This window comes from Littorina saxatilis, linkage group LG9 (assembly GCF_037325665.1).
Source record: "Littorina saxatilis isolate snail1 linkage group LG9, US_GU_Lsax_2.0, whole genome shotgun sequence".
Taxonomy (NCBI): Eukaryota; Metazoa; Mollusca; class Gastropoda; order Littorinimorpha; family Littorinidae; genus Littorina; species Littorina saxatilis.
The window spans coordinates 63111371-63174107 of NC_090253.1; the positions used below are offsets into that span (position 1 = coordinate 63111371).

Consider the following 62737-nt stretch of genomic DNA (forward strand, 5'->3'; position numbering starts at 1 on the left):
CTTTGGGGGATTTCCGTTCTGCGAAGGAAGAGAAGCAGCAGTTCCGTTTTCGGGAATCCCCGTTGGTAGCGTTTGAGCTTTCTAAGCTACTAGCTACTGTTCAGCATGGCGGTGCGTTTCACGCTGTACTGCTGTTAACAGCTCTTGGTCTGGCTCCTGTTTCAGCGCAGCCTTACCTCGCTTCTTCGTGTTTAGCCTCAGCTTTGCCTGCTGGTTCGGCTAAGAAGTTTACACTGCCGCATAACTCAGGTTGATTGACTCGTTTGCCTTGCCTCGTTCCACTCTTCCGGTCACTCCGGAGCTTGCAGTCGGCAAGATGGATACAGCAGAGACAGAGTAGTCCCGTTTACGGAGAATTCTCTTTTGTCTTTGGAGGAGACTGGCTTGCGCTTGCTTGAGTTATTGTCTCTCTCTGAGACGTTGCAGAGATCTCTGTCGAGATCTATCGCGTTGTCATTAGACTCATTCAAGTTTGGTGGCGATGCGGTAGAGAAAGATGTCACTTTTCTGTTAGGGAAGACGCCTACAGTAGAACAGTACGTTATACTGAGTCCTCTCTCTTGCTCTGAGGGAATAAGCACATGATCTTTTCGAGTTCGAAAACTTTGCAAAGATTTTGCTCGCGTTTTATCTTCTCTGCGCTTGTCAACTTCGAGTTTTGTCGCGACGCATGGGAGATGGAGGTTATGACGCTTTTAGCCGCTTTGGCTGAGCAGCGGAGCCTCCCAGCGCTTTTATTTGCACATTCCGTGCACGCGTGCAGGTTCTCCTTTCCCTCTAGGATCTAAGATGTAAAGTCACTTTTGAGTCACTTTAATCTTTTCCTGTCACAGAGGTTTGCTTGTCTGGTCAGCCATCGCTTGGCTCAGGTTACAAGTAAGAGGCGGATCTACTCCGCTCTTTGCTTTTTGTGGCTCATCAGGGGAGTGTTCGCACGTTTATGCTACGGTGCATTCCTCCCCATCTTCTGGGAGGAGCCGTGAACTGCTTCAGCTTGCCACTTTTGCCTCAAATTAGGCAAGATAACGAAGCTAAGCAAACACACTTAGGGTTAGACCCTCTGCCTTAGGCAGCTTTGTGGTAGGTACGCCCATCTATGGTGTGGCATATCTCTTATTTTTCACCTTCTCGGGTGAAGCTGCTAAGGCCGCTAATTTTTCGCCTCAGTGAGGAAAAACGAGGCAAGCTGTTAAAACAATCTCAGCTTTTACGGTTTACGGAATCGCGCTTTCTCATTTGAGTCATAAGCTTTGGGTTCCGACAAATCGCCAGAACATGTCCAAATTTCTGGCTCACATTCTGACTCAAAATCTCTATTAGGCTCGCTGAGCTACTGTTCGTAGCCTCTCAGTCGGAACTTTTCCGGCTAAGCCTACCTCTTGAGGCAGTGGCTGCTGTCAGCGACTTCCGCTGCGCAGCACAAAGGACTCGCAGAAATTCCTTAGTTTCAGCTTTTCTTTCTGAGAGGTTACGGAAAGAACTAATCATCATCATGTGGCTAAACTTAGGTTTGGCACAGAAGTCTTTAGCATTGGGGTTGTTTTTCTCCCACACGCAAAAGACAGTGAGTTGTTTATGTTTTGCCAGCAATGAATAGAATCACATTCCTTGAGGTCAGTGTTTCTACTTTGGCATTACGCCTTGCAGGGCTTTCTCCCGCGAGTTAACAGGCTACACTCTCGTTGTAGCCTTCACTGCGACGGCCCCTGGATTTTTCTTAAATTTGCAATGTGCTAGGAGTTTTCTCCTACATCGCGGAATGGTACGCATTTGTTCGCCCTGTTAGATTCTCTAGCCTTCTCGGCTAGGCCATCGAAGTGACGTCACACGTGTCACAGTATGGTATACAGGCGTCCGGTTTACCGCGCCTTCCCCTCTGTTTATCCGAAGGTTGAATCTTGGTTTTCCATTTCAGGGATTCAGCTTTGGGTACTTTCTCAGGTCTTTCTGCACGCTTTCTAAGTGTCAATTTAGGCTGAGCCAATTTCGCTTAAAGGGCAGAGGGAGGGTACAACTTACCTTCCCCTCAGCGATTTTTCCCAACTTTTGCCTACTTTAGGAAACCTTGGTTTTATACGGAAGCCGTATTCTATCCCCAGGCCAGTTCTCTTACTTTGAGATTATTTTCTCAAGGTTTTTTGAACTAACTTCATGTAATGCCTCTAATGTTACGGTCATCGGGAAACTGAAAATTTCAAGACGCTCACGCACCCCTCTCTCGGGATGGCCCTTAGTCTGAGAGCGGATCGGGTTACTGATACCCTAGCGTGTCTTTCCCAATTGCGGGCTGGGCTAACTTAGTACTAGCATGCAATCAGGTTTTCAATACTCCCTACGTTTCACTCCTGATTTTGCAATAGGGAAAGTTTACCCTCATCTTTGCAGCCTCGGCTTATTCTTTTTCGTTTTTCAGCAAAGGCCGCAACTCGGTCTCGTTCTGACCACCGAGGTTTAAGCTTCATCGGTCTCGGTTGCTACCGGGACGGGTGACCGTTTTGAATATGGACCTTTCAGGCATTCTTTCTAACCTTCAAGCTGTGGCCTTATGGCTTCAGCTATTGTACTGCTGTTTACTCACACTCAAACCCAGCGGCACTTTGCTCCCGCGAGGCTTTCATTTCCGGTTAACAGAAGTTCGCCCTCTTTATTTCAAGCCACGGACGGGCGCTGTGGCGGGGTGGTAAGACGTCGGCCTCTTAATCGGAAGGTCGAGGGTTCGAATCCCGGCCGCGGCCGCCTGGTGGGTTAAGTGTGGAGATTTTTCCGATCTCCCAGGTCAACTTATGTGCAGACCTGCTAGTGGTTTATCCCCCTTCGTGTGTACACGCAAGCACAAGACCAAGTGCGCACGGAAAAGATCCTGTAATCCATGTCAGAGTTCGGTGGGTTATAGAAACACGAAAATACCCAGCATGCTTCCTCCGAAAGCGGCGTATGGCTGCCTAAATGGCGGGGTAAAAACGGTCATACACGTAAATTTCCACTCGTGCAAAAAACACGAGTGTACGTGGGAGTTTCAGCCCACGAACGAAGAAGAAGAAGAAGAAGATTTCAAGCCACGGTGTAGGGAGATGGGTACTTTGCTCTCACTGACACCACTCCCTTAGCCATTGAGGACAATGGTTGTCTTCTCTGGTGCTTGATTTCCTATCAGAGCTTCATCCTTTTATTTGAAAGGATCAGTAGCATTCTGTCACACTCCCGCAAACGGGTCCTTCCTCCTCACTCATTAGCCTTTTGAGATAAGGCAGTAAGGTGAAGAAAAAGGGGGGGGGGGTGTATTTTGTATCTTGGACTATTCTCTTTTGAGCTCTGTCCAGACGGTTCGTTAGAACATGGGCCTATTTCTGTGCCTTACGTGAATTAGGCTATGTTTCTCCCTAATCTTGTCAGTGTGACTTGTTTAGCTCGCATTATAAGATGACAGGTCTCTTTTCTCAGAGAGACCATATACTGGATAGGGATCAATACAAAAGACCACATCAAGACAAGTCTGGGTCTTTTGGTTTCGGAGTTTTTGATGCTCCACATGTTTTGAACCGCTGCATTCTGCTAGCCTTCATAAACATTTCGTGAAACGTTCTTCCTTTTCTCCTAGCTGCAGCGCGCAGAGGTAGCGAGATTCACACACTCTTTGGCTTACAGTGTTATGTAGGTTTCAATAGAGGCTCTCTACCTCACTCTGTTTCCGTCCAGACTTTTTGTCAGGCATCAACAACTAAGACAACCATCTCTGATGGTTTTTATAGTTTTCCTCTTTCTAAGATTCTTGCCATAGGCGATCCATTGTTATGAATCTGACCAGTTATCTCACTATGCTCCTTCCTGTCCTTTACAAGAGGTTTAAAGGTTCATAAGCAATACTACTCTTATCGTTTTTGATCACAAGGGTAGACAGGGTCTTATCTACGTTGGTGTTCAAATCAGTAGGATATCCCGAGGTCCTTGACTTCGTCCACTGGATATCGTAGGAGCTCTCTATCAACCTTTACCTGCGTGGCTTTTCCAGCGCGCGGCGTTACGGTTCTAACGCGCTTCCAGCAATGGTTGCAGCAGGGCATATTTTTTTTGCCCAGCTCATAGATTGAGCATCCCACCGCCTTTATTAGCAATCTGTTTTTATGTGAGTTGGGATAAGAATGTAAATAATAAATTTTAATTTGATTATATACTTACCCAACTCACATAGTGGATACCCTCCCACCTGCCCCGCTTTTGAGGGTTTTATGGGTTCCTAAAAAAAGGAGGGGTTTTTCTGTTCGCTTTCGATCGTATGATTCAAAGATGGCGGCAAGGTCAGGAAGTCACGCGAGACTTCGTACTATTATAGGGTCAAGGTCGCTCTTTTTTTAGGGTTACCTCCCCTTGTTACCAAGGTGACGATTTCAGCGTCCTAGCACTAAACTGAAGTAAATTGCTTTTATGTGAGTTGGGTAAATATATAATCAAATTAAAATTTATTATTAAAATTTTCAAGTTACGTCATCGTTAAGTTAGTTATGGTGTTTTAGGATTACATAAAGTCTCAATCAAAAAATAGTATTGTTTTAAAGATACAGAGACTTTTGACAGCCTATGTGACGGGCGCAGTGGCGTGGTGGTAAAACATTGGCCTCCTAATCTGGAGGTCGTGAGTTCGAATCCCGGTCGCTACCGCCTGATTGGTTAAGAGTGGAGATTTTTTCCGATCTCTCAGGTGAACTTATGTGCAGACCGGCTAGTGACTTAACTCCTTTTGTGTGTACACGCAAGCACAAGACCAAGTGCACACGGAAAAGATCCTGTAATCCATGTCAGAGTTCGGTGGGTTATAAAAACACGAAAATACCCAGCATACCTCCCCGAAATTGGCATATACATGTACTGCCCGAATGGGGGGGTCAAAACGGTCATACACGTAAAAGTCCATTTTTGCTAAAACATGAGTCCAAGCCCATGAACAAACAAGAAGAAGAAGAAGAAGAAGACAGAATTTGTGTCGTCCATCACCCAGTAAGCACAGTGAATGTTAAACACAAATAAGTGGAATGCGCTTTTTCTGAGCTGTTCTGAAATAATTGTGTTCACTTGTTAGAAATTTACATACATACACACACACACACACACACACAAACACACACACACACACACACAGACAAGCACACACACACACATTCACACACTCACACATACACACACACATACATACACACATACATACACACACACACACACACACAAAACACACACAGTCACACACACACACACACACACACACACACACACACACACACACACACACACTTCTACCTGCAGATAAGTAATGTCAAACGCATTGCAAAGTTTATATCAAATGATCATGGATTATGTTCAGCACCTTGATGTAAGAGTCTTGCTTTTTTTCCAGTGCCTTTCATGGAGGTTGTGGTCACAGACAACACAGCTACCATGCCTACAGTGCAGACATTGGAAGGACAAGCTGCAGTCAACACTCACAGTGCAGATACCTGGCTGAAACAAGAGATACAGACACCAGTAACACAGACTGCAGTCAGCACTCGCATTGATACCTGGCTGAAACAAGAGATACAGACACCAGAAACACAGACTGCAGTCAGCACTCGCATTGATACCTGGCTGAAACAAGAGATACAGACACCAGCAACACAGACTGCAGTCAACTCTGGCAGTGATACCTGGCTGAAACAAGAGATACAGACACCAGCAACACAGACTGCAGTCAACTCTGGCAGTGATACCTGGCTGAAACAAGAGATACAGACACCAGGAACACAGACTGCAGTCAACTCTGGCAGTGATACCTGGCTGAAACAAGAGATACAGACACCAGCAACACAGACTGCAGTCAACTCTGGCAGTGATACCTGGCTGAAACAAGAGATACAGACACCAGTAACACAGACTGCAGTCAACTCTGGCAGTGATACCTGGCTGAAACAAGAGAAACAGACACCAAAAACACAGACTGCAGTCAACACTTACAGTGATACCTGGCTGAAACAAGAGATACAGACACCAGTAACACAGACTGCAGTCAGCACTTACAGTGATACCTGGCTGAAACAAGAGATACAGACACCAGAAACACAGACTGCAGTCAGCACTTACAGTGATACCTGGCTGAAACAAGAGATACAGACACCAGCAACACAGACTGCAGTCAGCACTCGCATTGATACCTGGCTGAAACAAGAAATACAGACACCAGCAACACAGACTGCAGTCAGCACTCACAGTGATACCTGGCTGAAACAAGAGATACAGACACCAGCAACACAGACTGCAGTCCACACTCCCAGTGATATCTGGCTGAAACAAGAGATACAGACACCAGCAACACAGACTGCAGTCAACACTCGCAGCGATACCTGGCTGAAAAAAGAGATACAGACACCAGCAACACAGACTGCAGTCAGCACTCACAGCGATACCTGGCTGAAACAAGAAATACAGACACCAGAAACACAGACTGCAGTCAGCACTCACAGCGATACCTGGCTGAAACAAGAAATACAGACACCAGAAACACAGACACCAGAAACACAGACTGCAGTCAGCATGTTAACCCATACAGGAGAGAGAAAACACGTATGTACAGAGTGTGATGATAAGTTCACACGGTTTAGTAATTTGAAGCAACACATGTTGAGACATACAGGAGAGAAAAAACATGCCTGTACAGAGTGTGATGCTAGGTTCACAGAGTCTGGTTCTTTGAAGCGACACATGTTAACCCATACAGGAGAGAAAAAACATGCTTGTACAGTGTGTGATGCTAAGTTTACAGTGTCTTGTTATTTGAAGCGACACATGTTAACCCATACAGGAGAGAAAAAACATGCTTGTACAGAGTGTGATGCTAGGTTTACAGAGTCTGGTAATTTGAAGCGACACATGGTGAGACATACAGGGGAGAAAAAACATGCATGTACAGTGTGTGATGCTAAGTTCACACAGTCTGGTAATTTGAAGCAACACATGGTGAGACATACAGGGGGAAAAAACCATGCATGTACAGAGTGTGATGCAAAGTTCACACAGTCTGGTCATTTGAAGCGACACATGTTAACCCATACAGGAGAGAAAAAACATGCATGTACAGAGTGTGATGCTAAGTTTGCACTGTCTTGTTCTTTGAAGCAACACATGTTGATCCATACAGGAGAGAAAAAACATGCCTGTACAGAGTGTGATGCTAGGTTTACAGAGTCTGGTAATTTGAAGCGACACATGGTGAGACATACAGGGGAGAAAAAACATGTTTGTGCAGAGTGTGATGCTAAGTTCATACAGTTTAGTGATTTGAAGCAACACATGGTGAGACATACAGGTGAGAAAAAACATGCATGTACAGAGTGTGATGCTAAGTTTACAGTGTCTGGTTCTTTGAAGCGACACATGCTGAGACATACAGGGGAGAAAAGACATGTTTGTGCAGAGTGTGATGCTAAGTTCATACAGTTTAGTGATTTGAAGCAACACATGGTGAGACATACAGGTGAGAAAAAACATGCATGTACAGAGTGTGATGCTAAGTTTACAGTGTCTGGTTCTTTGAAGCGACACATGTTGAGACATACAGGAGAGAAAAAACATGCATGTACAGTGTGTGATGCTAAGTTCACACAGTCTGGTAATTTGAAGCAACACATGGTGAGACATACAGGGGGAAAAAACCATGCATGTACAGAGTGTGATGCAAAGTTCACACAGTCTGGTCATTTGAAGCGACACATGTTAACCCATACAGGAGAGAAAAAACATGCATGTACAGAGTGTGATGCTAAGTTTGCAGTGTCTTGTTCTTTGAAGCAACACATGTTAACCCATACAGGAGAGAAAAAACATGCTTGTACAGTACAGAGTGTGATGCTAGGTTCACAGAGTCTGGTCATTTGAAGCAACACATGTTAACCCATACTGGAGAGAAAAAACATGCATGTACAGAGTGTGATGCTAAGTTTACAGTGTCTTGTTCTTTGAAGCAACACATGTTAACCCATACAGGAGAGAAAAAACATGCTTGTACAGAGTGTGATGCTAGTTTCACACTGTCAGGTCATTTGAAGCGACACATGTTAACACATACAGGAGAGAAAAAACATGCATGTACAGTGTGTGATGCTAAGTTTACAGTGTCTTGTAATTTGAAGCGACACATGTTAACCCATACAGGAGAGAAAAGACATGCTTGTACAGTGTGTGATGCTAAGTATACACGATGCTGGTGTTTGAAGCAACATATGCTGAGACACAGGAGACAAAAACAAGAAGTGCATGTACAGAGTGTGAGTGTTGCTTCACACAGACTGATACATCAAAAAAGCACATGTTGAAAAATACAGCAGAAGATACAAAGTGCATGTACAGAGTGTGAACTGTGATGATAGGATTTCAACGTACGGTGATATGAGGAGACACATGTTGGCACAAACACACAGGAGAAAAAAACAAGCCGTGTAAGCACCCCCCGCGGGTTAGGGGGAGTCCCATATTGGTTGGGATGAGAAAGAACTTGACTAAATGTAAAAACGTATGCACGGGGTGTGGTGTGCGGTTTACCCAGTCTGACCCTTTGAAGTGACACATATTAACACATACATCTCAGCAAAATAGATGCATTGACAGGTTATGATGCTCGATTTAAAGCAACACATGTTCACCATACAAAGCTCATGCGAGCCTGTTTGCTAAAATGGCTGGTGGATATCGATTTGAATGTTACGGAATTGAAATGTGATTGACTGAGTCAGATAGCATTTAGTAATAGCAATGAAAAAGTGAGTACCATATATAGGGAATTGTCCTCCCTGGCGCCTGTCAAATGGTTGTGTGATGTGTCTAGTGTGTTGGCGAAGTGTTTTGTGCTTGTCACCTCTCGCTTTCAGCCCTCACCGCTGGCTAGCACCGTCCTTTTCAGGACAACGCGAAAAGAGAGCAGCTTGCGTCAGTCTCTCCTGCCAGTACATAACCTCTCCACAGCAAGCCCTTTGTAGTGCCTCCATCGTGGCGACAGGCGTGAACTGGGTACTGAAAGGCCCCAGGCTGAACTACAAGGACTCGGAGGAGGTTGGCCCCTAGACGTGTGGCATGCAGGCCCACCGGCGTGTGGATACGCCCTGGTGCCCACGAACCAACCCCCAACTATGGGTTAAATAGCCGGGCAGGACAGGCTCGTCAACCCTGGAAGGCAGCTGTCCTAGGAGAAGATCACTCCAAAATTAAAACGAGGGCAGAGGAGGCTCACTATCCTTGCAAGGAAACTCCTCTAGGAGAAGGACCACTCCAAATTTAAACCCACGTAGTCCCCCGAAGACGGAAGACATCGGCCATTAGGCGGGGAGCAGACCGGATGTCTACGCTTACTACGACAAATGATTGTGTCTAGGTCGAATGTTCGTCCTCCCTGGCTGGTCAAATGTCTTTAGATAATTGCTCTGGCAGACTTCCCTGAAGATGTATTATCTTCCTGTTTGAGTGACCACAAAACATGTCATAGTTTGGCCATTTGTATTTTTTGCATAGTTGTATATATATTTGTAATATTGTGTGTGTGTGTGTGTGCGCGTATGTGTGAGTGTGTTTGTGTGTGTGCGTGTGTGTTTGTGTGTGTGTGTGTGTTTGTGTATGTCTACGTGTGTGTGTATGTGTGTGTGTGTTAGTGAATTCAACTTACACTCACGATTGCCACTCACCAAGCATTGAAAGCCAACGTACCCTCTGCCACCAGGTCACATCAAGCATAAAAACATACAGCCAATACTGTGGTCTCAACACTGTTTTATTCTTTAACGTTATAACTCACTAGAACACTCGCTGGTATGTTATAAAGACGCTAAGTCTAGCTATAGTTTAATGTGGCGTCTTTAGTGAATTTATTGTCTCAACGTTTGATGGTATTTCGGGAACATTCAATTACGGCTTTGTATTTATGTAACTAAATAAAAAACTGTTTAAAAAAAACATTTAAAGAAAACCTTAATTATTCTTATAGCGGGTTTTTTTAAACCCACAATGGGGAGAGAAAAACACGGGGATACTTCTGACATCATGAACTGAACTAAAGCAGGGGCTTATTGTCCGTCAGGTCTAATTACCTGTGTTGGACATGAATTTTGAATATGATTGAGCTGACATCATGAACTGAACTAAGGTAGGGGCTAATTGTCCGGCAGGTCTAATTACCTGTGTTGGACATTAATTTTGAATATGATTGAGCTGACATCATGAACTGAACTAAGGTAGGGGCTAATTGTCCGGCAGGTCTAATTACCTGTGTTGGACATTAATTTTGAATATGATTGAGCTGACATCATCATACGTATTAAAACCTATGTTGCCCTATAAGGTCTGCATCAGGTGGCTGACCTCTGACCCGGACATCACATGACTGACCGAGCCAGGTACCTCCCGCATTGTTCTGCAAAGGTATGGTTTATGTTCTGGTTTGTGATGAGGTACTTGTACAAGAAGGATGATGTCACACCGCCTCAGTTCAGGTCTGACGGGTCAACATGGGTCACCCTGTATAGTGGCAGTCAGTACCCTAGACACAACCGTCGAACGCAGAAGAAGTGACAGTCAGCATGGGTCACCCTGTATAGTGGCTGTCAACATGGGTCACCCTGTATAGTGGCTGTCAACATGGGTCACCCTGTATAGTGGCAGTCAACATGGGTCAACTTGTATAGTGGCAGTCAACATGGGTCAACTTGTATAGTGGCAGTCAACATGGGTCACCCTGTATAGTGGCAGTCAATATGGGTCAACTTGTATAGTGGCAGTCAACATGGGTCACCCTGTATAGTGGCAGTCAACATGAGTCACCCTGTATAGTGGCTGTCAACATGAGTCACCCTGTATAGTGGCTGTCAACATGGGTCAACTTGTATAGTGGCTGTAAACATGGGTCACCCTGTATAGTGGCAGTCAACATGGGTCACCCTGTATAGTGGCTGTCAACATGGGTCACCTGTATAGTGGCAGTCAACATGAGTCACCCTGTATAGTGGCTGTCAACATGGTTCACCCTGTATAGTGGCTGTCAACATGGGTCACCCTGTATAGTGGCAGTCAACATGAGTCACCCTGTATAGTGGCTGTCAACATGGGTCACCCTGTGTAGTGGCTGTTAACATGGGTCAACTTGTAAAGTTGCAGTCAACATGGGTCACCCTGTATAGTGGCAGTCAACATGAGTCACCCTGTATAGTGGCAGTCAACCAGAGTCACCCTGTATAGTGGCAGTCAACCAGAGTCACCCTGTATAGTGGCAGTCAACCAGAGTCACCATGTATAGTGGCAGTCAACCAGAGTCACCCTGTATAGTGGCAGTCAACATGGGTCACGCTGTATAGTGGCAGTCAACATGAGTCACCCTGTATAGTGGCAGTCAACCAGAGTCACCCTGTATAGTGGCAGTCAACATGTGTCACCCTGTATAGTGGCAGTCAACATGAGTCACCCTGTATGGTGGCTGTCAACATGAGTCTCCCTGTATAGTGGCTGTCAACATGCATGAGTCACCCTGTATAAAGGAAGTCAGCGTAGGTCACCCTTTGTGTGCACCTTGTGTCACATAGTCACATAGTTATGTGGTGCTTACTTGGCTATGGCCACTTCTCAATTGCAATGCAATGCACATTAGATGTAAAAATGTTTATGCAACATCTGCGTCTTTGTATCTTTTTTGTGTGCAAGGTTTTTTTGGTCTTATTGCTATTTAACTGTAATATGTTATATGAATGTTGTACATCTGATTACTATAGCCAAATAACTATTGGTGGAGAATGTTTAGGATTGCCTTGTTATGTATCAAATATTCTCAAGATATTTTGCATCTTATTAAAATATACACTGACAATAATATGTTATTCGTTGTAGCCGCGTATGTGTAATCAGAGAGTGTGTGTGTATGTGTTTTTGTCTGTATGTCTGTTTCTGTGTTTGTGGCAACAGTGACAAATCTTTCCAGAAATGATTTGCACCAAACCGGAAAAGAAACACTTCACTATTTACTTCACACAGACTGAAAGTAACAACATGCACTTGAAGTAGACACCCTTCAACCTACCATTTGGGTGAAGTACGCAGTCAAATCAGTATACGGGAAGTAACCCAGTGTACATTCTGGGTCGAGCGATTTAGGTAGTTACTTCCCTTGGATATTTCGCTGCTGTCACCCCCAAGTGTTCTCAAACACTGGCCTTAGTTAACTAGTAATTTGACCTGCTACTACGTGCAATATCTTTATAGATCCGCCAATCATCCATGTTGAACAAAAAATAAAATAAACAAGACAGGTAAGTTTTTGAAACGTTTGTTATTTGACAAAACAATACGTTTCGTTCACAGATATTTCGACCCAGCGGTCTTTTAAGTGCAGACAAACAAAATTAATATTAATCAAACAGAAAAAATACTTAGCTAGCAAAAAGTGCAGCCGCTTGGGGAGAAGACACAAGCTGGGTCGAAATATCTGTGAACGTAACTTATTGTTTTGTCAAATAACAACCGTTCGAACAACTTAGTTTTCTTGTTTTTTAATTCTGAATTTTGGAACGTTGGCAGTCTCTTTGTTTTTAGATGTTTTGCATGTTGAATAAGTTATCAGACATGCTTTTGGTGAGGTGATTAACCAAAGAAGTGATTGATTACGTAAGTAATCCGAAACACCCCCTTGTTCGTTTGTTGGGCTAGTGTCTAAGCTAGGTGGTAGTTTTACCTGAAGGCCGAACTAAATGGTGTTACACGAGTCCTGATGTGTTATTGTCAGTGAAGGCCGAACTAAATGGTGTTACACGAGTCCTGATGTGTTATTGTCAGTGAAGGCCGAACTAAATGGTGTTACACGAGTCATGATGTGTTATTGTCAGTGAAGGCCGAACTAAATGGTGTTACACGAGTCCTGATGTGTTATTGTCAGTGAAGGCCGAACTAAATGGTGTTACACGAGTCCTGATGTGTTATTGTCAGTGAAGGCCGAACTAAATGATGTTACACGAGTCCTGATGTGTTATTGTCAGTGAAGGCCGAACTAAATGATGTTACACGAGTCCTGATGTGTTATTGTCAGTGAAGACAGATGGCACTGTACTTGATTCTTATTAAAAAAAATCTGTGTTGTGTGGGATATGGACTTTTACGTGTGTTCAAAATGTGTAGATCCACCTGTGACAGAATAATACATGTTGCAAAATCTGTGTTGTGCGGGATATGAACTTTTACGTGTGTTCAAAATGTGTACCTGTGACAGAATGATACATGTTGTTGCGGTGTCTGACAGGGGCATGGTGACTACCATGTTGACGGTGAGAGTTAATTTGGCAATCTCAATATCCATGCATACAGATATATGCATCATTGCAAGAACGAATGTGAACTTAATATTAGCATTGCTTACAAAGGTAGAAATTGTTGGTTCCCGGATCAGGGTGAGATTAAAGCCATGTTATACCTTAATAAAAAGTTGGGCTTTGGGACTTCGGGTCAATTATCAATATCATAACTATCAAATTATATGGAGTGCCTGTAGGCCAGATGAGCCTTTTGCCTTCTATGCGATGTTATTTGTACTTTTTTTTTATTACTTTATTTTTGTGTAATAATTTCCAAGCTTTGTCAATTTCATAATTTTACCTTTTGGTTATAATTTTATTTCTGTCACGTCCCTGAACCTTACTATGAGAGACACAATGTTTCTTTGGTTTAGGAGACACCACAACATTTCCTGAGACCAGCTACCTGTCCTTGTTCACAGACGCTGACCGGTATTGTTTACAGTCACTGACGCAGCTGACATACTCCAGGCGCCTGTGCACAGCGAAAGGTACTGAACTCTTGGCCACACTGATTAAAAGTTGACGGAGAATACAGTCCCCTATTTCTCAGCTCCATTGGCGATCGAACTACCATCAAATGTAAGTTTTGAAAACATGCGGCTTTTAGTAGGACGTCAGCCTGGTTTCTGTCAAAATGAACTCAAGGCTGAATGCTTCCCCGGCAAATTCAACAAATAAGGGTAATGTTGAACTTGAGCGTAGTCAATTCAAAGATCATAATCCATTGCAATTTAAGTCTCCCCCCGTGGGTTAGGGGGAAGAATTTATCCGATGGCGATGCTCCCCAGCATGTCGTAATTAAGACTAAGAGGCGACTAACGGATTCTGTTTCTCCTTTTACCCTTGTTAAGTGTTTCTTGTTTAGAATAATTTACAGTCAATTTTTGTAAAGATTTTAGTCAAGCAGTATGTAAGAAATGTTAAGTCCTTTGTACTGGAAACTTACATTCTCCCAGTGAGTAAGGTAATTTGTCATCATTTTCACGAGTTTTCATTCACAAGCACCTGGGAAATAAATCTCATGTTCCCCGGGGAATAAATCCCCGGTTACCATAGTTGCAGGAAGCCCTATTACATGGATAATCAAAAGCAAACCCAATAGAAACGCTCGAGGATTCTTCGGCTCTTTTCATTGGCGTTTCCCCAGACCTAAACAGACGACACTGCTTCGCCAAGTTCCAAATACGAACTGGCAAACTGGCAAATGTAAACAAAAAACAAAACTACCTCATCAAAGGTCATACATTTATGCTTTATCGCAAACAAATGAAACCTATCGATATGTTTTATCTTCTCACAATGTCATGGAGTGCGTGTATCTCTGTTTGGAGAAACACGAACGTAAGTTTAAGTCAAACCTCACACACACATTTTGACCCGTGCACAAGACGTTGTATCGATAAACTAAGCGCAAATAAAAAAATAATAATAAAAAAGCAAAGAACATAGCAACAAGAAATGAAGACATCTGACAAAGCCGAGCAAGCAGAATGACAAGTCTAATGAAAAACAGAGAGGCAATGAGAAACAAGATCGCGATTATCTTTCCTTCGCGGCACGACGCAAATCGTTTGTGTCCTTTGACCCAATTCGTGCAGTGCTGCACGATGCAAATCTTCTGTGACCTTTGACTCAACGTAGCTTCAATATTCGATTACTAATATTTACCACTGAAAACCGAGGGGTGGAATACCGAGAGGGGCAGGGTGGTAGGGCGATGGTGAAATGTAATGAAGAGACACGTGTAGCAATAAGAGAAAACCGATTCTGCAATAACACAAACAAGAACAAAAAACCCAACACTGACCTATATGAATATTTAATCAATAATATGATTGTCTGCGTTGCAGGTGTGCAAGTGAAGGGTTGGGGGGGGGGGGGGGGTAACTTGATCATTAATTTGTGTGTGTCAGTGTTTGTGTTCATGGACTGATTGTGAGGGAGGGGGAGGGTGGGGTGGGGTGTGTTTCAGGTTTTGGTGTGGGTATAAAACGAGCAAAACAATACCCACACCACAAAATCTTGGAGGCAAAAAACACTCGCCGTCGCATCATTTTGTCCGCACAATATTATATGCACCAACAACCGGAAAGAAAGGTGACAATGGAAAAAGACTCATCTTTGCTTCCTGCGATTCCTTGCCCCCGACTCGAACGTCGCACGATAATCCACATAACAGATCTGTTGTGAGATGGTCAACGCTGACTGTGCAAGCAAATCACCTCGTTTGAAATACGACAATCCCATCGCTCGAATGCAACATGTGGGCACTATCGTCTCAAAGGTGCTTGCTGTTGGTTTCACACACCACTCTGTAGTCGGAACCTACAGAACTTCGCATCCTCAAACCTGACATACTTGTCTCAACATTATAAACTCAAATCACACACAGTAAGTTGCTTTCGCACGCCAGCTTTGAACAACGTGCTGGGGCCCCGAACATGCATTATAATAACAGAACTCGCGTTTCAAACCATGGCTCCCTGTGTTGATTTTTCACTTAATGTTGAACCACCAAAATGATGACAAAAACGATGTTTGATGGTTTGTTGCCAGACCTGCAGCTTTTTTGTCGGTCCTCGGGGGGCATATCGACTTTTGTTTCATATTTATTGACCGCGGCCTTCGGCCTTGGTCAATAAATATGAAACAAAAGACGATATGCTCCCCCTCGGACAGACAAAAAAACTGCAGGTCTGGCAACAAACCATCAAACATCTTATAATATTGTACTACGTTGCAAGCCCCTGGAGCAAATTTTTGATTAGTGCTTTTGTGAACAAGAAACAATTGACAAGTGGCTCTATCCCATCTCCCCCCTTTCCCGGCGTCGCGATATAACCTTGAATGGTTGAAAACGACGTTAAACACCAAATAAAGAAAGAATATAAAGTTTTAATGAAATGACACAGGAATGAACTTTTTAGTTGGGGTACAAAAATGGGTGCAATAATGTTTTTGCTCAGTTTATATATCCTGGAATACCTTTACCTGCTTTGCTGTAAATGTTGAATCTGACAGTTTTGTTTTTGTTTTGTCACAGCAGTGCCTTGAACAGTGAACAGTCAGGGATTGTCAGGGGTCGTGAACAGTCAGGGATCATCAACACCCTAAAAAGTGAACAGTCAGGGGTCGGGGCTTCTCGTAACAGCATGGAGGAAGGAGACGCAGGCGTTGTGTCAGACGTCAAGATAGAGATTGATGTGGCTGAAGACATGCCGCAGTGTTGTTACAGGACTGAACAACTTCAATACGGTAAGCTTGCTTCTATTGACTTACGTGAGTAATCAGTCAGTCTTTGTAATGAGCAGTATCAGTTTGTCCATCCGTCCGTCTGTCAGCAAAGATCTAAACGTTGAGGTTACATATTTCAAATGTTTTTGCAGCTAGAGCTTTGAAATGTTTTGGGTTTGAAGGTTTCTAAACTGCAAGTCTGGCATCAGATTTCAAGGTCACAGTGTGTCACGTTCATGTCATTAAAATTTACTTTTAGGTTTTCTCAGATGTTTAAACTAAGAGCTTTGTAACTTTACTGGCTTCTAGGGTTGGATGACCACCTCCCATCGTGATACAGGTCTGGTTAAAATCAAATGCTGAGGTCATAGTGAGGTCGTGCTTGCCCCATAAAATGAAAAATTATCAATTTCTTGGATAAGATAACAAGGAAAAAAATGTTCACCAGAATAAACAGCAACACGAACAACTTCACAGTGGGCCGGTTTTGACATGTTCTCTTCTTCAGCACATAAAATACATAAAACTGAAGGGATGACATAGGTAGACATGTACTCTTCTTCAGCACATAAAATTAAATACATAAAACTGAAGGGATGACATAGGTAGACATGTTCTCTTCCTCAGCACATAAAATACATAAAACAGAAGGGATGACAGAGAGAGACATGTACTCTTCTTCAGCACATAAAACACATAAAACAGAAGGGATGACAGAGATAGACATGATGTACTCTTCCTCAGCACATAAAATACATAAAACAGAAGGGATGACAGAGATAGACATGATGTTCTCTTCTTCAGCACATAAAATACATAAAACAGAAGGGATGACAGAGATCGATAGACATGTACTCCTTCTTCGGCACATAAAATACATAAAACAGAAGGGATGACAGAGATCGAGAGACATGTACTCCTTCTTCAGCACATAAAACACATAAAACAGAAGGGATGACAGAGAGAGACATGTACTCTTCTTCAGCAAATAAAATACATAAAACAGAAGGGATGACAGAGAGAGACATGTACTCTTCTTCAGCAAATAAAATACATAAAACAGAAGGGATGACAGAGAGAGACATGTACTCTTCTTCAGCACATAAAATACATAAAACAGAAGGGATGACAGAGATAGACATGATGTTCTCTTCTTCAGCACATAAAACACATAAAACAGAAGGGATGACAGAGATAGACATGATGTTCTCTTCTTCAGCACATAAAATACATAAAACAGAAGGGATGACAGAGAGAGACATGTACTTTTCTTCAGCACATAAAATACATAAAACAGAAGGGATGACAGAGAGAGACATGTACTCTTCTTCAGCACATAAAACACATAAAACAGAAGGGATGACAAAGAGAGACATGTACTCCTTCTTCGGCACATAAAATACATAAAACAGAAGGGATGACAGAGATCGAGAGACATGTACTCCTTCTTCAGCACATAAAACACATTAAAACAGAAGGGATGACAGAGAGAGACATGTACTCTTCTTCAGCAAATAAAATACATAAAACAGAAGGGATGACAGAGAGAGACATGTACTCTTCTTCAGCACATAAAACACAAAAAACAGAAGGGATGACAGAGAGAGACATGTACTCTTCTTCAGCACATAAAACACATAAAACAGAAGGGATGACAGAGAGAGACATGTACTCTTCTTCAGCACATAAAATACATAAAACAGAAGGGATGACAGAGAAAGAAAGAGATTGAAGAAAAGAAGAGGACGGACAGTGTTTGATGTTCAACTTGAACATTTATTGGTACTGATTGTCATAAAGTGGTTTGCATGTGAAATAAATGTACGTGTTCTGCCCTATTGCACTGTCTCTACCCTTTTCACACCAAACACTTCAAAAACAGAATTTGGGAGGATGCAGGCTTATTATTTCCTCAACCAAAAAAATAACATACATGTACTTCTTCACTTCAAACACATCAATACAAATCAACTTTTCGACACACAGTTCACACAACCTCTCAATGCATGTAAATACACAACAGTTCACTCAATGCATGTAAATACATATTATAAAATTACTTTCTCAAATATAGATTAACGCACAAAAGAAGGCACCGACAGACACTCACGAGTTCGAATCACGGCTCACTGCATGTCGCCAGTTCACTTCCTTGTATCGCTGAATCCTCGTAGAATAATGAATTCCCAAAACTCTCATTGTAGGTGCCAACACACACCTTCCACCGTAGGTGCCAACACACACCTTTCACCGTAGGTGCCAACACACACCTTTCACCGTAGGTGCCAACACACCCCTTTCACGTTTCTCCCCGAGAAACCCTTCCGCCATTAGCGTAAGCAACCGTCGTCAGCCACGACCGGTAACGATGAAGACTCCCCTCGTCTAGTCATCTGCGCCGATGTAGTCTAGTCCTTTGCTCGCCACCATCGTCTCGCGCTTCTCCCGTGTAAGGATCCTCCCTAGTACACGCCATGGAAATCCCTCATGGAAACTCCTTGAGAGACCCATCTCTTGAAAGAGTACTTGTTCCCAGAACAAGTCTGACACGCGCCGACAACCTTCCCGGTTGAAAATCTCAAACGCTGTGACGTTATTTACCCCAGACCAGCTACATGTCTCAAACACAGCTCATCTCAAGCTAAAGCCAGTTTTGCGTGGAATACACAAAACACGAGAATAACGCTCTCCAGTCTCTACGCCTCGCCTGTACAACATTTAGGGAGGTTAAAAACACGACGTGGTTTCACCTCACAAATATGCTACTCACATCTTTGTGACACTGATTGCCATCCTCTGTTCTGATTTTCTTCATTTGAATTTTAACCTGATAACCCAACAGACTGGATTTGCCTTATGCATTGATAACTCAACAGACTGATGACCTAACAGGCTGAATTAACTTCATAACGCAACAGACTACTCAGAATTTACCCTTATAACCCAACTGAAAGGATTTTCCTGACAACCTACCAGACCTAATCCAACAGACTGAATTAAATTGATGATCCACCAGACTGAATTAAATTGATGATCCACCAGACTGAATTAAATTGATGACACAACAGACTGTACATACTTGATATCCTAACAGATGTTAACCAGGGAGTGTGAATAATAGTGTGGCGGGAGAGCCATGTTTGAAAAAGTTAGCATTAGATGAAATAAATATTGAAGGTTCGGGACAGTCATGGCATACAGAGTTCCCTCTGTCATGCTATCGCTGGCCCCAGATTTTAAAAGAAGTGTAATTAGTATCGAAACCAAAGCTAGACGATGCAAGAGAGGTAATCAAACTTTCGGTTTTTGTTTTGGTCGGCCATTTTGGACGGTATCGATGCGGTCTAGCAGTAAAGATTCATAAACATTGGGAAAATGTGTTTGTTAACATGATAAATGGTAGAAATGTGGATGAAAGTGTTTAAAATATGTTTTCAAGCCATTGAAAGGTAGTTGTCAGGCAACGCGAAAGTCATAGTGACTCGTCGTTGTGGCAATAACGTTAACCGCTAGTCGTTCAGTGATCTTACTTGGGGAGACAGCATCCGTAAAAGGGATGAGAGACAAGGTTTCTTTGATGAAGATAGTGTTGTAGGTTGCTTCAATATGGCGAACAGCTATTAAAAGAGCTAGCGCTTGTTGTGATCAGCAAGTGTAAAGATAAAGGAAAAAGGACGGACTATATTGTCCGCGTTATGTTTTGAAACTGAGTAGTGCGGTTAATGTTCTTTTTCGGTCAGCCAATATGCCTTTGGTTCGGTGTGTTTGTTTACGTTGCCATGCAGATTGGACAGTGTAAAATGAAGTTCCTACACGCATTAGGACAGGCTCTAGGTCAGAATAGAACAAGTCGCATAAGGCGAAAATACAACATTTAGTCAAGTAGCTGTCGAACTCACAGAATGAAACTGAACGCTCCCGCAGTGGGGCACTGCGGTTATGAAATTAAAGGCCCCTCCTGTTTTTGGAACCGCAGGAGCTTTCTAGTTTGCTGTTAGGTAGATTTTTGGTTCCTCTTTCCTGTCATGCTCTTTTTCTTCATGAATTCTTTTCTTTTTTCTGCCTTCTTGCTCATTCACCTGTATTTTTTCCAAAAAATCTCTTCTCTTGCCGCTTGTTTCGCGATTCATGTATAGTTTAATTTGTTAGTGTTCTGATGTAAGCCCAGCAGTAGATAGGTTAAGCCTATTTTAACATACTGGAAACTGGTAATCTTCCAGTAGGTATTAATTTAGTTTTACTAAAGCCTGCTGGGACACAAGTAATGGGTTAGTGCATTTGTAAACAGGAATCGCTTGACAAGTGGCCCCCTTCATCCCCCCCTTCCTCGTCCTGATATGGCTCTACGTAGTCGGCTGGACGTTAAGCAACAAATAAACAAACAAACAAACAAACAAACTGAACGCAATGCCATTTTTCAGCAAGACCGTATACTCGTAGCATCGTCAGTCCACCGCTCATGGCAAAGGCAGTGAAATTGACAAGAAGAGCGGGGTAGTAGTTGCGCTAAGAAGGATAGCACGCTTTTCTGTACCTCTCTTTGTTTTAACTTTCTGAGCGTGTTTTTAATCCAAACATATCATATCTATATGTTTTTGGAATCAGGAACCGACAAGGAATAAGATGAAAAGTGTTTTTAAATTGATTTCGACAATTTAATTTTGATAATAATTTTTATATATTTAATTTTCAGAGCTTGTTTTTAATCCAAATATAACATATTTATATGTTTTTGGAATCAGAAAATGATAGAGAATAAGATGAACGTAAATTTGGATCGTTTTATAAAAAAATTTTTTTTTTTTACAATTTTCAGATTTTTAATGACCAAAGTCATTAATTAATTTTTAAGCCACCAAGCTGAAATGCAATACCGAAGTCCGGGCTTCGTCGAAGATTACTTGACCAAAATTTCAACCAATTTGGTTGAAAAATGAGGGCGTGACAGTGCCGCCTCAACTTTCACGAAAAGCCGGATATGACGTCATCAAAGACATTTATCAAAAAAATGAAAAAAACGTTCGGGGATTTCATACCCAGGAACTCTCATGTCAAATTTCATAAAGATCGGTCCAGTAGTTTAGTCTGAATCGCTCTACACACACACACACACACACACACACACACACACACGCACATACACCACGACCCTCGTCTCGATTCCCCCCTCTACGTTAAAACATTTAATCAAAACTTGACTAAATGTAATAAGGACATAGACTGAGGGCGCTAGGTTAGGGATTAGAATAGGGAGAGAGAAGAGGAAAGGTAGACTAGATCAAGATTTAGATTAGGGACAAGAAGAGGAGACTTCTTTCAACAGGATAGCACAGGGAAAAACGTAGAGTAAATGAACTTGGAGAATCGTACCACTTTGTCAAAAAGTCAGGACAGCGTAGGAGTAATTCAGTTTTAAAGGATAACCACGCATGCTACTGGCCTGTTTACCTCAAATACCAGTAAAGGTTCAAAAGATACATAGGCGAGAATTCGTAGATAGTCAGAAATAAACAACCAGACTGTTAGAACGTCAGCCTCAGGTGACGTTTGATTGAACGGTCCTAAAATAGCTAGCTAGGTGGGGAAATTAAACCTGGTGACCTGCGCACACTCAGATAAGCTCCTTTTGGTGTCCCGTCTGTTTTGCGTATGGTACTTCTAAAAGGGGGAAACTTGATTTTGGCATTAGGGACAAAACACTTTGGCGAAGAATAGGAGGATTCGTCCGTCCGGTTCTTATCGAAGTTAAAATAGCAAATTCTGATGTCTTAGACCATCCTTAAATTTATCCCAATCGGGAAGAACCGTTTTTCCATCTAGAGATCCAATAAAGTAAATAGGTTGAGGGAATTTCATAGTTAGTCAGTCAGGTGACAAAAGATCCTGTAGTGGGTAAAAATGTATCTAGCTCGATATGCAGAGTCTCACTTTAGAATAGGATTTATTCGAGGGATGAGAGATGAGGTGGCTTCATTGTTTTTTGTAACACTCTCGCTCTTTGATGTTAGCCTTATAAAGGCGACCCGGGATTTTTAACTGACTTTGTATGTGTATTAATTTATAATATTGCGTAAATTATGCTTGTTGTGTTATTCTATTAACATCGAACGCAGAAGAAGAAGAAGAAGTGTTATTCTATTTGTATACTTTCAAGAAGAATAAGTCTAATAAACTATTTTATAGAAAAGTAATCCCATGAAATTGGCTCCATTATTCGTCTGAATGGTTTTCATCATCACGTAGGTCGTCATTTCTTCTCGCAATCTTGGCCTTTTTAGGAAGATAAACTAACCCGGTAATTTTAGGTGAGAGAGGATAAATTAGGCGACAGACAGATTAGAGGTGCATGCACTAGGAGACAGAACACAACGCGAGGCAAAACTAGACATGGAAACGAGTAAATTGTAAGTGCACGCATGAGACAATAGATCTGTAGAGCTAAACAAAAGACGTTGTTTGTATCTACAACTCTCATGGTTTTCCGCCGGGTCAACAGATTTACAATCTTCATAATAGGAAAACTCCTACAATAGTTAAACCTTCAGCGGATCACACTTTGGACTACACAGTCTGGATGATGTGGGTCGAGTTTGACCCATATGTTCTAAGGAAGAATTCAACGTAAAAAGTATATTGATTGTACACGGCCACCACGATCCAAAAAGGGAAAACCTTTAACCACCCCTTTGGAGAGTATAGGTTCACGACCCACAACATCCGGACTGAGTAATTCAAGTCCTGTGTACACTACATTGGGGTGTGCACGTTAAAGATCCCACGATTGACAAATGGTGTTTGAGGATTACATAAAGTCTCAATCAAAAAATAATATTGTTTTAAAGATACAAGACAGGCTATGTGACGGGCGCAGTGGCGTGGTGGTAAGACATTGGCCTCCTAATCGGGAGGTCGTGAGTTCGAATCCCGGTCGCTACCGCCTGATTGTTTAAGAGTGGAGATTTTTCCGATCTCCCAGGTGAACTAATGTGCAGACCAGCTAGTGACTTAACTCCTATTGTGTGTACACGCAAGCACAAGACCAAGTGCACATGGAAAAGATCCTGTAATCCATGCCAGAGTTCGGTGGGTTATAAAAACATGAAAATACCCAGCATACCTCCCCCGAAATTGGCAAATACTGCCCGAATGGGGGGTCAAAACAGTCATACACGTAAAAATCCATTCGTGCTAAAACATGAGTCCAAGCCCATGAACAAACAAGAAGAAGAAGAAGAAGACAGACTTTGTGTCGTCCATCACCCAGTAAGCACAGTGAATGTTAAACACAAATAAGTGGAATGCGCTTTTTCTGAGCTTTTCTGAAGTAATTGTGTTCACTTGTTAAAAATTTACACACACACACACACACACACACGCACGCACGCACGCATGCATGCACGCACGCACGCTTGCATGCACACACATGCACACACACACACACGCATGACACACACACACACACACACACACACACACACACACACACACACACACACACAATATGACACACACACACACACACAAGTTCTCAAACACACACACACACACAAACATTCACACACACACACACACTTCTACCTGCAGATAAGTAATGTCAAACTGTTACACGACACTGGAGATTGCCACAAGTTCTCAAACGCCGTATAGTTGTGTTCTTTTATTCTACGTCGCCCGTTTGACAGGACTAGAAAGTTCACCTGCATTCTCGCCCAAGCATAAATATTGTATTTACAAAATATAATATCGGTACTTTCCCACAAAGTACAAATAAGTCAACTACATGCAACACACAAAACTGAACCAAAGCTCTGCAACGGTAGCGTTCCTAACACAAACGCATTGCAAAGTTTATATCAAATGATCATGGATTATGTTCAGCACCTTGATGTAAGAGTTTTGCTTTTTTTCCAGTGCCTTTCATGGAGGTTGTGGTCACAGACAACACAGCTACCATGCCTACAGTGCAGACATTGGAAGGACAAGCTGCAGTCAACACTCACAGGGATATCTGGCTGAAACAAGAGATACTGACACCAGTAACACAGACTGCAGTCAACTCTGGCAGTGATACCTGGCTGAAACAAGAGATACAGACACTAGAAACACTGACTGCAGTCAACTCTGGCAGTGATACCTGGGTGAAACAAGAGATACAGACACTAGAAACACAGACTGCAATCAGCACTCACAGTGATACCTGGCTGAAACAAGAGACACAGACACCAGAAACACAGACTGCAGTCAGCCCTCACAGTGATACCTGGCTGAAACAAGAGACACAGACACCAGAAACACAGACTGCAATCAGCACTCACAGTGATACCTGGCTGAAACAAGAGACACAGACACCAAACACACAGACTGCAGTCAGCACTCACATTGATACCTGGCTGAAACAAGAGACACAGACACCAGAAACACAGACTGCAATCAGCACTCACAGTGATACCTGGCTGAAACAAGAGATACAGACACTAGAAACACAGACTGCAGTCAGCACTCGCATTGATACCTGGCTGAAACAAGAGATACAGACACCAGCAACACAGACTGCAGTCAGCACTCACAGTGATACCTGGCTGAAACAAGAGATACAGACACCAGAAACACAGACTGCAGTCAGCATGTTAACCCATACAGGAGAGAGAAAACATGTGTGTACAGAGTGTGATGCAAAGTTCACAGTGTCTTGTAATTTGAAGCGACACATGTTAACCCATACAGGAGAGAAAAAACATGCATGTACAGAGTGTGATGCTAGGTTCACACAGTCTGGTCATTTGAAGCGACACATGTTAACCCATACAGGAGAGAAAAACCATGCATGTACAGAGTGTGATGCTAAGTTCACACGGTTTAGTAAATTGAAGCATCACATGGTGAGACATACAGGGGAGAAAAAACATGCATGTACAGAGTGTGATGCTAAGTTTACAGTGTCTTGTAATTTGAAGCGACACATGTTAACCCATACAGGAGAGAAAAAACATGCTTGTACAGAGTGTGATGCTAGGTTCACACAGTCTGGTACTTTGAAGCGACACATGTTAACACATACAGGAGAGAAAAAACATGCATGTACAGAGTGTGATGCTAAGTTTTCACAGTCTAATCAATTGAAGCGACACATGTTAACCCATACAGGAGAGAAAAAACATTCTTGTACCGAGTGTGATGCTAGGTTCACACAGTCTGGTACTTTGAAGGGACACATGTTGAAACATACAGGGGAGAGAAAACATGCTTGTACAGAGTGTGATGCTAAGTTTTCAGTGTCTGGTTCTTTGAAGCGACACATGTTGAGACATACAGGAGAGAAAAGACATGCATGTACAGTGTGTGATGCTAAGTTCTTTCAGTTTAGTGAATTGAAGCAACACATGGTGAGACATACAGGGAAGAAAAAATATGCATGTACAGAGTGTGATGCTAAGTTTACAGTGTCTTGTTCTTTGAAGCGACACATGTTGAGACATACAGGAGAAAAAAGACATGCTTGTACAGTGTGTGATGCTAAGTTCACACAGTCTGGTAATTTGAAGCAACACATGGTGAGACATATAGGGGAGAAAAAACATGCTTGTACAGAGTGTGATGCTAAGTTCATACAGTTTGGTGATTTGAAGCAATCAATCAATCAATATCAATCAATATGAAGCTTATATAGCGCGTATTCCGTGGAGTTGTCAAAACAGGACTAACAAAGAAACTAACATCTAGAGACGGACACGAACCCTATCACACACTAGCAAACTCTGATAAACATACAACAAACAACTGTAACAACAATGTACACATCAATAGCTAGGTCCAAACAAAATAATATTAAGCACAAAGAAAACACCTCTCACAGAGCACAGCACAAGAATGTCTTTTGGGGCACAACACATCACGTCGAACATGAACGTCGCAGCCAGCTACTGAGTCTTCAACCTACTTTTGAACGCGTCAAGAGAGGGGCTCTGGCGAAGCTCAAGCAGCAGGGAGTTCCAGACGGAGGGGCCCGCGGAGGGAAATGCACGCTGACCAGCAGATGCGAGTTTCGAGCGAGGGATGTGAAGGCGGAGTGGGTCAGCAGCAGAACGAAGGGGACGGTCGGAGGGCTGGGTGTACAGGTCCAGGGAGGATTGAAGGTACTCGGGAGCAGAGTCGTTGAGACACTTGTAGACCAGAGTGGACAGTTTGTAGGAGATTCGGGTGTTGACAGGGAGCCAATGCAAGGAGCGAAGTAGGGGGGTGATGTGGTCTCGTTTCGTCTTCCTCAACGTCAGCCTGGCAGCAGCGTTCTGGACTCGTAAGCCATGAATGGATGAGGCGGGGAGGCCAGCCAGAACCCGGGAGTTGCAGTAGTCCAGACGACTGAAGATGAGGGAGACAACCAGCTTGACACAGGCATCGTGGGTGAGGTAGCGACGGATGGAGGCGATGCGTCGTATGTGGAAAAAGCAGGTCTTGATGATGAAGGAGATGTGTTTCTGCATGGAGAGAGTGGAGTCGAGAAAGACGCCAAGGCTCTCGACAGCAGGGGAGAATGGAACAGTCGCGTCATCCAGCTGGAGGTTGGTCACAGTGAGGGAAACAATCTTTTGTCGTGTTCCAACGAGAAGGGCCTCCGTCTTCTCACTGTTCAGCTTCAACTTGTTCTCAGTCATCCAGTTCTTGATGTCAGTGAAACAACTGGAGATGGATCCCAGGAGATGGTCAACGTCCTCCGGCTTGGCGCTGTTCTGGAGCTGCGTGTCATCGGCAAAGGAGTTGTAGTTCAAGCCGTGGCGTTCGATGACCAGGGAGAGGGGTTGGGTGTACAGGGTGAAAAGGACAGGGCCGAGGACAGACCCTTGTGGGACCCCGAAGCAACACATGGTGAGACATACAGGGGAGAAAAAACATGCTGGTGCAGAGTGTGATGCAAAGTTCACAGTGTCTTGTAATTTGAAGCGACACATGTTAACCCATACAGAAGCGAAAAAATATGCATGTACAGAGTGTGATGCTAAGTTTACAGTGTCTTGTTCTTTGAAGCGACACATGTTGAGACATACAGGAGAGACAAGAAGTGCATGTACAGAGTGTGAGTGTTGCTTCACACAGACTGATACATCAAAAAAGCACATGTTGAAAAATACAGCAGAAGATACAAAGTGCATGTACAGAGTGTGAACTGTGATGATAGGATTTCAAGGTACGGTGATATGAGGAGACACATGTTGGCACATACATACAGGAGAAGAAAACAAGTCGCGTAAGCACCCCCCACGGGTTAGGGGGAGTCACATATTGGTTGGGACGAGAAAGAATTTACCTGATGCTCCCCAGCATGTCGTAAGAGGCGACTAACGGATTCTGTTTCTCCTTTTACCCTTGTTAAGTGTTTCTTGTATAGAATTTATAGTCAATTTTTGTAAAGATTTTAGTCAAGCAGTATGTAAGAAATGATAAGTCCTTTGTACTGGAAACTTGCATTCTCCCAGTAAGGTAATATATTGTACAGTGAAACCCGGCTATATTGAAGTGGCACGGGACCCGGGAAGACCTTCAATATAGCCGGAACTTTAATATAGGCAATTCTCGGTTATACTGAATTTCCCTCCTTGTTCCTTCAAAAATTCAATATAACCGAACTTTTTTCACTATACCATCTTATTTCCGTGTCCACACATTGCGTTTGATGTGAGATATATTCCCATTAATCTTTCACCTGTTGACTGTTGTTGTTCGAGCCTCCTTGCTTTTTTCTGCACACACACACACAGACACACACTCACACACACGCACGCCCCCCCCCCCCCCCCCCCGGTCCCTTACACACACAAACACACAGAGCCATTCACAGTATCAGACCGACGCCAAATGAAGCATTTGTCACACAAAAATAAACAGACAAACAAACAAACGAACAAGCAAAGTCCCTAAGATGTGTAGGTCCGATACGCAGTGCTAAAAAAGGAGGGGGAGGGAGGGAGGAGGATGTACACAAGTTACCAGCGCTGTTTACATCAATCATACGACTCAGTGATGAACAGCGGGGGTAACTTGTGTAACCTGCTCTTCTTCCAACCCCCCCCCCCCCCCACTTTGCACACATCACAATACACAACAGATCAATCATACGACACAGCGATGAGCAGCAGGGGTAGCTTGTTTAACCTCCTCATCTTACTCCCTCCCACAAACTCTGCACACATCACACAACACAACACATCGATCCTACAACACAGTAAAGAGCAGTGGGGGTAACTTAAGAAACCTCCTCCCCCCCCCCCCCCCCCCCCCACTCACACAGTCTGCACACATCAGACAGCACAACACACTAATCATACGACACAGTATTGAACAGCGGGGGTAACTTGTGTAACCTGCTTTTCTTCCACCACCCCCCCCCCCCCCCCTCACTCTGCACACATCACAATACACAACAGATTAATCATACGACACAGTGATGAGCAGCTGGGGTAGCTTGTTTAACCTCCTCTTCATCCACACCCCCCCCCCCCTCCCACCCTGCTCAAATCAAACATACGACACATCAATCATACGAGTCATACGACACAGTAATGAGCAGCAGGGATAGGGTCTCTTCTTACTCCCTCCCCCTCCCCCAAACTCGCAGTGCTGTAAAAGAAAGGGGGGGTTTCCTGCGCTGTTCACATCAATCATACGATTTATTTATAAACAGCGGGAGTAACTTGTGTACCTCCTATTCCCCCCTAACCCCCCCCCCCCCCCCCCCCATTCCATCCGCACTCTGCACACATCACACAACACAACACAACCATCACACGACACAGTGATGAACAGTGCGGGTAACTTGTGAACCTCCTTTCCTCCTACCCCCCCCCCCCCCTCCCTTCACTCTGCACACAACACAACATAACACATCACATCAATCATATGACACAGTGTTCAACTGTGGGGGTAACTTCAATCAATCAATCAATCAATGAGTCTTATATCGCGCATATTCCGTGGGTACAGTTCTAGGCGCTCTGCAGTGATGCCGTGTGAGATGAAATTTTATACGGCCAGTAGATTGCAGCCATTTCGGCGCATATTTACCTTTCACGGCCTATTATTCCAAGTCACACGGGTATAGGTAGACAATTATTAACTGTGCCTAAGCAATTTTGCCAGGAAAGACCCTTTTGTCAATCGTGGGATCTTTAACGTGCACACCCAATGTAGTGTACACGGGGGGAGGTTCGGACACCGAATAGAGTCTGCACACAAAGTTGACTCTGTGAAATAAATTTCCGCCGAACCTGGGATCGAACTCACGCTGACAGCGGCCAACTGAATACAAATCCAGCGCGCTACCAACTGAGCTATATCCCCGCCCCGAGCCTTGTGTGCCTTCTCTTCTCCCCCCCCCCCCCCCCCCACAACTCTGCACACATCACACAACACAACACACATCAATCATACGACACAGTCCGTCGCGATATAACCTTCATGGTTGAAAACGACGTTAAACACCAAATAAAGAAATACGACACAGTGATCAGCTGTGAGGATACATTAAGTACCTCCTTTTTTTCCCCTCCCATTCTGCACACATCACAACAAACAAATCATACGACACAGTAAGGAACAGTTGGGGTATCTTAAGTACCTCCTCTTCTCCCCCCCCCCCCTCCCCACTCTGCACACATCACAATACACAACAGATCAATCATAGTTTACGACACAGTGATGAGCATCAGGGGTAGCTTGTTTAACCTCCTCTTCTTCCCCCCCGCCCCTCCCCCAACTTTGCACACATCACACAACAACACATCGATCATACAACACAGTAAAGAGAAGCGGGAGTAACTTTTGAACCTTCTCTCCCCCCCCCCCCCCTCCTCACTACTCTGCACACATCACACAACACGACACATTAATCATACGACACAGTGATGACTCTCTTCGGTGTCCGAACACCCCCGTGTGCACACATGCGCACGAAAAAGATCCCAAGTTCACAGCAAAAGTCTCAGGGCTTGGAAAACACAAAGACACGCATGCATCATCTCTCGTCTCTGATTATCATGATAGTATTTCGATACTTTGACGAGACAAACCCAATCTTCAGCATATTACCAATACCTGTCCCAATATCGACCAGTTGGCCTAAGAGGACGTTAAAACCTAACAGTCAGTCTGTCAGTGATGAACAGTGGGGGTAACTTGTTCAGCCTCCCCTTCCTCTAACTGATTGCGCTGACAGAGGCGTGTCATATCATTCGGCGCCCGCGCAATCATTGTTCTTAAAAATAAAAAATTCAACAAATCTTCGGAGAAAATATTTAATATAGCCAGGTAAAAACGTCCCGTGGGCTGAATTTTTGTTTCAATATAGCCGGGATTTCAATATAGCCGACTTCAATGTAGCCAACATTTTTTAACAAAGAAAAAGAAGAGCTTCAGCCGGGACCTGAAAAATTCTTCAATATAGCCGGGATTTCAATATAGCCCACTTCAATATAGCCGGGTTTCACTGTACTACGTTGCAAGCCCCTGGAGCAAATTTTTGATTAGTGCTTTTGTGAACAAGAAACAATTGACAAGTGGCTCTATCCCCTCTCCCCCCTTTCCCCGTCGCGATATAACCTTCGTGGTTGAATACGACGTTAAACACCAAATAAAGAAAGAAAGTAGTATCGGCTAGCCACCTAAATATGAATTTTTGTCGTCACATAGTTCAAAGAAGAGAAATCCAATGTTCAATCGATCCATTTTCATTTGGTTGCGTATGGCTTGTTTTTTGCTTGTGTGTGTGTGTGTGTGTGTGTGTGTGTGTGTGTGGTGTGTGTGTGTGTGTGTGTGTGTGTGTGTGTGTGTGTGTGTGTGTGTGTGTGTGTGTGTGTGTGTGTGACTGTGTTTTTTTTCTTGTTGCTTTGTTGTTGATTAGTGTTGTCACTGTTCAGTGTCAAACCACCTACATGTGAGGCAATCTGTGGATTTAAAAATGATTTGTGTAAAAGCGTAAAAATCAAACCACTTTACCAACACACAATGACATTTGTATTTTTTGCATAGTTGTATATATATATATATATTTGTAATATTGTGTGTGTGTGTGTGTGTGTGTGTGTGCGTATGTGTGTTTGTGTGTGTGTGTGTGTGTGTGTGTGTGTGTGCGTGTTTGTGTGTGTGTGTGTATGTGTGCGTATGTGTGTTTGTGTGTGTGGGTGTTTGTGTGTGTGTTTGTGTGTGTGTATGTTTGTGTGTGTGTGTGTGTTAGTGAATTCAACTTACACTCACGATTGCCACTCACCAAGCACTCAGTCCATATGTACCCTCTGTCACCAGGTCACATCAAGCATAAAAACATACAGCCAATGCTGTGGTCTCAACACTCTTTTATTCTTTAACGTTATAACTCACTAGAACACTCGCCGGTATGTTATAAAGACGCTAAGTCTAGCTATAGTTTAATGTGGCGTCTTTAGTGAATTTCTTGTCTCAACGTTTGATGGTATTTTGGGAACATGAGTCACCCTGTATAGTGGCAGTCAACATGAGTCACCCTGTATAGTGGCTGTCAACATGAGTCACCCTGTATAGTGGCAGTCAACATGGGTCACCCTGTATAGTGGCTGTCAACATGGGTCACCCTGTATAGTGGCTGTCAACATGAGTCACCCTGTATAGTGGCAGTCAACATGGGTCACCCTGTATATAGTGGCTGTCAACATGGGTCACCCTGTATAGTGGCAGTCAACATGGGTCCCCCTGTATAGTGGCAGTCAACATGGGTCCCCCTGTATAGTGGCAGTCAACATGGGTCACCCTGTGGTGGCAGTCAACATGGGTCACCCTGTATAGTGGCTATCAACATGGGTCACCCTGTATAGTGGCTGTCAACATGAGTCACCCTGTATAGTGGCTGTCAACATGGGTCACCCTGTATAGTGGCAGTCAACATGGGTCACCGTGTATAGTGGCAGTCAACATGAGTCACCCTGTATAGTGGCTGTCAACATGAGTCACCCTGTATAGTGGCTGTCAACATGAGTCACCCTGTATAGTGGCTGTCAACATGAGTCACCCTGTATAGTGGCTGTCAACATGAGTCACCATGTATAGTGGCTGTCAACATGCATGAGTCACCCTGTATATTGGCTGTCAACATGGGTCACCCTGTATAGTGGCAGTCAACATGAGTCGCCCTGTATAGTGGCTGTCAACAGTGGCTGTCAACATGGGTCACCCTGTATAGTGGCAGTCAACATGGGTCACCCTGTATATAGTGGCTGTCAACATGGGTCACCCAGTATAGTGGCTGTCAACATGAGTCACGTACCCAGTATAGTGGCTGTCAACATGAGTCACCTTGTATAGTGGCTGTTAACATGGGTCACCCTGTATAGTGGCTGTCAACATGAGTCACCCTGTATAGTGGCTGTCAACATGGGTCACCCTGTATAGTGGCTGTCAACATGAGTCACGTACCCAGTATAGTGGCTGTCAACATGAGTCACCCTGTATAGTGGCTGTCAGCATGAATCACCCTGTATAGTGGCTGTCAACATGCATGAGTCACCCTGTATAGTGGCTGTCAGCATGAATCACCCTGTATAGTGGCTGTCAACATGGTGAGTCACCCTGTATAGTGGCTGTCAACATGCATGAGTCACCCTGTATAGTGGCTGTCAACATGAGTCACCCTGTATAGTGGCTGTCAACATGAGTCACCCTGTATAGTGGCAGTCAACATGAATCACCCTATAGTGGCTGTCAACAGTGGCTGTCAACATGGGTCACCCTGTATAGTGGCTGTCAACATGAGTCATCCTGTATAGTGGCTGTCAACATGGGTCACCCTGTATAGTGGCTGTCAACATGAGTCACCCTGTATAGTGGCTGTCAACATGAGTCACCCTGTATAGTGGCTGTCAACATGAGTCACCCTGTATAGTGGCTGTCAACATGTATGAGTCACCCTGTATAAAGGAAGTCAGCGTAGGTCACCCTTTGTGTGCACCTTGTGTCACATAGTCACATAGTTATGTGGTGCTTACTTGGCTATGGCCACTTCTCAATTGCAATGCGATGCATATTAGATGGAAAAATGTTTATGCAACATCTGCGTCTTTGTATCTATTTTGTGTGCAAGGTTTTTTTTGGTCTTATTGCTGTTTAACTGTAATATGTTATATGAATTGTTGCACATGTGATTACTATAGCCAGATAACTATTGGTGGAGAATGTTTAGGATTGCCTTGTTATGTATCAAATATTCTCAAGATGTTTTGCATCTTATAAAAATATACACTGACAATAATATGTTATTCGTTGTAGCGTATGTGTAATCAGAGAGTGTGTGTGTATGTGTTTTTGTCTGTCTGTCTGTTTCTGTGTTTGTGGCAACAGTGAAAACTCTGTCCAGAAATGATTTGCACCAAACCGGAAAAGAAACACTTCACTATTTACTTCACACAGACTGAAAGTAACAACATGCACTTGAAGTAGACACCCTTCAACCTACCATTTGGGTGAAGTACGCAGTCAAATCAGTATACGGGAAGTAACCCAGTGTACATTCTGGGTCGAGCTATTTAGGTAGTTACTTCCCTTGGATATTTCGCTGCTGTCACCCCCAAGTGTTCTCAAACACTGGCCTTAGTTAACTAGTAACTTGACCTGCTACTACCGTACGTGCAATATCTTTATAGATCCGCCAATCATCCATGTTGAACAAAAATTAAAATAAACAAGACAGGTAAGTTTTTGAAACGTTTGTTATTTGACAAAACAATACGTTACGTTCACAGATATTTCGACCCAGCGGTCTTTTAAGTGCACAGACAAACACAATTAATATTAATCAAACAGAAAAAATACTTAGCTCGCAAAAAGTGCAGCTGCTTGGGGAGAAGACACAAGCTGGGTCGAAATATCTGTGAACGTAACTTATTGTTTTGTCAAATAACAACCGTTTGACTGAACAACTTAGTTTTCTTGTTTTTTAATTCTGAATTTTGGAACGTTGGCAGTCTCTTTGTTTTTAGATGTTTTGCATGTTGAATAAGTTATCAGACATGCTTTTGGTGAGGTGATTAACCAAAGAAGTGATTGATTACGAAAGTAATCCAAAACACCCCCTTGTTCGTTTGTTGGGCTAGTGTCTCACGTGGTAGTTTTGTCTGAAGGCCGAACTAAATGATGTTACACGAGTCCTGATGTGTTATTGTCAGTGAAGACAGATGGCACAGTACTTGATTCTAATTAAAAAAAATCTGTGTTGTGCGGGATATGGACTTTTACGTGTGTTCAAAATGTGTACCTGTGACAGAAGGATACATGTTGTTGCGGTGTCAGACAGGGGCATGGTGACTACATTGTTGACGGTGAGAGTTAATTTGGCAATCTCAATATCCATGCATACAGATATATGCATCATTGCAAGAACGAGTGTGAACTTAATATTAGCATTGCTTACAAAGGTAGAAATTGTTGGTTCCCGGATCAGGGTGAGATTAAAGCCATGTTATACCTTAATAAAAAGTTGGCCTTTGGGACTTCGGGTCAATTATCATATCATAACTATCAAATTATATATAGTGCCTGTAGGCCAGATGAGCCTTGTGCCTTCTATGCGATGTTATTTGTACTTTTTTTTGTTAGTTTATTTTTGTGTAATAATTTCCAAGCTTTGTCAATTTCATAATTTTACCTTTTGGTTATAATTTTATTTCTGTCACGTCCCTGAACCTTACAACGTTTCTTTGGTTTAGGAGACACCACAACATTTCCTGAGACCAGCTACCTGTCCTTGTTCACAGACGCTGACCGGTATTGTTTACAGCCACTGACGCAGCTGACATACTCCAGGCGCCTGTGCACAGCGAAAGGTACTGAACTCTTGGCCACACTGAGTAAAAGTTGACGGAGAATACAGTCCCCTATTTCTCAGCTCCAATGGCGATCGAACTACCATTAAATGTAAGTTTTGAAAACATGCGGCTTTTCGTAGGACGTCAGCCTGGCTTCTACCAAAATGAACTCAAGGCTGAATGCTTCCCCGGCAAATTCAACAAATAAGGGTAATGTTGAACTTGAGCGTAGTCAGTTCAAAGATCATAATCCATGTGGGTTTGGGGGAAGAATTTAGGTAGGGGCTACTGTTACGCCTTTTTCAAGTAGTAATTCGACTCAGAAATTCTATAGTTACGGCATGACGTCATTTTACTGTCGTAACCCGCTCACTGCAGGCTTCGGTTACACCTTTTCCACGAGTCGTAGAGTCACTCGGCCAGACTTTGATTACGGCGCGGCGTGATCCTACCCGGACATTCTCTAGTTACGACATGACGCCATTTTACTGTCGTAACACGCTCACTATTATTCACTAGGAATCATGTGTGAATGATTTGTGGTGGAATTTCCTCCATGGTGTGTACTAGGATGTACTGTACTGAATGTACTATGGGTTATATTTTTCCCGTATGACTCATTGACTGTGTACTATGCGTACCCGGTTTCGTCCTCCATTGATGCAGGCATAGTCCAACTCGACAAACTGCAATGCTTCGTTGAAAGTCTTTCTGGGGGCTCGTTAGCGCTGCACCTGCAGGGTTCGCGACGACCGAAGGTAGAGCTGGACGAACGCGTTCGTTTCAAAGTCCGAGATAACTTTTTGCAACCTGTCGAAGGACTCAAACGTACTTCCTACTGTCAAAACTGCTTCGCTGTGAAGTCCGCTATCCATGACTAAAGTAAACCGGCCTGCATACGGGTAGAAATTAACGCACAACCACTACTAAGGCCAACAAAAAAAAATTGTCTGTTTCTGGTCACCCGACCGACCCTAAATTTCGGCGCCGACCCTAAACTTTTTTTTTCCAAACTCATTTTTTTTTTTTTTTTTTTTCTGGTGGTAAAGGACAGGGTGAGAAAATGAACAACAAAAACATGTGAAAACGTACGTCCGCTGACGATTTGTAAATTATGTGTTCACAGTGTTGAGTGTCTTGTCTCTATGTATAGTGAATCCAGTCTCTTTGCGCGATTTTTAAAGTTAGTTTTATTGGTCTACATTTGGGGTAAAAAAAAAAATAAAAAAATAAAAAAAAAAATCCCGACCTACCGACCCTATTTTTTTTAGCCATGTTACCAGAAACAGACAATTTTTTTGTGGCCTAATGAACTGTTGAACACGTCTGTCCTCACACGACCCACGCTTTAAAATGGCCGCCCAAACCGAATCAAACCGGAAGTAGAGCGCGGCCCTGGCGGAGAAATGCTTTGTGGCGTAATCAAAGCAAAGAAAGGAAAAGTTACGGGCGGCATAAGTGTAGCCACTGCGAAGAATTTACCCGATGCTCCCCAGCATGTCGTAAGAGGCGACTAACGGATTCTGTTTCTCCTTTTACCCTTGTTAAGTGTTTCTTGTATAGAATAGTTTATAGTCAATTTTTGTAAAGATTTTAGTCAAGCATGTAAGAAATGTTAAGTCCTTTGTACTGGAAACTTACATTCTCACAGTAAGGTAATACATTGTACTACGTTGCAAGCCCCTGGAGCAAATTTTTGATCAGTGCTTTTGTGAACAAGAAACAATTGACAAGTGGCTCTATCCCATCTCCCCCCTTTCCCCGTCGCGATATATAACCTTGAATGGTTGAAAACAACATTAAACACCAAATAAAGAAAGAATATAAAGTTTCAATGAAATGACACAGGAATGAACGTTTTAGTTGGGGTACAAAAATGGGTGCAATAATGTTTTTGCTCAGTTTATATATCCTGGAATAACTTTACCTGCTTTGCTGTAAATGTTGAATCTGACAGTTTTGTTTTTGTTTTGTCACAGCAGTGCCTTGAACAGTGAACAGCCAGGGATTGTCAGGGGTCGTGAACAGCCAGGGATTGTCAGGGGTCGTGAACAGTCAGGGATCATCAACACCCTAAAAAGTGAACAGTCAGGGGTCGGGGCTTCTCGTAACAGCATGGAGGAAGGAGACACAGGCGTTGTGTCAGACGTCAAGATAGAGATTGATGTGGCTGAAGACATGCCGCAGTGTTGTTACAGGGCTGAACACCTTCAATACGGTAAGCTTGCTTCTATTGACTCACCTGAGTAATAAGTCAGTCGTTGTAATGAGCAGTGTCAGTTTGTCCATCCGTCCGTCTGTCAGCAAAGATCTAAACGTTGAGGTTACATATCTCAAATGTTTTTGCAGCTAGAGCTAGAACTCTTCTTCAGCACATAAAATACATAAAACAGAAGGGATGACAGAGATAGACATGTTCTCTTCTTCAGCACATAAAATACATAAAACAGAAGGGATGACATAGGTAGACATGTACTCTTCTTCAGCACATAAAATACATAAAACAGAAGTGATGACAGAGAGAGACATGTATTCTTCTTCAGCACATAAAATACATAAAACAGAAGGGATGACAGAGAGAGACATGTACTCTTCTTCAGCACATAAAATACATAAAACAGAAGGGATGACAGAGAGAGAAAGAGATTGAAGAAAAGAAGAGGACGGACAGTGTTTGATGTTTAACTTGAACATAAGGTACTCACTACTGATTGCCATCCTCTGTTCTGATTTTCTTCATTTGAATTTTAACCTGATAACCCACCAGACTGGATTTGCCTTATGCATTGATAACTCAACAGACTGATGACCTAACAGGCTGAATTAACTTCATAACGCAACAGATTTTACAACTCTACAACCCAACAGACTACTCAGAATTGACCCTTATAACCCAACAGACTACTCAGAATTGACCCTTATAACCCAACAGACTACTCAGAATTGACCCTTATAACCCAACTGACTACTCAGAATTGACCCTTACAACCCAACTGACTACTCAGAATTGACCCTTACAACCCAACAGACTACTCAGAATTGACCCTTACAACCCAACAGACTACTCAGAATTGACCCTTATAACCCAACAGACTACTCAGAATTGACCCTTACAACCCAACTGAAAGGATTTTCCTGACAACCTACCAGACCTAATCCAACAGACTGAATTAAATTGATGATCCAACAGACTGAACTAAAGGGCAGCTGTCGGGTTGTGGCTCTCAAAATCTGTTCCTTAGAATGAGTTATCATGTAACTGAAACTATACTTAAAAGTTACTTGGTGATTTTGACAGCTTGATAACACAAGTTCGAAGACTTTAGACATGCTACAATGTCTTTAATCGAAGAAAGTTTGCATTCTTGGCCGAGTCAATGCAGCCCGCTAGAAAATTACTTCCCTTGGACGCGTGACGTCAGCCGCGGAATCGGCCGGGTTGAACGGTGCTCTCTTTATGCCGTGTAATGGGCGCAATCGGGTTGTCTAGTCACGCCCTCAAGCATACTTCACGGGTAGGTGAAGAGAAACTTAGGATGGGGTGACTTCTCCCAGGCCAAAATTTCGCAGTAAAAAACGGAGTTCATAACATGTCTTCCGTCCCCCTCCTGCTTTTGTTCCACTTGAACCCTGTTTTTGTTCAACTTATTGGCAGATATTGTCACGCGTCGAGGAACACAAACACACACACACAAACACACAGACACACAGACACACACAGACACACACACACACACACACACACACGTGTTATCACACATATACACACACACACACACACATGTATACGTATTATCACACACACACACACACACACACACACACACACACACACACACACACACACACACACACACACACACACACACACACACACACACACACACACACACACGATAACCATCACAAACACAGTTTGACAAATTCATCTTTGATTTTTTGCGGCCGAACCCCCCTCCCCCATTTTCCACACTAGATCCACTGTTTCATCTTTGTCTCCGTCTCTCTTCCCTTTATCTTATCTCGTCTATCTACTTGAGTGAGTAACTGAAGATGTATTATCATCATCTCTTTCCTAGATTTTCCCACCGACAGAGTTGGCTTTTGTCTTGAATTCAGTACCTCACACGTACACGGTAATAGGTGTGACACCTCAAGCGGACCTTCTTCATAAGTGTACAGTGTCTGCTGACAAGGGACACGAGGGTCTGTGGTTGAGCAACTTTATGGTTTAACCGGGTGGACTGGAGGAGTAGCAACAGCATGTGAACCACTTTAGAAATGACTTGTAAAGGTTGCAGTCGGTCAGATCAAAGAAGAGAAAATGGGAACGTGGGTCTTGAGAAGATACCACCATCCTAATACTTTACTTTGTGCAAGAATCAATCACGCGTACAGCATTACAGATGTCCAGCTGTAGTCTACATTGTACTGTAAACTTCACAGCTGCCTTATCGGCTTCCTCGAGTGACGTCACAGCAAGGCTAACGCTGCGGCGTCTTTCTTGTGCTGACAGAGTTGTCGGTCGCGGATTTTGAGTCGTTTCGGCATGCCAACTGCTTCATTTTTTGCGGATTGTGAGAACTAAGCGGAAAGTTTCAGGCATTTTAATGGTTTCAAACTATTGATGAAAGTGTCTTCTTCTGGACCAAATCAACAGTTTTGAGTTGAATCAACTCGGAAAACTCTTAAACGCGTTTTTGCACGCGACTCCGCGCATTTTTGAGACCAGGCAACCCGACAGCTGCCCTTTAAATTGATGACCCAACAGACTGTACATACTTGATATCCTAACAGATGTTAACCAGGGAGTGTGAATAATAGTGTGGCGGGAGAGCCATGTTTGAAAAAGTTAGCATTAGATAAAATAAATATTGAAGGTTCGGGACAGTCATGGCATACAGAGTTCCTCTGTCATGCTATCGCTGGCCCCAGATATTAAAAGAAGCGTAATTAGTATCGAAACCAAAGCTAGACGACGCAAGGGAGTTAATCGAACTTTCGGTTTCTGTTTTGGTCGGCCATTTTGGACGGTACCGATGCGGTCTAGCAGTAAAGATTCATAAACATTGGGAAAATGTGTTTGTTAATATGATAAATGGTAGAAATGTGGATGAAAGTGTTTAAAATATGTTTTCAAGCCATTGAAATGTAGTTGTCAATTTAGTCAGGCAACGCGAAAGTCATAGCGACTCGTCGTTGTGGCAATAACGTTAACCGCTAGTCGTTCAGTGATCTTACTTGGAGAGACAGCATCCGTAAAAGGGAGGAGAGACAAGGTTTCTTTGATGAAGATAGTGTTGTAGGTTGCTCAAATATGGCGAACAGTTATTAAAAGAGCGCTTGTTGTGATCAGCAAGTGTAAAGATAAAGGAAAAAGGACGGACTATATTGTCCGCGTTATGTTTTGAAAGTAGTGCGGTTAATGTTCTTTTTTGGTCAGCCAATCTGCCTTTGGTTTAACTCAACTCAACTCAACTCAAATTTATTAATCCATATGGAAATTATGTTGTAACAATACTCATTTCCAATCAAAAGAATAAGAATGCATAATAAAAAAAAATAAAAATATTAAAAAAATGATCACAGTCTCACTAACGCAAACAGTCATCCGTCAAGTCAAGTCTGCCAACACACAACTCACCCACACAACAACAACAGCAACAGCAATACAATTTAACAAAAACCATAATTCCAATAACAAAAAGACGTCCAAGAGTCCACCTCCACATCCACGCACACACAAGGTATACAAAGCACCACAGTGTTTATTCAACAATTCATATGTATTTGAACATGATACATGTTACGGATCATCAACAAGCTCAAGCTTATGGTGGTGACCCTAACGGGAGAATTTAACATATGGATTACGATAACTTGCGACGAGACTTCGACAAGTACTTTTTAAACCAAAACAAACGAGAAACAAACAAAATGTGCAAACATATTTGACAAAAAGCAAAGGCATAATGGAGACCGGACACGACAAATGGACAAAGAATATAAAAGAGAAAAAGAGATTCAGATTCAGATTCAGATTCAAAACTTTAATACAAAGGGATAAAGGTTTTAGGCAATGCCTAATCTTCCAACCTGTCCCTTTTAGACATACATGACATTAAACATTACAATTATATATATTAATATAACATGTATTGAACAGCCAAACGAATAACTAATTAACTAAGAATTTGTAATCAGGTTAAAACTAACAAAAACACTAGTTATAATAACGTGGTTCATGGATTAATAAAAGGATGATTAAGATGTTATGATTTTAAAGTGTAGGGAGAGAATTATTTTTGACAAAGATATTTTCGAACATTTTTTTTAAAAGACGAAAGGGTTTGACATGTTTTACAGTACATTGGAAGTAAATTCCACACAAGCGATCCCCAGTAGGATAAACTAGATTTATACAAATCAATGCGTGGGAGCGGTAGCGTATAATTCAAAAGCCTCGCTCTACCAGGAGGACGCTCAAACAGGTCTTGGATGTATGAAGGTGTTTCATGGTTGTACATTTTGAACATGAAAACACTAGCATTTAAAAAGAACTGCTGATGTAGCGGAAGAATGTTCAGTTGAGTGTATTTTTCTTGAGTAGTCATATTAAGATCTCGGTTTAATAACTTTACACCTCTCTTGTGAAGTGTGTTTATTTTCTTTATATGAACATCACTGGCATTGCACCAGACAGTAGATGCATAGCAAATGTGAGAGAGACAGTGTGTGTGGAAAAACATTTTGAGGGCATCCACAGAAACAACGCACCAGAGCTTGTTAAGTAAGAAAAGGTTCCTTGAAACTCGTTTATAAACTGTATCAATGTGAGAGCGCCAGTTAAGTTCATCATCAATTACAACTCCAAGCACACGGTGTTGATGGACTTGAACAATGCTAACTGTACCATGCATAAGATCAAGGCTCAGAGGCTGTCGCTGGTGTTTTTGTCTTGTGGTTAGTAGTACTGAAATTTCTCTGCATGAGATAATAAAGTATTCGTATTCGTATTCGTATTATTAACATGCTTTTTGTTTTCTTAGGATGCAGTGCCATTCTGTTACAATTACACCAATCATTAATATTTGCTATACTTTCTTGGAGTACTTTTCTTATGAGATTTATATCTGTATTACTGCTGTGAAGCCTCGCGCCCCCTAATTGGCGTAGAGGCGCGTCCCCCGGGTGGTGGATGGGGGAGCCTTCTCTACTAACTTCTGAGAGAAGGTCGCATCACTCTCGATGCCGTGAACCTAATTAGGATCTTTTTCTTGTTTCTTCTCTATTTCTGCCTCCCCAAAGTCATTTTACTTTCCTTTTCTCACCCATAAAATTCTTCACTTATTACCCTTGTGAAGTGGTTAATTTCTTGTATAGAATATAGTCAATGTTTGTAAAGATTTTAGTCAAGCAGTATGTAAGAAATGTTTAGTCCTTTGTACTGGAAACTTGCATTCTCCCAGTAAGGTCATATATTGTACTACGTTGCAAGCCCCTGGAGCAATTTTTTGATTAGTGCTTTTGTGAACAAGAAACACTTAACAAGTGGCTCTATCCCATCTCCCCCCTTTCCCTCGTCGCGATATAACCTTCGGCCTCGCGCCCCCTAATTGGCGTAGGGGCGCGTCCCCCGGGTGGTGGATGGGGGAGCCTTCTCTACTAACTTCTGAGAGAAGGTCGCATCACTCTCGATGCCGTGAACCTAATTAGGATCTTTTTCTTGTTTCTTCTCTATTTCTGCCTCCCCAAAGTCCTTTTACTTTTCTTTTCTCACCCATAAAATTCTTCACTTATTACCCTTGTTAAGTGGTTCTTGTATAGAATATAGTCAATGTTTGTAAAGATTTTAGTCAAGCAGTATGTAAGAAATGTTTAGTCCTTTGTACTGGAAACTTGCATTCTCCCAGTAAGGTCATATATTGTACTACGTTGCAAGCCCCTGGAGCAATTTTTTGATTAGTGCTTTTGTGAACAAGAAACACTTAACAAGTGGCTCTATCCCATCTCCCCCCTTTCCCCTATCCCATCTCCCCCCTTTCCCTCGTCGCGATATAACCTTCGTGGTTGAAAACGACGTTAAACACCAAATAAAGAAAGAAAGATATAACCTCCGTGGTTGAAAACGACGTTAAACACCAACTAAAGTAAAGTAAAGTAAACTGCTGTGAAGTGTTGAGTCATCCGCAAAAAGATCAAGTACACCATTTTCTTGTTTGAGGTGCAATGTTAAATCATTAATGTATAGTCCAAACAGTAAGGGACCAAGGATAGAACCTTGTGGGACTCCACATTTTACAGTGCCTTGTGATGAATATGAACCGTTTAGGTAGACTGCTTGTTTCCTATCTGACAGATATGATGTAAAAAAGGACACAGATGAGCTATTTTGCAGGTAAATAAGTAATTTGTCTAACAAAATAGCATGATCAACTAAGTCAAATGCTTTCCTGAGATCAAGGAATACCGCTCCAACCATTTCACGATCGTTTATTGCTTTTAGCCAGGTATCACAGAGCCGGGTAAGGGCAGTATGACATGAATGTTTAGGACGAAAACCTGATTGATAAGGATGAAAAATATTGTTTTCTTCAACATATTTAAGGAGATGGGTGTGTATATGCTTTTCCAGGGGTTTAGACAGTATAGAGAGAATAGATATCGGTCTGTAGTTGTCAAGGCTATCGGTGTCTTTTGACTTTGGTATTGGAATAACTTTAGCCGTTTTAAACACTGATGGGAAGACATTCTTCCTGATAGAGAGATTGTATACATGGGTTAAACTGTTTACAATATAAGGAAGTGACATTTTTACAATTTGTGAATTAAGATTGTTTGTGTCCATTGTCTTTTTGTTATTTGGTTTAGAAATTAGTGCACCAACTTCAACGACTGTGATTACAGGTATATCAAACGAGTCAGATGGCAAAAGTTTCTCATTACAAAATTGACTGAGTACTTCAGGCACCTAAGTTATAGCCAATCTGATCAGAACTGGCTGAGGAATCAAGAACATTGTCGGTCATAGATAGAAAGTAACTATTACAATCATCAGCAGTTATATTAGGATTAATACAGGATGGGGCTTTGCGTGATTTACTAGTCAGTTCATTCATTGCACGCCAAATTTGACATATGTCATTTTTATCGATTATAACATTTTGAAAATATTTATTTTTTGCAAGTTTCACCAATTCAGAAATTTTGTTTCGCATTTTTTTGTAGAGTTCAAACTGTTTAATTTTTTTTAGAAAATCTCGAACTAACATAGCATCTTTAATTTCTGTCATCCAGTTCGGTACAGTCGAAAATTTAACTCTTTTCCTGCGAATTGGAGCATGTCTGTCAACAACAGATAATAATGTTCTGACAAATAACAATGCAGCTTCTTCAGGATCAACACAATTTGACACCAATTGGAAATTTGCCAAGCTTAAGTCAAGTAAAAACGCAGACTTGTCAAATTTTTTAAAACATCTATACGTGATATAGGTATGACCTTTTGACATTAACTTTGGTCGTTTACACGACCAAGTGCACGTGATCGGTTTGTGGTCACTCATGCAAATATTAGATGTTGAAGCATTTAGAACCATGCTATCATTGTTCGTGTATATATGATCCAGAAGAGTTGAAGACCTGCTAGTTACTCTTGTGGGCTCTTTTATAAGTTGAGTAATACCTAGCGATTCAGTTTTGTCAAGCCATTGAGACTGGTTTACTAACATGTTAATGTTAAAGTCTCCCAATAATAGTATATTACAATTGCACACGTTGACTTTGTCCATCATATCTATAAAGTCATCAAACCATTCATCCGTGCAGGCGGGATTTCTGTATAAGAATCCAACTAGAATAGGAGATGAATTGTTTGACCTTACTTCTAGCCAAATACACTCTACACTCTGTGGTTCAAGGTCATGCCGGCGTTTCACAACATGAAAACAATCGTTGTGCACATAAACACCGATTCCCGTGTGATCTGGATGAGCAGCAACACGTCTTATAAAAGAATAATTCTGAATCTCAACAGAATCATCATTATGCTTTAGGTTTGACAGTCTTGTCTCTGTTAACCCAAGTAGATGAAGCAATGGTGACGTATTGAGAAGTAAACTGACATCATGCAGTTTGTTCCCCAAGTGATAGACGTTCACGTGTCCAATGTTTAATCCACTTTTGGAACGCATATTTATACAGAATCAGTGATGTACATTTTAGTCGGTCTCCGGTCTCTGACCGATCCAATTTCCCCAGGACCTATAGCTTTAACCCCAGCAGGACACAGGTCCGATTACCCTACAGAAGAAGTGGTCAAGGGTCCGATCGTTTTTGACAATGAAGCGGACATGAGAACTGTTCAATTTTCAAGAGGAAAGCTTGTTTTGGTTTTGCAAAGCGAAAGTAAACACTGCGTGAGGAAAGCTGGTTTCGGTTTTGCCAAGCGAAAGTATGCACTGCGTGTGACCAGTTTGTTGAGTGAACGAGGCACCATATGGGATCTGATTCTTTGAATTAATTTATCCTCAAGTTGGATGATCAAGAAGAAAAAAAGAAAACCGAACCCATATGGTGCCTCGAGTGCATTCATTGGCTCAGCAATAAATCGTTTAAACCAATGGGAACCACCCGTGCATGTTCCCACATGCGCAAGGCATTACTTTTCGTCATAATATCCGGAAAAACCGTTGTGCGTTCGAACGAAAATTAAACGAAAGAGAAACGACATGGGTCCGAAAAAAAAGCTCAAAGCAGATAAAAATCAGCAGACATAATTGATGTCCATGCTGCGTTCGCCAGCCACTGTGGCTTCAGCTGAACCAACAACAACGTCAACCGAGAACGAACTCGTCGAAGTGGAGAGTGATGGTGACAGTCGCGGAAGGTGGAAGAATTTAAACTGAAAAATCTTTTTAAATGCGGTTTTACGAGTCGTGTTTTTGTCCTATTGAAATTGCAATCTCAGGACACTGTGTCCTATTGATTTTCAGTCTTCAGGACAATTGTCCTAAAGGCTGCTAGAAAAATGTACATCACTGCAGAATGAACACAATTAACTTATTTGAAAAGAGGCAGCTGTCTCAGACTCAGGACTCAGGACTTCGGTTAAAACGAAACCGTTTATATCCTAACACAATAACTGATATTGCAAAAAGCGACACAGATGCACACCGCTGGGTTTAAATGGAAGATAGTGCTCTAGATAGTAGATCAAACATTAACTTTTTGTCGAGGGCACTCAGAGCCTCTGATCTCATGCTCTGTTGATGCAGAGACATATGTTCAGGTCTATACAATTCTGGCAGCTGTTGACGTGGCATATTAGGGAAATGGAAGAGAGGAGGTTTTTGTTCTTGTGAGTGCCATCCGAGGTGCTGATCCAGGTTTCTTGCACTGATCCGAGGGTGGGGCTCAGCAAATACATGTACACCCGGTTGTTGGCTGACTCCCGGAGCGGTTGGCAATGCCATTAAAGGTTGAGGAACTTGACCTGAAGGTTGTTGGTATTGTGGCGGGCCTGAAGTTTTGGGTCCGTAGTGACGTCCAACAAATGATGCAGTCGCTTGCCGTTGAGGACGTGATTGGGTCTTATCACACCATGATGATATATCATCGTTTCCTCGTCTTTCTGATCGTCCAACATCATTATGATATTGTCTTGATATTGTTGAAGCTTTATATTCAGGGATGTTGCCAGAGAAACTACGCTTGATGTTGATAGCTAAGGCACTTGTCCCTCTGTTGTTGGGGTGTAGAGCATCCCTCATCCATCTTGTTTTGATGTTCCCTCGTATGGTGAAGAAACTGACGTCATTGTTGACACATTCAGTGTGCTGTTGTTGACCGAGTTGCATCAAGTTGCGGTTCGACTCATCTATGCATGCAGAGATATGTTCATGTTGATCTCTGTGTGGTAATATAGAAGACATGATTAATGTTGCTTTTGGAAAACAGCGCCGAGTGTGTGCCATTATTGAGCGCCATGCTCCTTTTCCAAGTACGCCACCACGATTGCAGTCATTGATCCCAACATGCAGTACAACTGTGGTGACGTTGGGATGTGTTGCTGTTCCTTTTAGGAGCCCAATAAGTTGTTCTCTGTCAAGGCCAGAAAGAGACAATACTTGTGATTTTTCATTGTCAATGTGCATCTTTGCCTGATGGAGGCCTGACACAACTAAGTCACCAATGATGAGGGTGGAAGTGTCAGACTCTATTGATGACAGCTCAGGCCACTCACCGTCAGATTGTTGTTCATCACATGTAGACGTCGAAATCACAGCCGTACTTTCGTTTGACAGGTTAGTAGAGCAAATAGGGGACTGGAGATGTTCCGATGAGACGGGAGAGGGGGTTGGAGGCTGCTCATTTGAAGCAGTCACGGAAGACTTGACTTTGGTATTTTTGGTAGCAGAAAGCTGAGGGTTTTTTAAGTCAAGAATTTTATTATGCAATGCTTGATTTTTTTTATTCATTGATTCTAGTTCCTGTTTTATTCTCATGTTTTCTCCCTTTAATTCTTCTATTTCTGTACTGTAGTATTGCCTTTCGGCTTTTGCTTTTCTGTCTGATCTCGTTTGTGAGTCAAGCAAATCACTTTGGAGCTGAAGCACCAGATCATAAAGCTCTTCGTTCGAAGGCACGAAGATGCTGGTTTCAGAAACAAGAGGAGTTTTACTTGTATTGGTTTCTTTGTTGCTGTCGTCAATGATCTCATTACAATTAGAAGCAGATTCATTGTTAATAGCTGTTACTTCTGGCATATTGTATGTGTTTACATTGCAACTACCAGAAGTGTCTTCAACAGAAGTGTCGTTGATGTTGGTGTCAGTGAGAGCATTTTGGTAAGATATGATTTCTTCCTCGTTGTTTTGGTTGAGGATTTTATCCTCCCGCAGTGGGGCACTGCGGTTATGAAATTAAAGGCCCCTCCTGTTTTTGGAACCGCAGGAGCTTTCTAGTTTGCTGTTAGGTAGATTTTTGGTTCCTCTTTCCTGTCATGCTCTCTTTTTCTTCATGAATTCTTTTCTTTTTTCTGCCTTCTTGCTCATTCACCTGTATTTTTTCCAAAAAAATCTCTTCTCTTGCCGCTTGTCTCGCGATTCATGTATAGTTTAATCTGTTAGTGTTCTGATGTAAGCCCAGCAGTAGATAGGTTAAGCCTATTTTAACATACTGGAAACTGGTAATCTTCCAGTAGGTATTAATTTAGTTTTACTAAAGCCTGCTGGGACACAAGTAATGGGTTAGTGCATTTGTAAACAGGAATCGCTTGACAAGTGGCCCCCTTCATCCCCCCCTTCCTCGTCCTGATATGGCTCTACGTAGTCGGCTGGACGTTAAGCAACAAATAAACAAACAAACAAACAAGGATTTTATCCAGTAGGTTGTATGAGTTGCACGAGTTTTCTTCTTTATCAGAAACTGGAGGTGAGATGAGGCTTGTCATTTTCCAGACTTTTGTCAGATCATTGTCTGTAGCAGGTTTTGAGGTGTCAGCAAGTACATGTACAATTGTCTGTAATCTTTCAAAATCCCCCGCAATCCATTGCCGGCATTTTTTCCCTTGAACCAAAATGTTCTGGTTGTCATAAATATGCATAACCATGAGTTTAGAGCCATCATGATCCAGTCTAATTGTAGACTGTGCTACATTTTCCACAGACTCCTGATATAAAGATATCTTATCATCATTATAAGACAAGGACAATGGTATCAGATGCCCATTTTCTCGGTGATAATCTTTCCATGATGTTGAGAAGCCTTTTGAAGGTAGATCCGTGACATACCTGTATCTCAGAACAGCTTTCCAGAAAGGATAGTAGAATTTATCACAGCGAAAAGTGATTTGATCTGGATCTTTATGTTCAATAATTTCAAGACACTGTGCCGTTTTTGATCGTGTCAAAATTGACATTGTTCTTCCCACCCATTGGTGTATGTTTGTCTAGTAACTAAGCATAATCAACATTGTCATTCTTTCATTTGGTGTAGATCTATTAATGTGAGTTACGAAATACGAAATGAGTTTTTTCAGAGAGAGGAGAGGGAGAGAGAGAGAGAGATAGAGAGTACATAAGTATACATCACAATTGTATATACCAATAACAATCGCTATAACTTCTTAATTAAATTTAGACTTAATTTATCTATAATGAATGGGGCATATTGCACTCAAATTCGTTTTGCCCCAACCAATCTGCCTTTGGTTCGGTGTGTTTGTTTACGTTGCCATGCATATTGGACAGTGTAAAATGAAGTTCCTACACGCATTAGGACAGGCTCTAGTACAGAATAGAATGGGTTAGAATAAGGACATAGACTGAGGGCGCTAGGTTAGGGATTAGAATAGGGAGAGAGAAGAGGCAAGGTAGACTAGATCAAGATTTAGATTAGGGACAAGAGGAGACTTCGCATTCTTTCAACAGGATAGCATAGGGAAAAACGCAGAGTAAAAGAACTTGGAGAATCTTACCACTTTGTCATAAAGTCAGGACAGCGTAGGAGTAATTCAGTTTCAAAGGATAACCACGCATGCTACTGGTTTGTTTACCTCAAATACCAGTAAAGGTTCAAAAGATACATAGGCGAGAATTCGTAGATAGTCAGAAATAAACAACCGGACTGTTAGAACGTCAAGTGACGTTTGATTGAACGGTCCTAAAATAGCTAGCTATGTGGGGAAATTAAACCTAGGTGACCTGCGCACACTCAGATAAGCTCCTTTTGGTGTCCCGTCTGTTTTGCGTATGGTACTTCTAAAAGGGGGAAACTCTAGCTCGATATGCGGAGTCTCACCTTAGAATAGGATTTATTCGAGGGATGGGAGATTAGGTGGCTTCATTGTTTTTTGTAACACTCTCGCTCTTTGATGTTTGCCTTATAAAGGCGACCCGGGATTTTGTACTGGCTTTGTATGTGCATTTATAATATTGCGTAAATTATGCTTGTTGTATCATTCTATTTGCATACTTTTCTCAAAGAATAAGTCTAATAAACTATTTTATAGAAAAGTAATCCCATGAAATTGGCTCCATTATTCGTCTGAATGGTTTTCATCATCACGTAGGTCGTCATTTCTTCTCGCAATCTTGGCCTTTTTAGGAAGATAAACTAACCCGGTAAAACTAACCCGAAAAATGTGTAAAGCAGTTCTTAGTGTATGATGTCATTGCTAGGTTTAGTTATTTGACCTTGACCCTAAAGGTCAAGGTCATGTAAAGGTCAAGGTCAAGCATGTGAGTCGTATGGGCTTTGCCCTTCTTGTTTTAATTTTTTTTAATTTTTTTTTTTACAGTCAGTATTGTTATTATCGTTATGACATCATCATCATTACCATTATTTCTATTTTCATATTTCTATTGCTGTTATTGTATTTAATAGTATCAAATACTATAACTTTTTCTTTGCCTTTAAATGCCATTTATTATCATATGTACGATTATTTTTGCCGTCAACCTCTTTTGCTCGTATAATGTTTTCATGTCTGTTTTGTATTCATGTTAGTTAGCAAGGACAGATTGTAAGACTAGGCAACGCCTAAAATCTCCATCCTTCTGTAATAAAGTTTAATCAATCAATCAATCTCTCTCTCTCTCTCTCTCTCTCTTTCTCTTTATTTCTCTCTCTCTCTCTCTCTCTCTCTCTCTCTCTCTCTCTCATACACACACATTCTTTATGTTCGTCTGTCTCTCCGTCTCCCCATTCTCTCTTTTTCTCTCTGTCTTTCTCTCTTTGTCTCTCTCTCTCTCTCTCTCTCTCTCTCTCTCTCTCTCTTTTCCCCCTCCCTTCCTATTTCCGTGTAATGAATTGTGTGGGTGTATTTGCTTGTGTGTTTTGGTAGTAACATACGCTACTGCATGTGTCATCTTGTATTTGCTGCAAGGTCGCGTTATCTGCTTTTTTCACGAGATCGAACTTAAGATTGAAAAGGCCGACGTCCACAAAAAGTCAGAGTGAGAAGAATGCGTGTAGATAGTGACACTTGTGTGTGGGTGTGTGAGTGTGTGTGCGTGCGTGTTTGTATTTATGTGTGTTTTACTGTTTGTGTGTGTTAATGTGTGAGTGAGTGCGCGCGTGTGCATGTGTGTATGTAAACATATATTTGGGTGTGTGTTTGTGTGTGTGGGGGGGGGGGTTACGCGCGCGTGTGTGCGGAAGGGCGAGAGGGAGAGGGGGGCGAGAGAGAGACAGATAGAGAGATCGAGAAAGAGAAAGAAAGGAAGGGAGAAACAGACAGATGAACAGAGAGAGAAAGAGAGCGCGCACGCGGGCTTTTTTCTCCTAAACATTCCCCTTTAATCAACCGTTATTGACTGACATGAAGACCGCAACACTTTTCCACGGACTCGACAAGAAATCCAACTGTCAAATCTGACCACCGAAAAAAAAGAGGAAAGGCCCTGCTTCTCCACGTGGGGTACGAGACTCAAACACACACACCCACACACACACAGATATCCTGAGGCCCAATGCATAGCGTCACCCCTAAAATGTACTCATGGACTGAGCTGTAAGCGATTGGACTCGTCTACTCTGGTCAGTGCGGGTAGGGAGGGCTGTTCCAAGTACAAAGCGATTGTTCGCATGATCGCCCCTAATATGCATGCATGGACTCGGCCGTCAGCGAAGAGATGGGTCCATGGGGCGGGGATATAGCTCAGTTGGTAGCGCGCTGGATTGGTATTCAGTTGGCCGCTGTCAGCGTGAGTTCAATCCCAGGTTCGGCGGAAATTTATTTCAGAGTCAACTTTGTGTGCAGACTCTCTTCGGAGTCCGAACCCTCCCCCCGTGTACACTACATTGGGTGTGCACGTTAAAGATCCCACGATTGACAAAAGGGTCTTTCCTGGCAAAATTGCTTAGGCACAGTTAATAATTGTAAATTACATAAAGTCTCAATCAAAAAATAGTATTGTTTAAAAGATACAGAGACTTTTGACAGCCTATGTGACGGGCGCAGTGGCGTGGTGGTAATTAAGACATTGGCCTCCTAATCGGGAGGTCGTGAGTTCGAATCCCGGTCGCTGCCGCCTGATTGGTTAAGAGTGGAGATTTTTCCGATCTCCCAGGTGAACTTATGTGCAGACCGGCTATGACACACGCGCTTCTACACACACACACACACACACACACACACACACACACACACACACACACACACACACACACACACACACACACACTTCTACCTGCAGATAAGTAATGTCAAACACATTGCAAAGTGTATATCAAATGATCATGGATTATGTTCAGCACCTTGATGTAAGAGTCTTGCTTTTTTTCCAGTGCCTTTCATGGAGGTTGTGGTCACAGACAACACAGCTACGATGCCTACAGTGCAGACATTGGAAGGACAAGCTGCAGTCAACACTCACAGGGATATCTGGCTGAAACAAGAAATACAGACACCAGTAACACAGACTGCAGTCAACTCTGGCAGTGATACCTGGCTGAAACAAGAGATACAGACACTAGAAACACAGACTGCAGTCAGCACTCACAGTGATACCTGGCTGAAACAAGAGACACAGACACCAAAAACACAGACTGCAGTCAGCACTCACAGTGATACCTGGCTGAAACAAGAGACACAGACACCAAAAACACAGACTGCAGTCAGCACTCACAGTGATACCTGGCTGAAACAAGAGATACAGACACTAGAAACACAGACTGCAGTCAGCACTCACAGTGATACCTGGCTGAAACAAGAGACACAGACACCAGAAACACAGACTGCAGTCAACACTTATAGTGATACCTGGTTGAAACAAGAGACACAGACACCAGAAACACAGACTGCAGTCAGCACTCACAGTGATACCTGGCTGAAACAAGAGACACAGACACCAGAAACACAGACTGCAGTCAGCACTCGCATTGATACCTGGCTGAAACAAGAGATACAGACACCAGCAACACAGACTGCAGTCAACACTCCCGGTGATACCTGGCTGAAACAAGAGATACATGCACAGACACCAGCAACACAGACTGCAGTCAACACTCACAGCGATACCTGGCTGAAACAAGAAATACAGACACCAGAAACACAGACACCAGTCAGCATGTTAACCCATACAGGAGAGAGAAAACACGTATGTACAGAGTGTGATGCTAAGTTCACACGGTTTAGTCATTTGAAGCAACACATGTTAACACATACAGGAGAGAAAAAACATGCACGTACAGAGGGTGATGCTAAGTTCACATTGTGTAGTCATTTGAAGCAACACATGGTGAGACATACAGGGGAGAAAAAACATGCATGTACAGAGTGTGATGCTAAGTTCACACGGTGTAGTGATTTGAAGCAACACATGTTAACACATACAGGAGAGAAAAAACATGCATGTACAGAGTGTGATGCTAAGTTCACACGGTGTAGTCATTTGAAGCAACACATGTTAACACATACAGGGGAGAAAAAACATGCATGTACAGAGTGTGATGCTAAGTTCACAGTGTCTAGTACTTTGAAGCGACACATGTTTACACATACAGGAGAGAAAAAACATGCATGTACAGTGTGTGATGCTAGGTTCACAGTGTCAGATCATTTGAAGCGACACATGTTAACACATACAGGAGAGAAAAAACATGCATGTACAGAGTGTGATGCTAAGTTCACACGGTGTAGTCATTTGAAGCAACACATGGTGAGACATACAGGGGAGAAAAAACATGCATGTATAGAGTGTGATGCTAAGTTTACAGTGTCTTGTAATTTGAAGCGACACATGTTAACCCATACAGAAGCGACAAAACATGCATGTACAGAGTGTGATGCTAGATTCAAAGCGTCTGGTACTTTGAAGGGACACATGTTGATACATACCGGAAAGAAAAAACATGCATGTACAGAGTGTGATGCTAAGTTCACAGTGTCTTGTTCTTTGAAGCGACACATGTTGAGTCATACAGGAGAGAAAAAGCATGCATGTACAGAGTGTGATGCTAAGTTCATACAGTCTGGTACTTTGAAGCAACACATGGTGAGACATACAGGGGAGAAAAAACATGCTTGTGCAAAGTGTGATGCTAAGTTCACAGTGTCTTCTAATTTGAAGCGACACATGTTAACCCATACAGAAGCGAAAAAACATGCATGTACAGAGTGTGATGCTAAGTTTACAGTGTCATGTTCTTTGAAGCGACACATGTTGAGGCATACAGGAGAGAAAATTAAGACATACAGTGTGTGATGCTAAGTTCATACAGTTTAGTGATTTGAAGCAACACATGGTGAGACATACAGGAGAGAAAAGACATGCTTGTACAGTGTGTGATGCTAAGTTTACAGTGTCTTGTTCTTTGAAGCGACACATGTTGAGACATACAGGAGAGAAAAGACATGCATGTACAGTGTGTGATGCTAAGTTTACAGTGTCTTGTTCTTTGAAGCGACACATGTTGAGACATACAGGAGAGAAAAGACATGCATGTACAGTGTGTGATGCTAAGTTTACAGTGTCTTGTTCTTTGAAGCGACACATGTTGAGACATACAGGAGAGAAAAGACATGCTTGTACAGTGTGTGATGCTAAGTTTACACGATGCTGGAGTTTGAAGCAACATATGCTGAGACACAGGAGACAAAAACAAGAAGTGCATGTACAGAGTGTGAGTGTTGCTTCACACAGACTGATGCATCAAAAAAGCACATGTTTAAAAATACAGCAGAAGATACAAAGTGCATGTACAGAGTGTGAACTGTGATGGATTTCAAGGTACGGTGATATGAGGAGACACATGCTGGTACATACATACAGGAGAAGAAAACAAGTCGCGTAAGCACCCCCCGCGGGTTAGGGGGAGTCCCATATTGGTTGGGACGAGAAAGAACTTGACTAAATGTAAAATCGTATGCACGGGGTGTGGTGTGCGGTTTACCCAGTCTGACCCTTTGAAGTGACTCTCGAACTCACAACGCACGTGTTCGATGGTATGGGTTTATTAGCAAGCGGCCATGATAGAGCGCGAGAGCAAGGGAAGCAATCCCATTAGCAAGACATTGGTTATTTCCCTTAGACCATACTGACATCTCCCCCTTTCTTCTAAGAAATGAAAATTTCTGAAACATTAAAACAATTCTAATAACCAAACAAAACATTAATTGCTTCTCATTTTCAAAAGGAATAAACTACAGAGTTTCTCCTTGCGTTTACACAGACAACTTCTACCTCAAGTCAAAAATTCTAAGAGAAAAATCAATGTAAGAGAGTAGACTGCTTTATGAAAATCATAAGCAACTTAGAAAGGTTTTCTAGAACACTTTCACTCACTACTAAAATAATGAAATAATAAAATCTTACGTATTACGTAAACTATTCTTCACATTATTCTCAGTTTGCTTTCGAATGAAGAACTAAAAAGAAACATTGTAAACCTAGGAATACTATCCTGTGTTTAGAGTCACATTTGGTTTCAACCGAACATAGGCACATGAAATTGAAATTTAAAATTCCAAAAACTGAACTATAAGTATAATGTTTTTGAGTCAAAGTTTTCTCTCAACTCCCGCAGTGGGGCACTGCGGTTATGAAATTAAAGGCCCCTCCTGTTTTTGGAACCGCAGGAGCTTTCTAGTTTGCTGTTAGGTAGATTTTTGGTTCCTCTTTCCTGTCATGCTCTCTTTTTCTTCATGAATTCTTTTCTTTTTTCTGCCTTCTTGCTCATTCACCTGTATTTTTTCCAAAAATCTCTTCTCTTGCCGCTTGTCTCGCGATTCATGTATAGTTTAATCTGTTAGTGTTCTGATGTAAGTCCAGCAGTAGATAGGTTAAGCCTATTTTAACATACTGGAAACTGGTAATCTTCCAGTAGGTATTAATTTAGTTTTACTAAAGCCTGCTGGGACACAAGTAATGGGTTAGTGCATTTGTAAACAGGAATCGCTTGACAAGTGGCCCCCTTCATCCCCCCCTTCCTCGTCCTGATATGGCTCTGCGTAGTCGGCTGGACGTTAAGCAACAAATAAACAAACAAACAAAAATTTCTCTCAACCAAACTAAAATCAACTAGAACGCTGCTGTAAATAGCACATGACTGTTCTTCACTGCCTAGAAGATCAGAAATTTAACAATTATGTTCAGTGTTCTTCAATGTATCTTGCTGGCTGCTTTAAGATGCGACCATAGCGCGAAACGTTCTGCACTGGGGGTTGGGGAGTAGGGTTTTCAGTTCCTGTGAGAGTCTCCTGTTCTTGGGTCTCAGTCTCTTCTGGCAGGTCTGTCTCGGGGTCTGGGGGAATGGTATATATAGTCTGAGCCACTTTCTGCATATTCTTCCTGTTGCGTCTGAGGACACCACGGGGAGACTGGATGAAGTAGGACCTTCCGCTGGCATCGGCTGGAGACAGAACTTGGCCAAAGTCTTTCCATTTGCCTTTCTCGTTGTCTGTCTTCATGAGTACTGTGTCGTGAGGCTGGAGCTGGGGAAGGGAACGTACACCGTGCCGTTCATCGTAGTACTTTTTGTAGTCCTGCTTGGTGTGACTATCAGCCAGACGAATGTCTTTGTCGTTGTGTTGTACTGGCTGCAGTCGGCTGGGCAGGACTGGAACCTTCGTCTTCAGCTGGCGTCCAATCAACATGACGGATGGACTGAGTCCTGTTGCTGAGTGTGGTGTAGATCTGTACATCATCAAAGCTACATCCGGCTCTGTCTGGGCGAGAATCTTCTTCGCAGTTTTCACGCCTGACTCTGCCTGGCCATTAGCTTGGGGGAAATGGGGACTTGATATATGGTGATCGAAGCCGTATTCACTGGCGAATACAGCAAAGTCTCTTGAGGAAAAGGGGCTACCATTATCACTCACACAGAGAGGTCACTTGTTTGATCTCGATCCAGCGTGAATAATAGTCTGTAACAACCAAATAGTTTTTGTTTCTGAATGATGCAAAATCTGCACCAATCTGTGACCAGGGTCGTGATGGTAGCTCTGTCGGACGCAGTGGCTCGTGTCGCTGTGCTGGTCGATTCTCACGACAAGTGGAGCAGTTTTCCACTAATTGCGTCAGTTCAGCTCTCAGGCCTGGCCAAAATAGTTAGTTTGGCAAACCCCAGGCATTTTTCTATACCCTGATGACTCTCATGAAGTTTGTTTTTCACTTCTTGTCGTTGACTGACAGGGATCACTACTCTGTCTCTGAATACGACAAGACCGTTCACAACTGACAGGTCATCTTTCACCTTGTGGTATGGTTTGAGTGATGAGGGAATCTGATTTGGCCATCCCTCATGACAGTACTTGATCACTGCTTGGAGATCATCGTCTGCTTCAGTTGCGGCTTTGAGTGACTGAAGTCTGTGGTCTCTTATTCGCCATGACGACTGAACAAAGTCAATGTAGTCGTCCATGTCGTCTGCCTGGTCGACATCACTCTCAGTGTAGGCTAGAGGACTGCGGCTAAGACAGTCAGCAATGACTAGCTGCTTACCTGGAACATGCCGGACCTCTGCGTTAAATCGTGCCATTCTCAGGAGTAGGCGCAGACATCTTGGTGGTGCTTGGTCCAAATCTTTGGTAGACATGAGCGGTACGAGAGGTTTGTGATCAGTCAAAAGTTGAAATGACTCCAGACCTACAGGATATTTGTAGAACTTCTCACACGCCCAAACGCTCGCCAAGCATTCTTTCTCAATTTGACTGTAGCGCTGTTCTGCTGGGGTCATTGTTCTGGACGCAAATGCAATTGGCTCAAGGTCACCGCTGTCATTTTGCTGTAAGAGCACAGCACCGAGGCCAAAACTGCTTGCGTCAGCACTTACTACAGTCTGTTGATCCACACTGTAGAACAGGAGCGAGGGTAGATTAACAATGATCAGCTTCACCTTCTCGAAGGCTTCCCTCTGTGCGCTGTCCAATCTCCACTGAACGTCCTTCCGAAGTAGGTCTGTCATCGGCTTCATTGTCGTCGACAGGTCTTTGGTGAATCGGCCAAGAGAGTTGATCATGCCGATTACGCGTTTCAGTTCAGTCACGTTCTTTGGTGGCTCTAACTTTGTTATAGCGTCCACTTTTCCTGGGTCGGGTCGTATGCCGTCACTGCTGATTCTGTGTCCAAAGAACGCTACCTCTGACTTACTGAAGTGACACTTGTCACGATTCAGCTTCAAGCCTGACGCCTCGATTCGCTTCAGCGCCTGCGACAGTCTCTCATCGTGCTCTTTCTGTGTTTCACCGTGGATGAGAATGTCGTCCATGATGACCTCACACCCTCTGAGTCCATGCATCGTCTCCGACATCTTGCGCTGGAACTCCTCTGGTCCAACGTTGATGCCCATAGGTAACCGGAGAAAACAGTACTGACCGAAGCTGGTGATGAATGTTGTGAGGTGAGCACTGTCTTTGTCAAGCGGCACCTGCCAGAATCCACTTAAAACATCTAAAGTGGTGAACACTTTGGAGTTCTTCAGTTGTGGCGCAATATCCTCCAGATTTGGCAGCATAAGGTGTGGCCGCTTGATGTTTTTGTTTAGTTTCTTGTAGTCCACACATATTCTTATTTTGCCTCCTTTCTTCCGGACTGGGACGATGGGCGCACAGTAGTCGGTCGCTTCTGTCACCTTCTTGATGACTCCATCTTGTCAAGCTGCTCCTTGACTTGTTTCTGGATAGGGAAAGGTACTCGACGCGCTGTTGACACACTGTATGGCTTTGAACCCTCCTTCAAAATCAGCTTTACCGGCTGAGTCTTCAAAAGTCCTGTGGATCCGAAGACCCTCGAGTCAATGTCCTCTAGTCTCTTTACGAGTCCCATCTTCTCACTTACTGCTCTGCCAAGCAGATTTGTACCTGCAGTATTCGGTACAACCACTACTCTGAAGCCGTACGTGACTTTCTTTCTTGTTGTCTCAGCGATGAATTCACCAACTGTGTCGACTCTTCCTCCAGGTTATCTCAGGCAGCTCTTGGAGGGCTTCAGGTTTGGTGGATTCACAAATTCTTTGTAGTCACACTCTCTGAGGACAGTCACATCAGCGCCGGTATCGACTTTGAAGTTGACTTTCTTCCCGTAGAAGTCTAGGTTTACTGTCCATGCTTCACGTTGTTCTTTGACATCTTCTGTAGCTGCGTCAAGCCAGTACTCATCATCAGAATCACTGACTAAGTCCACTTTCGCAGCTCGTTTTTTACAGACTCGGGCAAAATGATTTCTGCCTGAACAACATCTACAACGCTGACCTACTGCCGGACACTTTTTGTCTTGGTGTTCGAACCCGCACTTGGTACAGCTGTCTTTATTTCAAACAACTGATGGGCTGTCATGTCTCTTTGGCCTGTGACCTCCACGACCACGCGCTCTCCCACGAGAAGCACCTGCACTCTGATCTCGCCTATAATGACTAGCTCCATCTATGTCTAGTTTCTCTAGTTTCTGTGACTGTTCTTTCATTTGTCCTTTCAGCTGTTCTTGCTGTGCCATAGTGATGGCTCTCTCTAGGGTTAGATCATTCTGCAGCTGCAGTTTTTCCTTCAGTCTCTGGTCTCTTAACCCTATCATCAGGCGATCCCTGACTTGATCTTCTGTGTCTGCATAGTGGCAGTGGACCACGAGTGACTGCAAGGCCCTCACAAATTCCTCCACTGTCTCACCACTATTCTGAACTCGGCTGTTGAACAGGCTACGATCGTGAATCAAGTTGCGTTTTGGTAGGAAATATTCTGAGAACTTTTTCACTAGCAAGTCATAATCAGTGTCTTCTTCATCTTCCTCCCACCTGAATGTTTTCAGTATCTGAACAGCTTGTTGCGTTCCCATGGAGTAAAGAAGAGAATCTCTCTGCACATCGCCATCTTCTTTGTGAAGTTTAGTTGCTCTTCTGAATCTTGAATAGTCTTCAATCCACCCCTCCCAGTCTTTAGCCCGATAGGAACATCTCTGAGGGGGGTCATACCTTGGCATTTTCTTTGGTTGGTCAGTCCTGCTTGCCGTTAGAACCCCACTTCTGACACCATATCGAAATCACAACGCACGTGTTCGATGGTATGGGTTTATTAGCAAGCGGCCATGATAGAGCGCGAGAGCAAGGGAAGCAATCCCATTAGCAAGACATTGGTTATTTCCCTTAGACCATACTGACAGTGACACATGTTAACACATACATCTCAGCAAAATAGATGCATTGACAGGTTATGATGCTCGATTTAAAGCAACACATGCGAGCCTGTTTGCTAAAATGGCTGGTGGATATCGATTTGAATGTTATGGAATTGAAATGTGATTGACTGAGTCAGATAGCATTTAGTAATAGCAATGAAAAAGTGAGTACCATACATAGGATTTAAATGATCCTCCCTGGCTGGTCAAATGTCTTCAAATAATTGCTCTGGCAGACTTCCCTGAAGATGTATTATCTTCTTGTTTGAGTGACCACAAAACATGTCATATTTTGGCCAACTTTAAATGATCATGTATGAATGGCGGGATACATGTCAGGGATCCCTCGCGATATAACCTTGAATGGTTGAAAACGACGTTAAACACCAAATAAAGAAAGAAAGATATCAGGGATGTGGTTACAAATTCACACCTATAGGACAAAATAATGTCCTGAGCTCTTCAGAATCAATAGGACATTTGACCGCTTTCAGAAATTTCATGCAGGATAGACAAGAATGGATACTTTGGTCATAGGTCTCAACATTTGAAACAAGCCCCCCCCCCCCCCCCCCCCCCCCCCCGCGGGTTAGGGGGAAGAATTTACCCGATGCTCCCCAGCATGTCGTAAGAGGCGACTAACGGATTCTGTTTCTCCTTTTACCCTGTATGTGCTTTATGGTCTCTTTGTCAATGGTATCTTTGTGTGTGCGCGTGCGTGCGTGTGTGTGTGTGTGTGTGTGTGTGTGTGTGTGTGTGTGTGTGTGTGTGTGTGTGTGTACTTTTAACATTGTACGCTAAGTTTTGCTTTGTGCTTGGGTTCTTGGTGTTATGTCTCAGTTAAATGTATGCTTTGTATGCTTGTTGATTTGTGCTAGTTTATTCTATAATGAATTTGTAAAGCGCCTGGAGCCAATTGATGGGACTCGCGCTATAGAAAAGTTATTTATTATTATTATTATTTATTATTAAGTGTTTCTTGTACAGAATATAGTCAATTTTTGTAAAGATTTTAGTCAAGCAGTATGTAAGAAATGTTAAGTCCTTTGTACTGGAAACTTGCATTCTCCCAGTAAGGTAATATATTGTACTACGTTGCAAGCCCCTGGAGCAAATTTTTGATTAGTGCTTTTGTGAACAAGAAACAATTGACAAGTGGCTCTATCCCATCTCCCCCTTTCCCCGTCGCGATATAACCTTCGTGGTTGAAAACGACATTAAACACCAAATAAAGAAAGATTTGAAACAGCACATAACTTTACTCATTCCGGAGGCCAGAAAGTGGCGAGTATATATTACTCGCCATGCGGCCATGGCAAGTAGAAACATGTAACTGGCGAGTAGAAATGTTCATCTACTCGCCAAATGAGATCGAGAGTAAATTTGCTGAAACAATTTTTTTTTGTCTGGCTTGTAAACTTTGCCCCCTGGCTAGTACATTTTCAGAAGAATTCTGGACCATTCTTTAGACTTTCAGGGCTAGCTTTAAGGATATCTGCAGGATCCTTCCAGGATTGAGCCCTTTACAAAAGGCCATGTTGTTGTGGTCTGGTTCAGTGGAGGAGGGTCCTGTGGCTGCACCATCAACCCACCTGTATCAATTGCTAGTCTTTCTCACCGTGTGAGAGCCAGGGGTTGGCGTGCTAAGCAGAGTAACTTGGTTGGTGTACACCCCCCGATTATCCCGCAGTGGGGCACTGCGGTTATGAAATTAAAAGCCCCTCCTGTTTTTGGAACCGCAGGAGCTTTCTAGTTTGCTGTTAGGTAGATTTTTGGTTCCTCTTTCCTGTCATGCTCTCTTTTTCTTCATGAATTCTTTTCTTTTTTCTGCCTTCTTGCTCATTCACCTGTATTTTTTCCAAAAATCTCTTCTCTTGCCGCTTGTCTCGCGATTCATGTATAGTTTAATCTGTTAGTGTTCTGATGTAAGTCCAGCAGTAGATAGGTTAAGCCTATTTTAACATACTGGAAACTGGTAATCTTCCAGTAGGTATTAATTTAGTTTTACTAAAGCCTGCTGGGACACAAGTAATGGGTTAGTGCATTTGTAAACAGGAATCGCTTGACAAGTGGCCCCCTTCATCCCCCCCTTCCTCGTCCTGATATGGCTCTGCGTAGTCGGCTGGACGTTAAGCAACAAATAAACAAACCCCCCGATTACTGCTGCTAGTATGGTACGTAATGGGCAAAACAGATCTAAAAAGCCAGGGGCCTGCTGATTTGCTGGTTTCTT

The 62737-nt window shown here is 42.8% G+C and overlaps 2 protein-coding genes across 2 annotated transcripts; both read left to right on the forward strand.

Moving 5' to 3' along the window:
• The first annotated feature begins 16389 nt into the window (after positions 1-16389).
• LOC138976740 (gastrula zinc finger protein XlCGF57.1-like) lies at positions 16390-28163 on the forward strand. The gene is made up of 2 exons (XM_070349626.1): positions 16390-16595; positions 24486-28163. Exons 1-2 carry the CDS (start codon positions 16493-16495, stop codon positions 26228-26230), a joined length of 1848 nt encoding a protein of 615 aa, XP_070205727.1. The 5' UTR covers positions 16390-16492; the 3' UTR covers positions 26231-28163.
• An 8726-nt stretch (positions 28164-36889) lies between these two features.
• LOC138977314 (zonadhesin-like) lies at positions 36890-55046 on the forward strand. Its single transcript, XM_070350215.1, has 4 exons — positions 36890-36894; positions 37372-37610; positions 52685-53215; positions 55042-55046. Exons 1-4 carry the CDS (start codon positions 36890-36892, stop codon positions 55044-55046), a joined length of 780 nt encoding a protein of 259 aa, XP_070206316.1.
• Positions 55047-62737: the final 7691 nt, after the last annotated feature.

Excerpts from the sequence above, each read along its gene's own strand:
- LOC138976740 (XM_070349626.1), top strand. The coding sequence starts at position 16,493 with ATGGAGGAAGGAGACGCAGGCGTTGTGTCAGACGTCAAGATAGAGATT. Across the intron at positions 16,596-24,485 it reads GACTGAACAACTTCAATACG|TGCCTTTCATGGAGGTTGTG; the intron begins GTAAGCTTGCTT and ends CTTTTTTTCCAG.
- LOC138977314 (XM_070350215.1), top strand. Across the intron at positions 37,611-52,684 it reads GGCTGAACACCTTCAATACG|TGCCTTTCATGGAGGTTGTG; the intron begins GTAAGCTTGCTT and ends CTTTTTTTCCAG.